The 72,089-nt window shown below is 33.7% G+C and overlaps 1 protein-coding gene and 1 non-coding gene across 2 annotated transcripts; both read left to right on the top strand.

The window, feature by feature from the left end:
- Nucleotides 1-41,431: 41,431 nt before the first annotated feature.
- On the top strand, nucleotides 41,432-68,579 carry LOC139853604 (nuclear pore complex protein NUP98A-like). The gene is made up of 10 exons (XM_071842985.1): nucleotides 41,432-41,494; nucleotides 41,971-41,998; nucleotides 43,394-43,483; nucleotides 44,322-44,609; nucleotides 44,727-45,029; nucleotides 45,359-45,917; nucleotides 46,052-46,142; nucleotides 67,627-67,737; nucleotides 67,826-68,000; nucleotides 68,089-68,579. The coding sequence occupies exons 1-10, from the start codon at nucleotides 41,432-41,434 to the stop codon at nucleotides 68,577-68,579; spliced, it is 2,199 nt and encodes a 732-aa protein (XP_071699086.1).
- On the top strand, nucleotides 44,134-44,206 carry TRNAL-UAA (transfer RNA leucine (anticodon UAA)). Its single transcript has one exon. It is a non-coding gene; the product is annotated as a tRNA-Leu (tRNA).
- Nucleotides 68,580-72,089: the final 3,510 nt, after the last annotated feature.

Here is a 72,089-nt window from a genome sequence, read left to right as displayed (position 1 = left end):
CAATAAAGACACGTAATTCATACGTCCAGAAACAAGTCATGCATTCTGGTTTTACTAGGATTACTTCCCATCCTTGGTCTTGTGGAACATAACCGTTATGGCCGTTGATAAGACAGCGTGTTGTAACGTCGTCAAAGGGACGAGGGTTACGTAATGTCCAACAGTCCCGTAACAATCTAAAAACCTCATTTCTTACCCCAATTACCGACTCCGTCACTTGTGGGAACGTTTTGTTTAATAGTTGTAGCCCGATGTTCTTGTTCTCACTTTGGTGAGAAGTGAACATTACTAATCCGTAAGCATAACATGCTTCTTTATGTTGCATGTTAGCCGTTTTTTCTAAATCACGAAGTCCAATATTCGGATATATTGAGTCAAAATAATTTCTTAACCCATTGCGTAAAATAGCATTTGGGTTCCCCGTAATATATGCGTCAAAGTAAACACATCGTAACTTATGGATTTCCCAATGTGATATCCCCCATCTTTCGAATGAAAGCCTTTTATAAACCAAGGCATTCTTGGAACGTTCTTCGAATGTCTTACAAACTGATCTCGCCTTAAATAGTTGTGCCGAAGAATTCTGACCGACTCTAGACAAGATTTCATCAATCATGTCTCCGGGTAGGTCTCTTAAAATATTGGGTTGTCTATCCATTTTGTGTTTTTATACTGTAAAATAGACAAGAGTTAGATTCATAAAAAAAAATACTTATTAATACAAGCAATTTTTACATATATCATAAAGCATAAGCACACTATATTACTTATATTACACCACACGAATACAACTATCTTATTCCGACTCGCTTGTTTCTTCTTCTTCTTCTTCTTCGGTTTTGGTTCGTTTTGCCAAGTTTCTAGGGATATATGATGTTCCCCTAATACGAGCCGTCGTTATCCACATTGGTTTAGAAAAACCTGGTGGTTTAGAGGTTCCCGGGTCATTGTTACAACTTAAGGACTTCGGGGGTAGACGATACATATAAAGTTCATCGGGGTTGGAATTAGATTTCTCTATTTTTATGCCCTTTCCCTTATTATTTTCTTTTGCCTTTTTAAATTCAGTTGGGGTAATTTCTATAACATCATCGGAATTCTCGTCGGAATCCGATTCATCGGAGAATTGGTAATCCTCCCAATATTTTGCTTCCTTGGCGGAAACACCATTGACCATAATTAACCTTGGTCGGTTGGTTGAGGATTTTCTTTTACTTAACCGTTTTATTATTTCCCCTACCGGTTCTATTTCTTCATCCAGTTCCGATTCTTCTTCCGGTTCCGATTCTTCTTCCGGTTCCGACTCTTCTTCCGGTTCCTCTTCGGGAACTTGTGAATCAGTCCACGAATCATTCCAATTTACATTTGACTCTTCATTATTATTAGGTGATTCAATGGGACTTGTTCTAGAGGTAGACATCTATCACATAATATCAAACGCGTTAAGAGATTAATATATCACATAATATTCACATGTTAAAAATATATAGTTTCCAACAAAATTTGTTAAGCAATTATTTTTCAAGTAAACACGGTCGAAGTCCAGACTCACTAATGCATCCTAACAAACTAGATAAGACACACTAATGCAAAATTCTGGTTCTCTAAGACCAACGCTCGGATACCAACTGAAATGTCCCGTTCTTATTGATTAAAAACGTTCCATATTAATTGATTTCGTTGCGAGGTTTTGACCTCTATATGAGACGTTTTTCAAAGACTGCATTCATTTTTAAAACAAACCATAACCTTTATTTCATAGATAAAGGTTTTAAAAAGCTTTACGTAGATTATCAAATAATGATAATCTAAAATATCCTGTTTACACACGACCATTACATAATGGTTTACAATACAAATATGTTACAACAAAATAATTTTCTTGAATGCAGTTTTTACACAATATCATACAAGCATGGACTCCAAATCTCGTCCTTATTTAAGTATGCGACAGCGGAAGCTCTTAATAATCACCTGAGAATAAACATGCTTAAAACGTCAACAAAAATGTTGGTGAGTTATAGGTTTAACCTATATATATCAAATCATAATAATAGACCACAAGATTTCATATTTCAATACACATCCCATACATAGAGATAAAAATCATTCATATGGTGAACACCTGGTAACCGACATTAACAAGATGCATATATAAGAATATCCCCATCATTCCGGGACACCCTTCGGATATGATATAAATTTTGAAGTACTAAAGCATCCGGTACTTTGGATGGGGTTTGTTAGGCCCAATAGATCTATCTTTAGGATTCGCGTCAATTAGGGTGTCTGTTCCCTAATTCTTAGATTACCAGACTTAATAAAAAGGGGCATATTCGATTTCGATAATTCAACCATAGAATGTAGTTTCACGTATTTGTGTCTATTTTGTAAATCATTTATAAAACCTGCATGTATTCTCATCCCAAAAATATTAGATTTTAAAAGTGGGACTATAACTCACTTTCACAGATTTTTACTTCGTCGGGAAGTAAGACTTGGCCACTGGTTGATTCACGAACCTATAACAATATATACATATATATCAAAGTATGTTCAAAATATATTTACAACACTTTTAATATATTTTGATGCTTTAAGTTTATTAAGTCAGCTGTCCTCGTTAGTAACCTACAACTAGTTGTCCACAGTTAGATGTACAAAAAAATAAATCGATAAATATTATCTTGAATCAATCCACGACCCAGTGTATACGTATCTCAGTATTGATCACAACTCAAACTATACATATTTTGGAATCAACCTCAACCCTATATAGCTAACTCCAACATTCACATATAGAGTGTCTATGGTTGTTCCGAAATATATATAGATGTGTCGACATGATAGGTCGAAACATTGTATACGTGTCTATGGTATCTCAAGATTACATAATATACAATACAAGTTGATTAAGTTATGGTTGGAATATATTTGTTACCAATTTTCACGTAGCTAAAATGAGAAAAATTATCCAATCTTGTTTTACCCATAACTTCTTCATTTTAAATCCGTTTTGAGTGAATCAAATTGCTATGGTTTCATATTGAACTCTATTTTATGAATATAAACAGAAAAAGTATAGGTTTATAGTAGGAAAAATAAGTTACAAGTCATTTTTGTAAAGGTAGTCATTTCAGTCGAAAGAACGACGTCCAGATGACCATTTTAGAAAACATACTTCCACTTTGAGTTTAACCATAATTTTTGGATATAGTTTCATGTTCATAATAAAAAATCATTTTCTTAGAATAACAACTTTTAAATCAAAGTTTATCATAGTTTTTAATTAACTAACCCAAAACAGCCCGCGGTGTTACTACGACGGCGTAAATCCGATTTTACGGTGTTTTTCGTGTTTCCAGGTTTTAAATCATTAAGTTAGCATATCATATAGATATATAACATGTGTTTAGTTAATTTTAAAAGTCAAGTTAGAAGGATTAACTTTTGTTTGCGAACAAGTTTAGAATTAACTAAACTATGTTCTAGTGATTACGAGTTTAAACCTTCGAATAAGATAGTTTTATATATATGAATCGAATGATGTTATGAACATCATTACTACCTCAAGTTTAGTAGGTAAACCTACTGGAAGTGACAAGAAATGATCTAGCTTCAAAGGATCTTGGATGGCTTGAAAGTTCTTGAAGTAGGATCATGACACAAAAACAAGTTCAAGTAAGATTTTTACTCGAATTAAGATAGTTTATAGTTATAGAAATTGAATCAAAGTTTGAATATGAATATTACCTTGAATAAGAAAGATAACCTACTGTATATAACAAAAGTTTCTTGATCTTAGATGATTACTTGGAATGGATTAGAAAGCTTAGAAGTAAATTAGTAAACTTGAAGGGATTTTTGAAGTGTTCTTGAAGTGTTCTTCCTATGATGATTATAGCTTGATTCTTGAAGTGACTTTTGATGAAGATGATGATTAACTACTGGAAAAATACGTTCATAATAGTGTGTGTGTGTGTTGAGAGAGAATTAGAAAGAGAATTGGAAGTGAAATGGAGTGAATGATGAGTGGTAATTGGTGAGTGGTGAGTGGGGTTAAAAGGAGTTCTAGTTAGTTGACTAGCTCATGGTAGAAGTTAAAATTGATTAGTCATACATGACATAATCAAGGGTGGAATCTCATGCTAGTTCCTATTGGTATATACCCATAGTAAGTACGTTTTGAAGCTGTGTATAATACGGGTAAGAATACGACTAGAATTCTTGATGAAAGAAAAGAATGGGAAAGTAACTGTAACCATTTTCGTTAAGTATGAGTGTTTTGATATATGTCTTGAAGTCTTCCAAAAGTATTTTAATACATCTAAATACACTACATGTATATACATTTTAACTGAGTCGTTAAGTCATCGTTAGTCGTTACATGTAAGTGTTGTTTTGAAACCTTTAAGTTAACGATCTCAATTAATGTTGTTAACCCATTATTTATTATATCTAATGAGATGTTAAATTATTATATTATCATGATATTATGATATATTAATATTTCTTAATATGATATATTGATAAGGCTAAAAAGGAACATATATTTCATAGCAAAATCCCCCAAGAAAGACAAGATTTTAGTTGCAATTGTTCCATTTTCGAGTAATATTCGTTTATTTTAAATAAGTGCGAAGACAAAAGGCGAAAACGAAGATTTGAAGACGCAAAGGTCCAAAAAGCTCAAAAGTACAAGATACAATCAAAAAGGTTCAAATTATTGATGAGGAACGTCTAAAAATGACAAGAGTACAAGTTACAAAACGCAAAGTACAAGATATAAAATTGTACGAAAGGACGTTCGAAAATCCGGAACCGGGGCATGAACCAACTTTCAGCGCTCGACGCAACGGTGTAAAAATTACGAGTCAACTATGCACAAGAATAAAATATAATATTTAAATAATTCATAATAAGAATAATATTAAATAATAAAAAGTTGTTAATTGAGCATAGTTCAGGGGTCATAAGCGAAAATTCAAATTTATAATTTGCCTATAAAGGCGACGTATTACGATCGATAGAGGGAGATTCTTTTTTCGATATTTTTTCTATCTTTTTCTTACTTTTCTATATCAAATATCAATATCTATATTTATAATTCTCTATCATAATGTTAATGTAATCAGATATAACAATAATCTTAATTTTAATTTTAAATTATGATAATAATAAGATTTATGATAAAGATCGTTTGAGTGTGTAAGTCGAAATTCTGTCCGTGTAACGCTACGCTATTTTTAATCATTGTAAGTTATGTTCAACCTTTTTACATTAATGTCTCGTAGCTAAGTCGTTATTATGCTTATTTAAAATGAAGTACTCATGATGTTGGGCTAATTACTAAAATTGGGTTATTGAACTTTGGACCATAATTAAGGTTTGGGCAAAAGACCGACACTTGTGGAAATTGGATTATTGACTATTAATAGATGGGGGGTATTGTCTAATTGAGTGACAACTCATTGGAGTCTGTCGAACCTATCTTCAAATTAATTAACCTAATAATTAATAATGATTATGGTTGTCCTATTTAGTGACGTTCATATGGAATCTGTTATAATCATTTAATTAATCAATTGGGTTGGGTAATTGATTATTCATTCTGATCAAGTGGATGAATTAATATTCATAAACTAATTAAAACAGGGGTGGATTACATACAGTGATAACTGGTGTAATTGTTGACAGAAGTGATAACTGCGTCACAGTTTAAATCCTTAATCAGTTGGAATATTTGACTTCGGGTATAAGGGTAATTTGACGAGGATACTCGCACTTTATATTTATGACCGATGGACTATTATGGACAAAAACCAGATAGACGTATCAAATAAACCAGGACAAAGGACAATTAACCCATGGTAATAAATTAAAATCAACACGTCAAACATCATGATTACGGAAGTTTAAATAAGCATAATTCTTTTATTGTATTTCTCATCGTATCTTTATTTACTGTCATTTTATTACTCGCAATTTTATTTACTGTCATTTTATTTATTGTCATTATTTTACGCACTTTAATTATCGTCATTTATCTTTGCGCTTAAAATATAGAATCGACAAACCGGTCATTAAACGGTAAAACCCCCCTTTTATAATAATATTACTACTTATATAATTATATATATTTTGTATAAATATAGTTGTTAAAAATATAGTAAGTATCACCAGCTCCCTGTGGAACGAACCGGACTTACTAAAAACTACACTACTCTACGATTAGGTACACTGCCTATAGTGTTGTAGCAAGATTTAGGTATATCCCACTCTATAAATAATTAAAACTTGTGTCATATTTTGTAGTATTTTGTATTAAAAATAATACTATTTCGTACCCTCACGCTACATCATCAAGTTTTTGGCGCCGCTGCCGGGGAGCACTAAAACGCTATATTTTTAATTTATATTTGCAAAAATATAAAAAAAAAAAAAACGAAAAAAAAAAACAAAAACGTAAAAAAAAAAAAAAACGTAAAAAAAAAAAAAAAAACGTAAAAAAAAAAAAATTATAAAAAAAATATATTTTTAAGATTTTGTCTATAAAAAATTTTTTTTTTTTAGTTTTATTACCTTTAGATTTTTAGACTATATTCGCAACTTTTAGTATTAAGTTTAGTTTTGCCATAGTTATTTTTACTTCTAGAATTTTTAGTTTTGCCGTAAAATCCCTTAAGTGCTTTTTCTTTAGACTAAGATTTAGGTGCCTTAAAATTTTGCGACGCTATTTTTCGTGCTACTTTCTTATTTTTATTTATCTTTCGACGCCGTTTACCTATGTATCAATTACAATTCCAATTAGTAATCTCTATTTGTAGTTTTAATTTTAAGATAGTGATAGTTATAAGGTTGGATTAACCGCGTGTTTACAAACCACTCTTCGTCTTTTTCATTTTTCGACACTTTTCGACGCGCAATCTTTTTCTCTCTTATTTCTCGCCATTCTAGTTTTTAGGACTTAGAATTTTTTCTACTTCTTCTCTAAATTTCTTAAAATTACGAAAATTTATTTTAAGTGGTTAAATTGATAGACATCAAAATTTTCTGGTTCGTAGTAATAGTTGGATTTGTACGTGGACCGGGTTATTGGAGCCAAACAGTCCTCAATTATATTGAGACCAAACGAATCCTGCCCCTCTGCTGCATCTTTTGGCTATTCGAAACGTGGGCAAAATCAGAAAAGTCTATTAATTGGATAACTTATTATAATTTTTCTTTCCTTTTTAAAAACTAATAGGATATTCAGTGAATGCACCGAGCAAGACGTTCGCCGCCGGTCATACGTTCACCACCTGTAACTCGATCAAGACATCGTTTAACGAATATCGCCGCCGTTGATTTTTCTTTAGAATCGTCATCAAGTCGACCAAATCCTCAAACTCAAATTTCCGATAATCCAGTTTTTGAAACAAACCTCACAATTGAGAATTCGGAGAATATTCAGGAACGGTTTGTAGATCCCGAACCATTAAACTTTCCTCCGGAACCACCAATCATTCAAACAGAGATTGTTGAGGAAAGAAACCATTAAATCAGAAACCTCTAGTGATTCAGATACAACACTTCCAATCATGGAAAATCTAGAACCTCTAAGTATGGAAGACCGAATGAGAGCTACACGCACGGGCCAAGGTCATGCCATTATTAAACCAGAAGTTAATGCTCTAGATTATGAAATTAAAGGACAAATCCTACACATGGTGACTAATCAATGCCAATTCAGTGGTGCGCCGAATGAAGACCCAAACGAACATCTTCGTACGTTTAATAGAATTTGTACACTATTCAAAATCCGAGAAGTGGAAGATGAGCAGATCTATCTCATGTTGTTTCCCTGGACTTTAAAGGGAGAAGCCAAAGATTGGTTAGAATCGTTACCTGAAGGGGCGATTGACACATGGGATGTTTTAGTTGAAAAATTTCTTAAACGATTCTTTCCGGCATCCAAAGCCGTGAGACTTCAAGGAGAAATTGTTACGTTCACGCAAAAGCCAAATGAAACATTATATGAGGCGTGGACAAGATTCGGAAGGATGTTGAGAGGATGTCCTCAACACGGTTTAGACACTTACCAAATAGTACAAATATTCTACCAAGGTGTCAACGTTGCTACACGAAAAGACATCGACATAACAGCCGGTGGATCCATTATGAAGAAAACCGCAACTGAAGCTTACAAAATCATTGATAACACAGCATCCCACTCACATGAGTGGCACCAAGAAAAAGATATCTTTCGATCATCTAAAGCGGCTAGAGCTGATTCTAGCCATGACTTTGATTCCATTTCCGCAAAAATAGATGCTTTCGAAAGACGAATGGAAAAGATGAATAAAGATATTCACGCAATACGAATCAGTTGTGAGCAATGCGGTGGACCACACTTATTGAAAGATTGTCACATTGAACCAACGATGGAACAACGAGAGAATGTTTCCTATATGAACCAAAGGCCGGGAAATAATTATCAAAATAATTATCAACCGCCAAGGCTAAACTTAAATCGAAATCAAAACATTCTTTACAATCCAAAAGGACCCGAAAATAACTGGTATAACCAACAAGGTCCGAATAACCAACCGACTCAAAACAACACTTTCAATCAACAAAGACCTAGCTTGTATAAACCACCACAACAACCCGAAGAGAAAAAGCCAAATCTAGAAGAAATGATGGCAAAGCTGATTGAATCTCAAACACAATTCATTACATCTCAAACCCAAACGAACGAGAGGTTTGATCAGTCATTAAGAACTCAACAAGCTTCCATTTTGAATCTAGAAAAACACGTAGGTACTCTTGCTAGCATGATGAGTGAGAGGGAACAAGGAAAGCTACCGAGTAATACTGAAGTAAATCCTCGGAATGAGAATGTTAATATAGTTTCAACGAATTCTAAAAAACCAGCACCAGAAGATGGGAAGGTTTTAGATGAGAGTAACAATGAAGAAGTTACACCACCACCACCCGAGTATGTAAAGCCAATGGTGGCACCATACAAACCACCCATCCCGTTTCCAAGAAAAGGAGTTGAGTATGAGCAAATGATAAGTAATAAAGATTGTGATACTTCTGGAAAGAAGAAGAAGAAAAAGAATAAGAAAGTACAAGAAACAAAAGCCGTAGAAGTAAACCCGGTGAAGACAGTTCCACCAAAACCTCCACCTAGGGTAGGTGATCCGGGTGAATTTATTGTTCCTTGTCTACTTAGTGATTGTGTCATGTATGATGCACTAGCAGATTTAGGTGCAAGTGTAAGTGTTATGCCTCTTTCCTTATATAAGAGATTAGGTGTAGGTAAGTTAAGTCCAACGGATATGAGTGTTCGACTCTTTGATCAAACCATTAAGCACCCAGTTGGAATTGCTGACAACCTACCCATTCAAGTAGGTAATTTAACCTTTCTAGTCGAATTCATTGTCATTGACATAGAAGAGGACCCAAACATTCCTCTAATTTTAGGTCGACCATTCTTTGCGTCCACCGGGGCGTTATTTGATGTAGGAAATGGAAGAATGACACTTAAAAGTGGTGAAAAATCTATCACCTTTATGATTCGAAAGTCTAAATCTCCACCAACCAAAACCGTTGAACCAGAAAAAATGATTGGTAAGAACCATGTTGTTTTACCAACTCCAACGGTAGTGCTTAATAATAATAAAACGCCTAAGTGTGGGGAAAATGAAGTAACACCTAATGATGACATGATAACAAAGAACCCCGTTATTGATACGAAATTAAATGACCCCATTATTAACAGTTCAATGAAAAAACTTTTTAAACGGGCTATTGATGCTAGAAGTAAGGGGAACTTTAAGTTATGTAACCGGTTAGTATCCAATCTATCGCCTAAAGAAAGGGCGAAGCTAGTTGAATTATGGGATATTACGGAAGAAGCCGGGCACTGGCTTAAAGAAAAAGTCACGGATATGCAAGTTGATTATGGACCAAGAGAAATTAACGATGAAGTTAATCACAATTTTGACACCACGGCTACCTAAGTGTGGGGAGATTCAAATGTTCTAAAAAGAAAATGCTATCTAGAGTTAGTTGTTCTGTTCTCGTGTAGTTCCGAGAATGGAACCCGATTGGTCTTTTCCGCTAGCAGACACTAAAGAACTAGTTTTCTCCCTCCATTCTGAATTTTTATTTTTTTTTAGGTTTTATTTGAAATTAATATGCATTTTAATTTATGTTTTATTGTGATTTTAAAAAACAAAATTTACTTTATTTCTTTAAGTTAAAAATATGATTTTTAAAATTCGTCGTAAGTTGAACACTAGGTCATTGAACCGAAATTGCTTTACCCGAGGGCGGGGCGACAAATTTTGTTATCATTATTTTTAATTTTATTGATCTAAAGGATGCCAAAAATATTATATATTATAAATTTTTGAATGTGGGGTTATGTACCAAACTTCAAAAATATGTATATATATATGTTTGTATTTTATGTTATGTACACAATAGGGTAAAACAGCGCACTTTCAAAGACTGTCATTAAGTTCAACAAAAAGCTACTAATTTTGATGACAAGGCGCAAAATATCAAATGTGATGTAAAATAATATGCTTACAAACTGGGTATTTTTAATCACTTTTCTACACTAATCACCCTCATGAATTTATAATTATAGTCTGATTTCATGCAAATGAGGGCATTGCATGATCTCAAGTGTGGGGAAGGGTTATAAATTCTCTCGGGTTTACACTTAGTTTATTTGCCAAATTTTGTGAAAATTTGAAAAATTTTCAATTAAATGAACTCAAAATCATGTTTATACATATTTATGAACGATGAAAACTAGGTGATAATACCGAAATTATCGTTACCTCGAAAAGGACATAAATTGAGAAACACCCTAAAACGCTTGAATTCATTTAAAATGAAATAGAAGAAAATAAAAAGGCAAAGAAAGAAACTAAGTGTGGGAAGAATGTACCAAGTTATTCAATTTAAAACATATATCACATATTTTTGTACAAGATTATTGCAGGTACTTTTGCTTTGGACGATACTAATCAGTTTTACCCGGTTTACTGTAATACATTTGAAAGAAAGATGGATCTACACGATGAATCAATTCCATCATTAAAAGGAAGTAAAGTCTTCCGAAAAAGACACGCGCTTCTTGATTTAGGTCATGAAGTTGTCGTCCAGACCAGCTGTAGGTTGACGAAAAATCTAGAAAAGTCATCTCTAAAATCAGCAGGAAATCCACGGACCTCAGCATCAAACAGGGTCGCCAAGTGGTCAGATTTATCCTAACCATGAGAAGGATTTATCTCGTACAATGGGGGGGCACCGTGCAAATTAGCTGGATAAGACTTATGAATCAGATCCCCAGAAAGGATAATCTCCTTAAAAGATCAAAAATCAGCTTTTAAGACTGATATTACTCAATCCTTGAGATTGACCTTAAAGATTGAGAATTCAAACTCATGGAATTCAATGATATCTAAACTCGAGCTTGAACGAGAAAATATTTTGATCAAAAATATAAACCGATTTGTTTTCTGAAAATCCATTTTCAATGCGTTCATTACCATTGAACGTAAAATCCTAGGAATTCACCTGGAATTCATTAGGTCACCTGAACAAAATCGGGTGTCAACCGTAAGAACGGTGGTTGCATAGCATGGTCGGAGACAGGACCTTGTGCCAGACCGAAAAATCATAGGATGATCTTTACTATTGCTCCTACCAAGGATAGTACTAGCATCCGACACGTAATTAGACCATGAACAAATGCATGTCATTAGACATTGCCTTAACAGTTTCTTGTTCATCGCTTTCCTTTACAACCGGACGGTAGTTTACCGAAAGGTAATATACGGAACAAGTAAACTGGATGTGTGCTTTCCGATACCGGGATAGCAGTGGATTACACGAACCTAAATGTTTTTAGCCAAAATATTGATCCACAAATATATTTTGCAACACCGATGGTGGGTCAAATCAGAAAACTTGTCTAGGGTAAAATCTAGCTTGAATTTTTAAAAGATCAAATGTTTTCATAAAGATCCAATTTCCTAAAGGATCTACATTTTTATAGTCATGTGGGACTGTAAACCGCCTTTCAAATGTGCACTTTGCTTTGGAAACCGAAAGTAAATCGGCTATTTGATTGCCAGTGTCGTTGACCTAAACCCGAGGCAACTATAAAAGACACACCCACCTTTAACCACATCGTTACTACCATTGTTTATACCGCCGTATTGAAATCACTGATGTACAAAGTGTGAAGAATAAAGAAGTGATTCGTGTGATGTATTATATTATTTCAAGACTGTATTGCTTGAGGACAAGCAACGCTCAAGTGTGGGGATATTGATAAGGCTAAAAAGGAACATATATTTCATAGCAAAATCCCCCAAGAAAGACAAGATTTTAGTTGCAATTGTTCCATTTTTGAGTAATATTCGTTTATTTTAAATAAGTGCGAAGACAAAAGGCGAAAACGAAGATTTGAAGACGCAAAGGTCCAAAAAGCTCAAAAGTACAAGATACAATCAAAAAGGTTCAAATTATTGATGAGGAACGTCTAAAAATGACAAGAGTACAAGTTACAAAACGCAAAGTACAAGATATAAAATTGTACGAAAGGACGTTCGAAAATCCGAAACCGGGGCATGAACCAACTTTCTGCGCTCGACGCAACGGTGTAAAAATTACGAGTCAACTATGCACAAGAATAAAATATAATATTTAAATAATTCATAATAAGAATAATATTAAATAATAAAAAGTTGTTAATTGAGCATAGTTCAGGGGTCATAAGCGAAAATTCAAATTTATAATTTGCCTATAAAGGCGACGTATTACGATCGATAGAGGGAGATTCTTTTTTCGATATTTTTTCTATCTTTTTCTTACTTTTCTATATCAAATATCAATATCTATATTTATAATTCTCTATCATAATGTTAATGTAATCAGATATAACAATAATCTTAATTTTAATTTTAAATTATGATAATAATAAGATTTATGATAGAGATCGTTTGAGTGTGTAAGTCGAAATTCTGTCCGTGTAACGCTACGCTATTTTTAATCATTGTAAGTTATGTTCAACCTTTTTACATTAATGTCTCGTAGCTAAGTCGTTATTATGCTTATTTAAAATGAAGTACTCATGATGTTGGGCTAATTACTAAAATTGGGTTATTGAACTTTGGACCATAATTAAGGTTTGGGCAAAAGACCGACACTTGTGGAAATTGGATTATTGACTATTAATAGATGGGGGGTATTGTCTAATTGAGTGACAACTCATTGGAGTCTGTCGAACCAATCTTCAAATTAATTAACCTAATAATTAATAATGATTATGGTTGTCCTATTTAGTGACGTTCATATGGAATCTGTTATAATCATTTAATTAATCAATTGGGTTGGGTAATTGATTATTCATTCTGATCAAGTGGATGAATTAATATTCATAAACTAATTAAAACAGGGGTGGATTACATACAGTGATAACTGGTGTAATTGTTGACAGAAGTGATAACTGCGTCACAGTTTAAATCCTTAATCAGTTGGAATATTTGACTTCGGGTATAAGGGTAATTTGACGAGGATACTCGCACTTTATATTTATGACCGATGGACTATTATGGACAAAAACCAGATAGACGTATCAAATAAACCAGGACAAAGGACAATTAACCCATGGTAATAAATTAAAATCAACACGTCAAACATCATGATTACGGAAGTTTAAATAAGCATAATTCTTTTATTGTATTTCTCATCGTATCTTTATTTACTGTCATTTTATTACTCGCAATTTTATTTACTGTCATTTTATTTATTGTCATTATTTTACGCACTTTAATTATCGTCATTTATCTTTGCGCTTAAAATATAGAATCGACAAACCGGTCATTAAACGGTAAAACCCCCCTTTTATAATAATATTACTACTTATATAATTATATATATTTTGTATAAATATAGTTGTTAAAAATATAGTAAGTATCACCAGCTCCCTGTGGAACGAACCAGACTTACTAAAAACTACACTACTCTACGATTAGGTACACTGCCTATAGTGTTGTAGCAAGATTTAGGTATATCCCACTCTATAAATAATTAAAACTTGTGTCATATTTTGTAGTATTTTGTATTAAAAATAATACTATTTCGTACCCTCACGCTACATCATCATATATATACATTTAAATGTCGTTACAACGATAATCGTTACATATATGTCTCGTTTCGAAATCCTTAAGTTAGTAGTCTTGTTTATATGTATATAACTCATTGTTAATATAGTTATGGAGATACTTACTTATCATAATCTCATGTTAACCATATGTATATCCATATATATATATCGTCATGTCGTTTTTACAAGTTTTAACGTTCGTGAATCGCCGGTCAACTTGGGTGGTCAATTGTCTATATGAAACATATTTCAATTAATCAAGTCTTAACAAGTTTGATTACTTAACATGTTGGAAACATTTAATCATGTAAATATCAATCTCAATTAATATATATAAACATGGAAAAGTTCGGGTCACTACAATCACTTCACTCAACTCGCACCCATCCTACACATATATATATGCATATATGATATTAACACTCACCTTGTTGCCTTGTGTAAGATCCGGTTTTCTCAGACAGGTAGGACGCCATCCAAAGGGCGGGACGCCGTCCTAGATCAATGGACTGGACGCCGTCCAACTTCCTGGACGCCGTCCAGAATAGCTGGCAGACTCAACTTCGTTTTTTTTAGATATTTAGTTGGGCAATTTTGTAATTTCACTTTGTGGACGACTTAAAGGCTCAAGATCAGTTTTAGGAGTATCATTTACTCCATCTTTCAACCACCAAACCTCCTCCATTCAATTCTAGAGTGAGAGAGTGTTTCAAGAGTGAGAAAGCTCCATTTAAGGAAAAAGAAGCTCTTTTCAGGTTAGAGCTCGGGTATTAAAGTTGTTCATCTCCTCACTAGCTACGTTTTGATAGTTGTGGTAAGCCCTAAATCTAAGTTCCTTGTTTTAATTGTTTAAGAGTTAGGGTTTGTGTAAGTGATGAACTTTAAAACCCATTTGTGAGTGTTTTGGGGGTTTTGGGTGAATATGGGTCATGAAGGCTCATAGATGACTAACCTAGGGTTTGAATGTGATAATTGAGCTCTTGGGTCTTAATTTAGTTACCTAACTACTAGCACACTTTAATGATATGTAAATGGGTGTTATTTGGGTATGAGGTGACCCGAATGGGTATGGAAACCTCGAATGGGTAAAACGGGTCTTTGATGACCTAAGTTTGACTTGTTAGTAGGGAATTGTGATAACCAGGTGATTAAATGCATATTAAGACCATAAATGGCTAGAGTTAGGGTTTTTGGTAAAGTTGACCCATTATTAGGGTTAAGGGTGCAATTGGGTTGGAATTGCACTTTGAGTCAAACGACTCTAGTATGTTGAGTGAGTTAGTTGACAAATTCGATTGTGTGATTGATTATGTACCTAATGTAATAGGTACGTTACTTTGAAGGTTTGCAAGTTCGATTAACTTTCACGAAGACATTAAAGTGAGTGGAGTAATTATACGTATGTGTATATGACGTATTTATTTGTAGGTGTTTTGGTATGAACCATCGAGCTGGTAGTGCCATAACATGTGTGTGATCAAGTGTGAACCATGAGCCGGTAGCACTATAAACTAAGATGTGAACCACGAGCCGGTAGCATCGAGTGTGAACCACGAGCCGGTAGCACTATAAAACAAAGTGTGAACCACGAGCCGGTAGCACTATAAAAGAGTATGACTCAATTGAGTATGGTGTGAACCACGAGCCGGTAGCACCATATGAGACGTCCCGTCCCAATCCATAGGGACGAATACAATAACATATGATTACATCGCGAGGTATTTGACCTCTATATGATACATTTTACAAACATTGCATTCGTTTTAAAAGACAAACTTTCATTTACATCGAAAGTTGACAGGTATGCATACCATTTCATAATATCCAAACTATAAATGACCTAATCTGTCATTTACTTAATAATAATCTCTAATGAACCTCAACGACTCGAATGCAACGTCTTTTGAAATATGGCATGAATGACTCCAAGTAATATCTTTAAAATGAGCTAATGCACAGCGGAAGATTTCTTTCGTACCTGAGAATAAACATGCTTTAAAGTGTCAACCAAAAGGTTGGTGAGTTCATTAGTTTAACTTAAACAATCGTTTCCATCATTTTAATAGACCACAAGATTTCAGATTTCCATTTCTCATAAACATACGTCCCATGCATAGAGACAAAAATATCATTCATATGGATTGAACACCTGGTAACCGACATTAACAATATGCATATATAAGAATATCCCCATCATTCCGGGATCCTCCTTCGGACATGATATAAATTTCGAAGTACTAAAACATCCGGTACTTTGGATGGGGCTTGTTGGGCCCGATAGATCTATCTTTAGGATTCGCGTCAATTAGGGTGTCTGTTCCCTAATTCTTAGATTACCAGACTTAATAAAAAAGGGCATATTCGACTTCGATAATCCAACCATAGAATGTAGTTTCACGTACTTGTGTCAATTTCGTAAAACAGTTATAAAAGTTGCGCATGTATTCTCAGCCCAAAAATATATATTGCAAAAGCATTTAAAAGGGAGCAAATGAAACTCACCATACTGTATTTTGTAGTAAAAATACATATAACATCATTGAACAAGTGTAGGGTTGGCCTCGGATTCACGAACCTATATTAATTATATATATTTATATGACGGTCAATATTTGTCTAACAAATTAAGTTAAGTCATAGTGTACCACAATCCTAATGCTCGAGTCTAATATGCAAAGATCGACGAAAATTAGTTTGACTCAAAATAATTTTCAAAAGTTTATAAATGATTATTATATAATTTAAATATCGTCGTTTTATATTTTTAAAATATTTAAAAGATTTAATAGAGTAAATAATATAATTCATTTATTAATAAATATAATTTTATATTAAAGTATACTTTTATATATCTTAAGTAATAAAATTTATAAAGTTCATTTAATATCATAAAAATATTGTGATAGATTCTATTGAGATAATTTTATTTGATAAAATAGCATTGATAATAATAATTAAAAGTCGTATTGTTTTGTAATTATAACAATCAATATTTATATTTACTAACAATGATGTTATTGAAAAATGATAATTCTAATTATGATATCTTTAATATTTACGATATTTTTAATATTAACTTTAAAGTAATAATTTTTATTCAAAATGATAATAATAATGATAACAATGACATTTCTATTAAATTGATAATTTTTGAATAACTGATAGTTTTTATACCAACGGTACTTTTAATAATACTAGTAATATTGAATATTATAATAATGAATATACTAATAACTATTTTATGTGATAATAATAATACTAATTATAACTTTAACGATGATAACTATAAAAATAACAATTCTTAATAATAATAATAATAATAATTATAATAATAATAATATTGGCAATTAGATTAAAAATTAGATCAACGATATTAACGACGATAATAATAATCATTTTTACGAAATTTCAATTGGCTATAACTTCTAATCCGTCCATCAGATCCCTTTGTCATCTAAAGGAAAAGTTCTTAATTTCTCACTAGCTTTCCAACGACATGCATATCTTATATCTTATCCCATCCCTAGTATAACAACCTTTAAGATTCAACATAACCTATCTAGGGGCAATATCAAATATACAAGCATGCATAATTTTATTTTCTCGAGCACTAGTCAGGGATACACTATTGATAAATAAAAGTTAAGTTATGAGTGCTCACGTATCAATATTGAGGTTCAATATTGTAGGAAAGGTACGTAGACGCAACGGAGATGACAAACACTAAATTGACCTCACGGGCATACCCATGAACCATACCCATCACCTCCATAGCCATAACTCATAATTTCCTTAGCCCTATCCTACTCATAAAACTTGTCTTGAAATGACCCGCTCATGACCTCGTCGTAATATTTTATGTATAATACTAATAATATTACTCCTAATAATACTAATAATAATAATAATAATAATATTAATCTTAATAATATAAATAATATAAGAGTAATATATAGATTAGAGAGATATCGATCAATTGATATGAATGGAACTAGAACCAAATTTCGTTCAACTTATAGCATTTTTTTTTTCCTACCTAACCCCATCATTGTCCAGCATATAAAAAAAAAAAAAAAAAAAAAAAAAAAAAAAAAAAAAGATAAAACTTGCCGACACTCATATTTACATACATTGCACACATAACACGTAAACTATATTTTATTTAATATAAATTATATTTAATCTTTAGAATTAATTAAATATTATATTATATTTACGCTCATGGTAAAAATTTAATTTTTATAAAAATGACACGGTCGTGGTCTCACGACTCATGTACCACTTTCAGTTTTTCGGGCGCACTTTCGTACGTTTAGAAAACTAGCCTTTTACGTTACGTGACGTGTACCTTTTACAAAAATTAGACTTACTCAACAATAAATTACCTTATAAAAATGTAATTTATAAAATTGAGTGTTGTGGTCATTTACTTTTATAAATCAGTGACTCGTTGTTTAACAAAATATTTTATTTTAAATTAAACATTTTGTGACATGTACCTTTATTATGAACTAGACTTAAATTAATTAAAAACCAACCCACTCAAAGTGTAACTTAATCTTTTGAGTGTTTTGGTCATTTCCTTTTATAAATCGACGTCTCGTTATATAACAAAATATATATTTAATCTTATTAGTTTGAATCAAAACGTTTTATGACTAAAATAAAATATATGTACCTTTAAAATTTATAAACTTATACATAATACATATGTTTGAAATATTTATCTACTAATATAATATTTTACTTTTCAAAATTAATTATATTTCAAAGATCAATATATATATATATATAACATTAAAATCGTGTGAATACAAGATATTGTTATATCACCTAACGATTATGCTCAAAAACTTAATCTGATATAACTTATTTATGCGCCAATCTTTACTTTAATTCTTCAAAGGCTCTAGTTAAAATATCTAATTATAAACCGAATCAATGAACAAGGGTTACTATCTTTTACTTAACTAATATATCTAATATACATAATCACGTTCTATATACGTTGCAAGTTATCAACCAAGTGTTATGAAATTCAATCCTCCACCAACCTTTGACTAATCCTCGATAAGAACACTGTCATTCTTGCATGCGTATCATTTCACTAAATTTCCGAATACCGTTAAAAATGTAATAGCCTCTTAAATCATAGTGGACCTTACGACGGAGACTCGTGATCATAATTCAATGTATCTGATAATTCAATCATTTGATATTATCTTTTAATTCTGTTAATAACTATATTGAACAAATATCGAAACAAACTCGTTTGTGTAAAGTATTATATATCTAATACTTTGTTAACGTTTTCAATTATCAGTATACACATAATTGTTCGTGAATCGTCAGGCACGGTCAAAGGGTAATTGATTACATGAATATAGTTTTCAAACTTTCGAGACTCAACATTACAGATTTTTGCTTATCGTGTCGGATACATATAAAGATTAAAGTTTAAATTTGTTCGGAAATTTCCGGGACATCACAGTACCTACCCGTTAAAAGAAATTTCGTCCCGAAATTTGATCGAAGTCGTCATGGCTAATTATAAAAATGTTTTCATGACGAATATGAGTTGATAAATAGAGTTTTATCATCATTGAGTAATATAGATAAAACAATTTGATTATGCGAAGAGTATAAGTGAAGCTATCGCAAGAGTGTGAAATGAGTAAATGTAGGATTGTTTTAACTGATGACGTAGTCATGATTGATTTCCGGAGTTTAAGGGATTTAAAGAAAATCTTCGTAATACGATTTGGTTCTTCGACGATCCAGGAAATCAGGATCTTTTCTCATTAAATGCAATAATCCGTTCTAATTGCCCTGTCGGATATTTCACTATAAATCCACCGTCTTCGTTTCCTCACAACTCACACTTTCTATTCCTTTTCTTCCTCAATTCTTACTTTAAATTATTCGTTAATATGCTCCATCCCATCCTGATCCTTGATATACTCCTAACCTTCATATCTGTCATTCTTCTCTTTCATCTTCCGCCAGAAGAATCTATTTACTTCTATTATACTCTTGGGTTTATTGTTTTTCTAGTCCTCCCGTGTCTTTATATTGCTATCTGCATTGACATCTACGGTTTATAATTTACTGGTGGTTGTCGGGTTTTATATCTTCCCTTATACTTTGATGTTCCTGCTTCTGTCTTCTATAATCATTGTCATCCACAGTTAATGTTCTCTTCTATTTGCTGCAGTTTATACCCCAATTTTTGTTTCGGAGCTTTGTCCTTTCGTTTCTTCTTCTTGCGATTAAGTAGCTCTTATAATGATCCGGAATTCATAGGTATAGATTCCAGAATGAATATAGTAATTGTTCTAAGAAGGAAATGGAAATGGTAAAATCTGGATTTGTTAAATTACCGGAATACCCTGGAAAGAACCGAATCATCAAGAAATATTTTCTTGATATGTTTAGAGATTAGATAGAATGTAAGAGTCGTGTAAATGGCACATGATGACGGTATGTTCTGCGAATCATCACGTTCCATTAGAAACTCAGCATGAATTACTGTAATATAATGACGTTGATCAAGTGTCATTATATTATACTAACCCAGGCATCAGTTCCCAACACTACTTCAAAAACATTCATATTCGAATTTTTCAGAATTTAAAAAAAAAACTAACACAGTTTCTTTTATGTTGCAGATATTACGGAGAGATAAATGATCTCAGATAAAAATAGTTGTGATAATATCTCCAGAAATATGGAGAGTATATATAGTGGAAGATACAAAGGTATCTTTTAATGTTTAAGATAAGATGATGATGAAGAATATCTGTCTGTGAAGGTTTAGAATAAGAAGTAAGGTGTTTGCTAACGAGTTCAGCAGGCACTGAATCATTTGGATCCTTTGAAGGCAGATTCAGTCTCTGTGATTTGTCCACGGCTTCCTTCATACTTTGCTCAATCCGTTTTTCAGTACCAAATCCTTTCTTTTTCTGAGCTTCACCAACTCACTATCTTTTATCATCAACTTTTGACTGTTTAACTCATCTACCATATTTATGTTTCCTCTGCATTTAATGCTATAATATCTGAATCGCTGATTTTCAATTCGAAGTGGGTTAAGAAGAATCGTGTTTTAGATGATTAAACGCTGGTGGTAATATGGTGGAATATGAAAGGTTCCTCAGTAACTCTGACGAATGGGCAACATATTTATCAGGGTTATGATAAGACTGGTCCGACTGAAAAGTCGAAGTTGACTTGCTGGAGCTGTGACAAAATTGGCTATTTCGAAAAGGAATCGAAGTGTTGTTTTTGCTAATAAATGCTAAAGAATTCGACGCGGGTACGTATTAAACTACGACTTTGGTTTCGAGAGCTTTTCGGGTACAAGACTTCGGATAATGTGTGGATGGATCATCATCTCGATTGTTCAATGTTTGTAGTGTCTTCCGGAATTTCGAAAGGTTTTAAATGCAGATTGTCATAGTCAATATCCAAATGATGAAATCGTCCTAAATTCCGAATGATTTTTCATATCCATCTTGTGTGTTACGATTAAAAGTGATGTTCTATCACAGTTTTGAAGTCAAAGTATAGCTTTGAAAAATGTAAAGATCTAAGAGTGATGATTTTGGTTGTATCTCGAGTTGAATTCTGAAATTTCCAAAATCAGAATATGTATTTAGATTCGAATGAGTATGGTTGTTTTGATTTCTTATAGAAGAATGTATATTGGTTTAGTTGATGATTATTGAATCAGAATTGAAGACTGTAACATATTAATTGTGATTTTATATATCTCTCGGGTATTACCTACCCGTTAAAAATTTTCACAAATAATATTTTGAACAAGAATTCTCATTACAATCTTTATGAAAATATAGGTGGGTATATTTTCTTCAGATGTAGTACAGATTCAATGAGTTAATATCATACTAAGTTCATTTGATTTTCGGATTGAATTAGAAATGAATTTTCTCTAAAACATTAGAGATTACATAATCTTTGCGGAGTATTTCACTAATGTAACCAATGCTTCAATATTTATTGGTATTTCCTTAGTGAATCATGCTGATGCTCATAGAACTCTTGCTAACTTCTCAAGGTACGAATATTGTGTTCCCGTAAATTTCGGGTATATCGAAGATGAAAGTGTATAATCAAACATGTTATTGAATGATACACTTGATTTATTATGAAATAAAATTCATTGAGTTGAAGCAGAGATTGTAGTTAACAATGATTAAATTGTTAACGAAGAAAGTACATCATAGCAAATTAGTAATATGAATTAACCAGATAGTTAAGTTCCATACATAATAGCTTAGTACATAAAGATTTATTATGGTAAAAAAAATTTATATATATATATATATATATATATATATATATATATATATATATATATATATATATATATATAATATACATATAAATTCTTTGGAGAGACTGAGTAAATACTTCATAACTCATTGATACAATATACTCGTTATTAATTCGTAATGGTTTCCACAGTGATTCTTAAACTGGCGAAACTTGTGAGGTTGGAGGTGCTGACGATTCTAACAATGTTGACAGCATTGACTGTGTTGGTGAGGCTATTGGTACTGCTGATGTTGTTGGTAAAACAAGTCTAGCTTGTACCTTACGCACTAGTCTTGTTAGGGTTTCGGTTCTTCTCTCGATCCTCTCTGTCCACTCATCTAGTTTTTGGTTAAGGCTGAGATAGATAATCTCTAAAACTTTAGAGATTACATAATCACCACAGAATGTTTCTCCGATGAAGTTATGAATCAATACTTCATCATTTTTTGTTGTTGGTACTCCTTGGTATCTTTGGTGCGTGTGACGTTGATATCCGATATACAGATTGGGATATTGAGGTGTGTGATGCAGATGTGATTGTTGGTGGTGGTAATGATCCTGTTGTTGATGGTGGTGCTGTTGATGCCGGTGATGCTGCTGGAGCTTATGGTTTTGAGGCTTGCGATGTGGATGTTACTGGCGGTACCGGTTATGCTGCTGGTGCTGCTGATAATGTTTGTAACCTTCGCACCGTATTTTCCAAAGCCACCACCTGAGCACGAAGCTCGTTGACTTCTTCTATCACACCGGGATGGTCAGCAGTTCGGACGAGCGGATAGATATAATCTAGAATTTGGTGTAGTATATAATCATGACGAGATACTCTGGAAATGAGAGAGAAAATTGTTTCTCGAATAGGTTCGCCGGTAAGTGCTTCAGGTTCATTGCCAAGAGGGCAATGTGGTGGATGGAAGGGATCACCTTCTTCTTGTCGCCAATGATTGAGGAGGCTACGAACCCATCCCCATTTCATCCAGAATAGATGATGGCTGATTGGTTGATTCATTCCGGTCACACTGTTGTCAGAGCTCGAATGAAACTCCATATCGGAATAGCTGTCGTAATCTGAGGAGTTCGAACTGGTTGAGGGATCCATCTCGTATGATCAAGGGAATGAATTTTGGTATAAAATAGATTGTAGAATTTAGATTTGGTATTCCTCAATACATAATTTACATATGTATATATAATACCAAAATCCCATAGATTTCGGAGAATCTTTGAAAGATGTTAGTCAAAGTTCACAGTAATAAATACGCTAAGATATTAATTAGCAGATATGCTAAGATGTGAATTTCGTCTATACGCTGTTATGCAATAAATGCAGGAAAACGCGTCTAGACTTAAGACGATAAGCAGATAATTTCCTAAGGATGATAAGTAGATGATTTCCGACATAAAATGATAAGCAAAACTTTTGACATGCAGACACGGTCGAAGTCCAGACTCACTAATGCATCTTAACAACTAACAGTAAGACACACTAATGCAAGACCTGGTTCGCTAAGACCACCGCTCTGATACCACATGAGACGTCCCGTCCCAATCCATAGGGACGAATACAATAACATATGATTACATCGCGAGGTATTTGACCTCTATATGATACATTTTACAAACATTGCATTCGTTTTAAAAGACAAACTTTCATTTACATCGAAAGTTGACAGGTATGCATACCATTTCATAATATCCAAACTATAAATGACCTAATCTGTCATTTACTTAATAATAATCTCTAATGAACCTCAACGACTCGAATGCAACGTCTTTTGAAATATGGCATGAATGACTCCAAGTAATATCTTTAAAATGAGCTAATGCACAGCGGAAGATTTCTTTCGTACCTGAGAATAAACATGCTTTAAAGTGTCAACCAAAAGGTTGGTGAGTTCATTAGTTTAACTTAAACAATCGTTTCCATCATTTTAATAGACCACAAGATTTCAGATTTCCATTTCTCATAAACATACGTCCCATGCATAGAGACAAAAATATCATTCATATGGATTGAACACCTGGTAACCGACATTAACAATATGCATATATAAGAATATCCCCATCATTCCGGGATCCTCCTTCGGACATGATATAAATTTCGAAGTACTAAAACATCCGGTACTTTGGATGGGGCTTGTTGGGCCCGATAGATCTATCTTTAGGATTCGCGTCAATTAGGGTGTCTGTTCCCTAATTCTTAGATTACCAGACTTAATAAAAAAGGGCATATTCGACTTCGATAATCCAACCATAGAATGTAGTTTCACGTACTTGTGTCAATTTCGTAAAACAGTTATAAAAGTTGCGCATGTATTCTCAGCCCAAAAATATATATTGCAAAAGCATTTAAAAGGGAGCAAATGAAACTCACCATACTGTATTTTGTAGTAAAAATACATATAACATCATTGAACAAGTGTAGGGTTGGCCTCGGATTCACGAACCTATATTAATTATATATATTTATATGACGGTCAATATTTGTCTAACAAATTAAGTTAAGTCATAGTGTACCACAATCCTAATGCTCGAGTCTAATATGCAAAGATCGACGAAAATTAGTTTGACTCAAAATAATTTTCAAAAGTTTATAAATGATTATTATATAATTTAAATATCGTCGTTTTATATTTTTAAAATATTTAAAAGATTTAATAGAGTAAATAATATAATTCATTTATTAATAAATATAATTTTATATTAAAGTATACTTTTATATATCTTAAGTAATAAAATTTATAAAGTTCATTTAATATCATAAAAATATTGTGATAGATTCTATTGAGATAATTTTATTTGATAAAATAGCATTGATAATAATAATTAAAAGTCGTATTGTTTTGTAATTATAACAATCAATATTTATATTTACTAACAATGATGTTATTGAAAAATGATAATTCTAATTATGATATCTTTAATATTTACGATATTTTTAATATTAACTTTAAAGTAATAATTTTTATTCAAAATGATAATAATAATGATAACAATGACATTTCTATTAAATTGATAATTTTTGAATAACTGATAGTTTTTATACCAACGGTACTTTTAATAATACTAGTAATATTGAATATTATAATAATGAATATACTAATAACTATTTTATGTGATAATAATAATACTAATTATAACTTTAACGATGATAACTATAAAAATAACAATTCTTAATAATAATAATAATAATAATTATAATAATAATAATATTGGCAATTAGATTAAAAATTAGATCAACGATATTAACGACGATAATAATAATCATTTTTACGAAATTTCAATTGGCTATAACTTCTAATCCGTCCATCAGATCCCTTTGTCATCTAAAGGAAAAGTTCTTAATTTCTCACTAGCTTTCCAACGACATGCATATCTTATATCTTATCCCATCCCTAGTATAACAACCTTTAAGATTCAACATAACCTATCTAGGGGCAATATCAAATATACAAGCATGCATAATTTTATTTTCTCGAGCACTAGTCAGGGATACACTATTGATAAATAAAAGTTAAGTTATGAGTGCTCACGTATCAATATTGAGGTTCAATATTGTAGGAAAGGTACGTAGACGCAACGGAGATGACAAACACTAAATTGACCTCACGGGCATACCCATGAACCATACCCATCACCTCCATAGCCATAACTCATAATTTCCTTAGCCCTATCCTACTCATAAAACTTGTCTTGAAATGACCCGCTCATGACCTCGTCGTAATATTTTATGTATAATACTAATAATATTACTCCTAATAATACTAATAATAATAATAATAATAATATTAATCTTAATAATATAAATAATATAAGAGTAATATATAGATTAGAGAGATATCGATCAATTGATATGAATGGAACTAGAACCAAATTTCGTTCAACTTATAGCATTTTTTTTTTTCCTACCTAACCCCATCATTGTCCAGCATATAAAAAAAAAAAAAAAAAAAAAAAAAAAAAAAAAAAGATAAAACTTGCCGACACTCATATTTACATACATTGCACACATAACACGTAAACTATATTTTATTTAATATAAATTATATTTAATCTTTAGAATTAATTAAATATTATATTATATTTACGCTCATGGTAAAAATTTAATTTTTATAAAAATGACACGGTCGTGGTCTCACGACTCATGTACCACTTTCAGTTTTTCGGGCGCACTTTCGTACGTTTAGAAAACTAGCCTTTTACGTTACGTGACGTGTACCTTTTACAAAAATTAGACTTACTCAACAATAAATTACCTTATAAAAATGTAATTTATAAAATTGAGTGTTGTGGTCATTTACTTTTATAAATCAGTGACTCGTTGTTTAACAAAATATTTTATTTTAAATTAAACATTTTGTGACATGTACCTTTATTATGAACTAGACTTAAATTAATTAAAAACCAACCCACTCAAAGTGTAACTTAATCTTTTGAGTGTTTTGGTCATTTCCTTTTATAAATCGACGTCTCGTTATATAACAAAATATATATTTAATCTTATTAGTTTGAATCAAAACGTTTTATGACTAAAATAAAATATATGTACCTTTAAAATTTATAAACTTATACATAATACATATGTTTGAAATATTTATCTACTAATATAATATTTTACTTTTCAAAATTAATTATATTTCAAAGATCAATATATATATATATAACATTAAAATCGTGTGAATACAAGATATTGTTATATCACCTAACGATTATGCTCAAAAACTTAATCTGATATAACTTATTTATGCGCCAATCTTTACTTTAATTCTTCAAAGGCTCTAGTTAAAATATCTAATTATAAACCGAATCAATGAACAAGGGTTACTATCTTTTACTTAACTAATATATCTAATATACATAATCACGTTCTATATACGTTGCAAGTTATCAACCAAGTGTTATGAAATTCAATCCTCCACCAACCTTTGACTAATCCTCGATAAGAACACTGTCATTCTTGCATGCGTATCATTTCACTAAATTTCCGAATACCGTTAAAAATGTAATAGTCTCTTAAATCATAGTGGACCTTACGACGGAGACTCGTGATCATAATTCAATGTATCTGATAATTCAATCATTTGATATTATCTTTTAATTCTGTTAATAACTATATTGAACAAATATCGAAACAAACTCGTTTGTGTAAAGTATTATATATCTAATACTTTGTTAACGTTTTCAATTATCAGTATACACATAATTGTTCGTGAATCGTCAGGCACGGTCAAAGGGTAATTGATTACATGAATATAGTTTTCAAACTTTCGAGACTCAACATTACAGATTTTTGCTTATCGTGTCGGATACATATAAAGATTAAAGTTTAAATTTGTTCGGAAATTTCCGGGACATCACACCATAGCGTTATGGTTAACCATATTGAGATTGTTGATTGTTTAGCATATTGTTTAAATATATTGTGTTGAGTATATGCTAATGCGGTTTTGTGATAATGTGCGACTTGTTAAGTATTTCGGGTATGATGTTATGCTATTTTGAGTTTCAAGTTCGTACGAGGTATTCGGAAATTGTGATTGCAAATAGATGGGTTATATATATGTATGTATAATTATTGCATTCACTAAGCGTTAGCTTACCCTCTCATTGTCTACCTTTTTAGGCTCGGGTGCGGACAAAGGAAAAGGTATTCGGTTGGATTAGTTCTTCCGCTTGATTTGATAGGGGATGCTTTTGGGTTAGCTTTTGGAAGTTCGGTCAAGCTTTGGGTAGTTTAACCCCAAACACCATGCTCTATGGTCGTTTGGGAATTAAATTTGTATTTGGTCGAAACTTTTATTTTTGGAACGAAACTCGTAAAATGGGCGATGTGGGCCCGATGTTGTAAAACTTGATTTGATGATGAAAGCCTCTTAGTTTATCATATTGTGTTATGTTGTGAAAAGGTTTTCGTGTAAAAGTGTCGGGAAGCGGGTTTTTCGCTCACGTGAGTTGGACCCGTGATCAGTCCCTGGCAGTTCATTAGGACGCCGTCCCAATTTCTTGGACGCCGTCCCATTCTTAAGGGCTGGACGTCGTCCCAAAATCTGGACGCCGTCCAGATGGTCAGTCCCAGAATTTTTTTTTTTGTACGGGTTTTGAGTTTATGAAGTCGGGTTGTTACAAGTGGTATCAGAGCATGGTCTAAGGGATTTAGGTGACTTGAGATAGGTGCCTAGACTTAGACTTTTGTGTGCGCGTTATGCAGGACTTGAAGGACTTTGGGTCGGGTCGGGATTGGTTGGTGCATAGGATTATGTGAACTAATCATGCGCTATTTGTTTGTGTTGTGTTTAGCAAGCATCAAGCGAGATAGACGTTGTACTAGCAAGTTAATGAGATGTGCTCGCATAGTAATGACTAGCTACCATTATTACGGGCGCAAGTCGTGTTAAACAAGCGATGTACGACGATTGTTGAGCGAGATGGAGTAGTGTGGCATATATGTATATACATATGTAATTTGTCCTTTCGTTTTGTGGTTTAACCTATTTCGTTTTATAGAATGAAGACGAGAAACGGTCCCGATAATGATAATGGAAGTACGAGCGAGGACGCCGAGTTTTCGGCCAAGGTTGAGGCCGTCTTTAAAAAGTTAAAAGCGGATTTTCTTGCGGACGTTCGAAAGGTCTTCCAAGATTCGGTTGATGAGAAAATAACCGATCTAATTAATGAACGAATGAAGGCCACTATCGAAGAGGCACTTGATGCTAGAAACATTTATCCTCGTAGTGAAGGAGGTGATGGAAGGCGGGACTTCCACTAAAAGAATTTCAAGGACGCTCAACCCCCGATGTTTAATGGGGTGCGAGATCCTTTAAAAAGTACATGTTGGATCTCCGATGTCGAGGGAGCTTTCCGTACCTCGGAATGTCCTCTCGAGAAGAAGGCGAGGTATGGTTCTAGCATGCTACGAGAAGAGGCTAAGTTATGGTGGGATGATAAAATCAACTTGTATGGTGAGGAACAATGTATGGGCTTGACGTGGGAAGAGTTTAAGAAGGAGTTTTTCAAGGAATACCGAACTTCTTCCGATCTCGATAGAATCCGGGACGAGTTGCACTATTTGCAACAAGGTTCAATGGACTTAGTTACTCTTAAGTCTACCTTCTTGGCAAAGACTCGTTTTTGCCCGGAGTATGTTGGTGATGATCACAAGCTAATGAAGGATTTCTACCGCACTTTAAATGATGAGTACATGGGTAAGATTAGTCGGAGTATGGCTAAGTCTTTTGACGAGTTATTTGAATTGGCTCGGGGTTTTGAGCTGGAGGTGCCAAGAAAGAGCGATTTTACTTTTTCAAAGAGGAAGTTTGAGGGTTCAAGTCATTCGAACTTTTCAAACAAGAAGTCCAAGAAAGGCTCCGAAAGCGTTAATAGTGTGAAGAAGGGTGCTTCCGGAGGTTTCGGGCCCACGTGTTATAATTGTAATCAAAAAGGACACATGGCCCGTGATTGCACCAAGGCGTCGACCAAAATCACTTGCTTTAATTGTGGTAAAGAGGGGCATAAGAGGCTGAAATGTCCCGATTTGAATAATGATAATGTTAAACGGTTAGATAAAGCGGCGGGTACGGCTAGGGGTCGCAACTACTTGATGACGAATGATGAAGCCAAGCAATCGAACGAAGTTGTCTCAGGTACTTTCATGGTTAATTCTAACCCGGCGAGAATTCTATTTGATAGCGGTGCAAATTTGTCGTTTGTGTCTCCTAAATTTGTGCCTAAACTTGATAGACCGTTAGCTAAGTTAAGTCGTCCGGTAGAAGTCGAAATAGCGGACGGCAAGACGGTGCTAGTGGTTGATGTGTGTGAAACTTGTGATGTTGTTTTCGGTGCCGAAACCTTTAAAATTGATCTCATTCCAATGACCTTGGGCAATTTTGATATTGTCGTTGGTATGGATTGGCTCGATCATTATAGAGCCGATATTGCATGCCATGATAAGTTTATTCGTGTGAAGACCCCAAGTGGGGGAGAGTTGATTATTCATGGTGATAAGCGAAGGAGACCGGTGCCGATATGCACTTTTGCACGGGCACGTCATCTCGTTGTTACCGGTGGCATGGCTTTCCTTGCTCATGTTGTTGATACTCGTAATGAGCCACCACCTATTCGTGAAATTCCGGTGGTTAATGAATTTGAAGACGTTTTTCCGGATGAGTTACCGGGTGTTCCGGCGGAAAGACAAGTTGAATTTCGCATTGAGTTGGTTCCGGGGGCTACCCCCATTGCTAAAACTCCTTATCGTTACCGCCAACGAAAATGCAAGAGTTGTTGAATCAAATTCAAGAGTCTCTCGAAAAGGGTTTTATTCGACCGAGTGCTTCGCCATGGGGCGCTCCGGTGTTATTTGTGAAGAAGAAAGATGGTAGTATGCGTATGTGCATTGATTACCGTGAGTTGAATAAAGTGACGATCAAGAATCGTTATCCGTTACCTAGGATTGACGATTTGTTTGATCAACTTCAAGGTGCAACATATTTCTCTAAAATCGACCTACGGTCCGGCTATCACCAAATGCGGGTCCGTGAGGAAGACATTGAGAAAACGGCTTTTTGAACACGTTATGGGCATTTTGAGTTCGTAGTTATGCCTTTTGGTCTTACGAATGCACCGGCGGCATTCATGGATCTTATGAACCGAGCGTGCCAACCTATGTTGGACAAGTCGGTAATAGTGTTCATTGACGACATACTAGTCTACTCGAAAAGTATGAACGAACATGAACGTCATTTGCGTGAAGCATTGAAGACGTTACGAAAGGAGAAGTTGTATGCAAATTTCTCCAAATGTGAATTTTGGCTAAGGAAAGTTCAATTCCTTGGTCATATTGTGAACGAAAACGGTATTCAAGTAGATCCGGGGAAGATCGAGACGGTGAAGAGTTGGGGACGACCGACTACGCCTACGGAAATCCGAAGTTTTCTCGGATTGGCCGGTTATTATCGTCGGTTTATCCAAGACTTTTCTAAGATTGCTTCTCCATTGACGAAGTTGACGAGAAAGAATGCTAGGTTTAATTGGGAGAACGAGCAAGAAATTGCTTTTCAATTGTTAAAAGAGAAGTTGTGTCAAGCTCCGGTGTTAGTGTTGCCGGAAGGGGTAGAAGACATGACAGTTTATTGTGATGCTTTTCTAAATGGGCTCGGGTGTGTTCTTATGCAAAGGGGTAAAGTCATCGCTTATGCCTCTCGACAATTAAAAGAACACGAGACGAGATACCCGACTCATGATCTTGAGATGGCGGCGGTGGTACATGCGCTAAAAATTTGGCGCCATTACTTGTATGGTGTCAAGTGTACGATTTATTAGGATCATAAGAACTTGAAACATCTTTTCACTCAACGAGATTTGAATTATCGTCAACGTAGATGGATGGATGTGGTGAAAGACTATGATTGTGAGATACTTTATCATCCGGGTAAGGCGAACGTTGTCGCGGATGTGTTAAGTCGAAAGAGTCAACATCCGGTGATAAAGGTAAGATCGTTACGTTTGATTATTACCAACGATTTTCTCGAGAATCTTGGTGAGATTCAAATAGAGGCGTACGTTCACAACAAGCATACGGAGAGAATCGTGGGCCAATCAGAGTTTATTACTATGGGTTCGCGTGGGTAGTTGTCTTTTCAAGGAAGGGTGTGGGTGCCTAAGATGGGTGATTACCAACGGGTGCTACTTGATGAAGCACATAAGTCAAAATATTCCATTCACCCGGGCGCGACGAAAATGTATCTTAACTTGAAGAAAGATTATTGGTGGCCGGGCATGAAGCGTGATGTTGTAAAATATGTTGAACAATGTGTTACTTGTTTGCAAGTAAAGGCTGAGCACCAAAATCCGTATGGTAAGTTGCAACCGTTAGAAATTCCGAAATGGAAATGGGAGCACATTACCATGGATTTCGTCACAAAGTTACCTAAGACGGCGAGAACCCAATTTGACTCGATTTGGGTAATAGTTGATAGGTTGACGAAAAGTGCCTTGTTTATTCCCATTAAAGAAGCAATATCGTCGGAGGCCTTGGCTAAGTTATTTATCAAGAAGTGGTCTCGCGACATGGGGTTCCTATATCTATTATTTCGGATCGAGATACCCGTTTTACGTCTCGGTTTTGGGAAAAGTTTCATGAAGATATGGGTACGCAATTAAAGTTGAGCACGACGTATCATCCTCAAACGGAAGGCCAAACCAAATGTATAAATCAAACTTTGGAAGATATGTTACGGGCGTGCATTATTGATTTCGGTGGTAGTTGGGATGAGCATTTGCCTTTGGTGGAATTCTCGTACAATAATAGTTACCACACTAGTATCGGGATGCCACCTTATGAGATGCTATATGGGCGAAGGTGTCGAACTCCCATTTGTTGGGGAGAAGTGGGTCAAAGGGAAATCGGGAGTACCGATTTGGTTTTGGAGACGAATAACAAGAATGATATGATTCGGGAACATTTGAAAAAGGCGCAAGATAGACAAAAGTCGTATGCCGATAAACGTAGATGAACGATCGAGTTTCAAGAAGGCGATATGGTGATGCTTAAGGTTTCGCCATGGAAGGGTATTATTCGGTTTCGAAAACGGGGAAAGTTAGCTCTTCGGTTTATTGGGCCATTTAAAGTTTTAGCTCGTGTTGGCGAAGTTGCATATCGTTTGGAATTACCCGAAGAACTTGCGGGGATCCATAATACATTTCATGTTTCTCATCTCCGTAAGTGTCTTGCGGATGATTCTTCGTGGGTGTCGTTAGACGAGATTGAGCTAAATAACAAATTGGAGTATGTTTTGGAGCCGGTTGCTATACTTGATGAAAAGGTTAAGAAATTGAGAAATAAGGAGGTGAGGACTTTTAAAGTCCAATGGCATCGAAGTATAGGTTCCGAGTTTACTTGGGAGCCCGAAGAGTTTGTTTTGGTGTATCTTCCTGCTTGTCATGCGGCGTGGATTGCGAGGTCGCAATCCGATTCAAGTGGGGGAGAGTTGTAAGATCCGATTTTCTCAGACAGGTGGGACGTCGTCAAAAGGGTGGGACGCCGTCCCAGATCAATGGACTGGACGCCGTCCAACTTCCTGGACGCCGTCCAGAATAGCTGGCAGACTCAACTTCATTTTTTTTAGATATTTAGTTGGGCAATTTTGTAATTTCACTTTGTAGATGACTTAAAGGCTCAAGATCAGTTTTAGGAGTATCATTTACTCCATCTTTCAACCACCAAACCTCCTCCATTCAATTCTAGAGTGAGAGAGTGTTTCAAGAGTGAGAAAGCTCCATTTAAGGAAGAAGAAGCTCTTTTCGGGTTAGAGCTCGGGTATTAAAGTTGTTCATCTCCTCACTAGCTACATTTTGATAGTTGTGGTAAGCCCTAAATCTAAGTTCCTTGTTTTAATTGTTTAAGAGTTAGGGTTTGTGTAAGTGATGAACTTTAAAACCCATTTGTGAGTGTTTTGGGGGTTTTGGGTGAATATGGGTCACGAAGTCTCATAGATGACTAACCTAGGGTTTGAATGTGATAATTGAGCTCTTGGGTCTTAATTTAGTTAATTAACTACTAGCACACTTTAATGATATGTAAATGGGTGTTATTTGGGTATGAGGTGACCCGAATGGGTATGGAAACCTCGAATGGGTAAAACGGGTCTTTGATGACCTAAGTTTGACTTGTTAGTAGGGAAATGTGATAACCGGGTGATTAAATGCATATTAAGACCATAAATGGCTAGAGTTAGAGTTTTTGGTAAAGTTGACCCATTATTAGGGTTAAGGGTGCAATTGGGTTGAAATTGCACTTTGAGTCAAACGACTCTAGTATGTTGAGTGAGTTAGTTGACAAATTCGATTGTGTGATTGATTATTTGCCTAATGTAATAGGTACGTTACTTTGAAGGTTTGCAAGTTCGGTTAACTTTCACGAAGATATTAAAGTGAGTGGAGTAATTATACGTATGTGTATATGACGTATTTATTTGTGGGTGTTATGGTATGAACCATCGAGCCGGTAGTGCCATAACATGTGTGTGATCAAGTGTGAACCATGAGCCGGTAGCACTATAAACTAAGATGTGAACTACGAGCCGGTAGCATCGAGTGTGAACCACGAGCCGGTAGCACTATAAAACAAAGTGTGAACCACGAGCCGGTAGCACTATAAAAGAGTATGACTCAATTGAGTATGGTGTGAACCACGAGCCGGTAGCACCATAGCGTTATGGTTAACCATATTGAGATTGTTGATTGTTTAGCATATTGTTTAAATATATTGTGTTGAGTATATGCTAATGCGGTTTTGTGATAATGTGCGACTTGTTAAGTATTTCGGGTATAATGTTATGCTATTTTGAGTTTCAAGTTCGTACAAGGTATTCGGAAATTGTGATTGCAAATAGATGGGTTATATATATGTATGTATAATTATTGCATTCACTAAGTGTTAGCTTACCCTCTCGTTGTCTACCTTTTTAGGCTCGGGTGCGGACAAAGGAAAAGGTATTCGGTTGGATTAGTTCTCCCGCTTGATTTGATAGGGGATGCTTTTGGGTTAGCTTTTGGAAGTTCGGTCAAGCTTTGGGTAGTTTAACCCCAAAAACCATGCTCTAGGGTCGTTTGGGAATTAAACTTGTATTTGGTCGAAACTTTTATTTTTGGAACGAAACTCGTAAAATGGGCGATGTGGGCCCGATGTTGTAAAACTTGATTTGATGATGAAAGCCTCTTAGTTTATCATATTGTGTTATGTTGTGAAAAGGTTTTCGTGTAAAAGTGTCGGGAAGCGGGTTTTCCACTCACGTGAGTTGGACCCGTGATCAGTCCCTGGCAGTTCATTAGGACGCCGTCCCAATTTCTTGGACGCCGTCCCATTCTTAAGGGCTGGACGTCGTCCCAAAATCTGGACGCCGTCCAGATGGTCAGTCCCAGAAATTTTTTTTTTTTTGTACGCGTTTTGAGTTTATGAAGTTGGATTGTTACACCTTGATGAATGCTACCGAATAATCCGTAACTCGCCGATGGAATGTACCTATTTCATTATCATAAATACAACAACACAATTAGGGTGGATTTACAAACCAACCCAATTGACACTTAGTGCAATTTCGACCCAAATGCACTTTCAAGCACAAACCGCGCCCAAACTAACCAATAATCACTAACACAAGTGAGAATGGTCCTAATATGCCAATTAAACCCGAACACAAGTGTTAAACACGTGTCTTACCCAATTTGACACATAAACCCTAATTTTGACCCATTTCAAAATTAATCAACCAAACACCCCCAAATGGGTTCCAACACTTCCATAATCACTAACACTAGTGATTATACCCAATTACAAGTCCTAAATCTTGGCCAAATCATCAACCAGCGTAAAAACCCGCCAATTGACCACAATAACTAGTCACCATAAACCCACTTCATCATCTAAATGAGTTTCACAATTAATCAAGCTCAACCCTAACTTGAATATCAAATCTAACAAATGAAATTCGGAGTTTGAACTTACCAATACTACCACAACGTAGCCGTGAACGAGATGAACAGCTTTGGTGAGAATCCAACTCCTTCTTCTCCAAATGGAGCTTCCTCTCTCTAAAACTCTTCCTCTCTATAGGGTTTGAAGATGAGAGTGTTGAATGGATGTGAAAGTGATCCAAAGTTGGACCCAATCCAGCTGATAAGGCCTCAGATCCGTCCTCAAGTAAAATGACCAAAATGCCCTTCATTTAACTCAAAATAAGAAAAAGCAGAATTCTGTCGCTGGCAAAGTGAGCGGCACGCTCACCTAACTGTGCGCGGCGCGCACAATTGTATGAGCAGTTTTGAGCTTTTTAATTTACGTTACGCTTCATACACTTTAAGTACATCATAAATACTCTATGTAAAATTAAATATTTGGGCCTTACAATTTCCCAAGTTTATCCGCAAATGAGAAGTAACCTGCATGTTTTCAAGTTCAAATAATCAAATTGTGATTTTTTTACCAAACCTGTAAAAAAATTACAAAGAGGCTACTGGAATGAAATAGGATAGCCATTGCAATCGAATATATATGTGATAACCCGTCCTAATCCATCTGGACGAAGTCATCAACATTTGATCCCATTGTGAGGTACTCTTCTAAATATGCCATGAACGACTCCATGTAATATCTTTAAAATGAGCAAATGCACAGCGGAAGATTTTTTTCATACCTGAGAATAAATATGCTTTAAAGTGTCAACCAAAAGGTTGGTGAGTTCATATGTTTATCGTAATTAATCATTTCCATAATTTTAATAGACCACAAGATTTCATTTATTCAATAATCATACACTCGCAAGTGTTTAAAATTCATTCATATGGATTGAACACCTGGTAACCGACATTAACAAAATGCATCTAGAATATCTCTAAACATATAAACATCGAAGTACTAAAGCAGTTCAAATTCTCTGACTGGGGCGTGTCAAAGTCCATAGATCTATCTTTAGGATTCGCGTCAATTGGTGGCAATTATAATAAACACCAATTCTTAGGCTATCAAGTTCAACAAGGGCGATATCCGGTATAACAATTCAACCATAGAATGTAGTTTCAATTACTTGTGTCTATTTCGTAAAACAGTTATAAAAGCAGCGCATGTATTCTCAGTCCCAAAAATATATATTGCAAAAACATTTAAAAAGGGAGCAAATGAAACTCACAATACTGTATTTTGTAGTAAAAATACATATGACGGCATTGAACAAGTGCTAGGTTGGCCTCGGATTCACGAACCTATATCATTTATATATATATTAACACATATGATTGAAATCGAACGATTTTATATCTAATTAGTGATATAATTATTATCTTAATAAGTTATGTGTTTCATTAATAACTTAATATTTATTTTATATACTTTATATAAAGAAAATTTTAATATAGTTTTATTAAGTATATTTTTATATGATTATCTCTTATTGTAATTATATTAATAATATTAATAATAATAATATAATTGTAATAATAATAATGATACTAGTAATATTGTTAGTAAAGAAGAGGTTAATAATATATAAAAATCTTGATAATAATACCTAATACTAATAATGATTAATAATAATACTAATTTTGATAATAATAATAATAATAAAAATGATAAAATGGTAGTTTTACTAATAATTATAAAGTAAAAAATGATAGTTTTAGCAAAAATAATATTTTTTAATAATAGTAGTAAGTTTAATAATAATTATAGTTTTATTAGATATTTAAGTGATCATATTAATAATAATACTAACAGTATAATATTAGTAATATTAATGATAGTAATATTATTACTAGAAATTATAAATTAGTACTAATAATACTTGATTCCAGTAACAACAACAACAACAACAACAACAACAACAACAATAATAATAATAATAATAATAATAATAATAATAATAATAATAATAATAATAATAATAATAATAATAATACTTAAATTAATGATAATAAAAATGATGATATTCATAATACTTAATATTAATAATAATAATAATAATAACACTCATACTTAATAATAATCATAATAATAATAACATTTATAATATTTGTAATAATAATTGTAATACCAGTTATAATACTAGTAATATTACTAACAATAATAATAATGACATTAATAATAGTAATGATAATAAAAAAAATGAATAAAGAGTATACCCTTTTATAAAGCTTTTTTTAAAAATAATGCCTCAAACGGGACTCGAACCCGCGACCTCTCATATAACGCAAGTACTCTCTACCATCCTTCTGTTCCTATATATCTATTTCAAATCCTAAACCATATTTATTCATCCATGTATTATGCTTCTTATCTATTTCTTCTTCTTCACCACCGATTAAGTCGACCAGAATAATAATCATACTAGCAATACAATATTTGATTGGGTTTTTAGAATTCATAAAAAAATCAGATAAATGACTTAAATGATATTGTCTTGTGTTAACAAAGAGAAAGAGAAATAAAATAATTTTAAAACAGGCTGCTGTGCTACGAAGAACACTTAAGAACCCAAATCGTGTTTTCGATTTCTAGCCAGTTTTGGATCATACTTACAACATGATATACCTTTTAAATTGTACAAAGAAACTTTATTAACAACAATTTTAATAGAATTGCCCTCTAAATCTCTAATTTGTTTGAAGAACACAAGTTTGACTTTTTTGAAATTTATGTTTGACCTCAAAATTTGAACTCGATTGATGGAATTAGGATTTGATATTTTGCAGATAGTTTAAGGAGACAATTCCTAACAAAACCATATTATTACATTTTGAAATACGATTCGAAATTGGGTTTTGGCTAAAAAGTTTTCAAGAACAGATACGGTTTGTTTTCTTTATTTCTTTCTGTTTTAATTCCCCTTTGCAGCGAGTTATTTGGTATCATATATAGGCAGTAATCGGTTAATTGAAACAATATAATAATATGATTGATTTTTTTGTTGGGTAAGGACCATGAAGTCGACATTTACACTCCAGCATTCAGTAAAGGACAGAAAAAAAATATAAAAATAAAAAGCAGGATTTGATGTTTAACGGATTTTGTCTATAATGAATGTTGAGATCAATTTGTAGTAAGATTCCAGACAAGGAAATAAAATTTGATGGAAAAGTTAAACAAATTTTTATTTTTATCTGCACTTCTAGAATTTTTGTATTATACATTAAAAATATAAATATATTAATAGTATTGAATATAAATATATTAATAATAGAATTAATAATATAATTAATGTTGGAACTTTCAAAATAATACTAATAATAATATGAATAATGATAAAAGTAATAAAAGTTAATGAAACTAGTAATTTAAAATAAAAATGCTATTTTTTTTGGGTAGTTATATTAATAATGATAATTTTATTAATAATAATCATAATAATAATTAATATCATAATATTACTACTAATTAATGATATTAATGATAATAATACTAAGTTGTATTATAGTAACAATGATAAGATAATAAATAATCATAAAAAATTTAATAATTTCTTTAAATCAAAATTTTAATTATTTCAATAATAATATTTATATTCAAAATTTCTATATTTATAACTTTAACAATATTATTAAAACTTTTATATTCATAGTCATAATAATATTATATATCTATTTACATATGTTTATTGTAATAACAACTTAATTATATCTTACATTCTTAATTCTATTTGCATAATGTATACTTATTAATTTAAATTATTATATATATTCTTATGTATATATATATATTTACATAATTATTTACACATTGATTCGTGAATCGTCAGCCACAGTCAAAGGTCAAATGAATTTATGAAACAGTTCAAAATTTTTGAGATTCAATATTACAGACTTTGCTTATCATGTCGAATTCATATAAAGATTAAAGTTTAAATTTGGTCGAAAATTTCCGGGTCGTCACAATATATGAAGTAATGTGTGTGACAAGCATATACAGTAATTAATAACATACTCTGTATAACAAAACAACAAATGTAATAAGAAAACTATCAACCATTAGTACTAAACATCAGCAAATGATCCAGATATCAGTATACACAACAGATAAGTACAAGAGATAAGCCAAAACCTTTTTTGGTCGATTTTGTATTTATACATTTTGAACTAAACACTAAAAAATTGCAACTGATCAATTAGCCCACACGCCATATCGTCTGTAAAAAACATTAATGAGCACATTTAAAAGAGGCGTAGGTACCTTTACATCAACATATTGTTTCCATCACCTTGTGGAGCTTTTAATCAGTAGATAGCAGCAAGTTCATAATATCGCTTAATTAAAGGCATAATCACCTAATACTCTTATTTGAGATTCAATGGAGTTAGTCTATGCACACTCAACAATGTAGCACCAATTGTTAAGCCCAATCAAAACTGAAGGTGAACCAAACACACTACACTTACGCTTGAAACGTGAGTATTAAATTTCAAACACACACAAACAGAAAAAAAAATATATGAAAATAATCTATCATTGTCGTACCCGATTCTCAAGAAGAATCACTTGATGAAGAACAACAATAATCGCAACTACGAATTCAAAATCGGTGTTTAAAGAAAAAACCCAAATATGTAAAAATCAAAAATAGGCGTCTTCTTCTGAGAAAACCCTTATATGTAGAATTAAAAATCCACTTCCATGAAAATAATCCATGTTATGTAAACTTCAAAATCGACGTTGTTGAGAATTATATACGAAATCGGGGGATGGGGAAAAGACATCAAAAGAAATTGTAGAATTAGTGATGGTGGTTCGACTGGATGAATATTGAGGTTTATTTGTTTAAAGATCCTCTTACGAGGCGTGTTTTTTGAGAGGAAATTAGGGTTTTCTTTATCTTGTTTGACTGTGAATGAGTTGTATTTTCACAAACCCCTATTTTTTTAGTTTTCTTCTGCCAAAATATAAATTAGAAGGGTAATTTAGTAATCAAACAACTAATCAAGGTAATTATGAGGTCATAATGTTGATTAAAAAAATTGGATGGTCTAGATTAATAATGTTAATGGTAATGGAAGGCTAGGATTAGTGGTTTGAATTTTAGATGATCTATTTTCAACTTTGTTATTATAATATAAAGAGATATCATGATACTTTAAATATATATTTAAAAACCTTTCAAATATAACTAATTAAAAGCTGTTTTTCAACTAAATTGGCGCGTCATAAATTTTTAAAATAAAGGCTAAAGAAGGATGACACATATGATGTTTAAAATCTTATTTTATATGATGTATAGATAGATTATTAATTATAATTTATTAATACGATTAATTAATACGAAGTAATATTGATAAAACTGGAATGTGAGATGAGTATATGAGTCGTGTATTCGGGTTTGCATCTTAAACCAATTTCACAGTTCTCGCTCAACAGTAGATGATAATTCAGATTCAGTTTTGATGGGTGTTGATCTTGGGTTTGGTGAAGATGAAGATGAAGGAGATAAAAAGAGAAGGGAAAATGTAATTTAACAGGAAGGTTAACTTTCATTAAGGCTAAGGATGTAATTGGAAATAGATAATGTCTTTAAGGATAAATTGTGTTGTTATAAATTGGTAGGGATGAAAAGAGAAAAAAGAATAACACGGGGATGATTTTTGCAATTTTGTCAAACATGAAATAGAGAGTATATTAGTACGTAATACTACCCCGTCCCAAATCTATTGTCCTGGTTTGACTTTGGAGATTTTTTCTTTTTAACTTTGACTTTAAATTTTTTTATGTGTTATATAATGCTTAATGAACGTTATACTCGTTAAAAACTTATTCAAAAAACAATTCATTGATATAAATTTCACCGAATAATATATAATAAAAACAAAGCTATTTAAAGTCAAAGTTAAAAGAAAAAGATATAGTCGAAACATGAGTTTTCTATTTGTAGTTCTAAGGATTATATTTTAAGTATTTAATTAAGCAAAATTTGGTGGTATATTAGGTTGGTTTGAAGAAGTTACTTGAAGGAGGTGGGTGATTATTATGAAAGTGAAAACAAACTATGTATGTTTAAACTTGTTAAAGATAAAATTAAGGGTTATCTTGATAACACTAACGATTATCTTTAGATTTTTTTTCCTCTTATAATTAATAATTACTCCCTCTGTCTCAAAAAACTTTCCACCTTTATATTTTGATTTATCTCAAAATTATTATCTTTTTTGCTAAATACCATTAAACGTCGTTAAAGTTTCAATTATATCTTCTTCTTTTTTTATTTTAAAAAACTTACTTTAAATATATCAATTAATATTTTAGTTACTCTTTATAATTATATTAAATAAAGGTTAAATTGGATATTTATCTATATATTCATATAAAGCTCTAAAATGATGATGTTATCATTAAGCTAATTACCCTTTAATTTTCATAATGATGATATCATAATTATATATTAATTTAATTAAAAAATAATAGGAAATCTTTTATAAAAGGAAATACTAATCTCTCATAAATTGTAATTTTAATTTTCTAAAAAAATTTAAAAAACATTTATTATTACTAATTATTGTTATTATTATTATTATTAAAAATGTAAATACTCAACTTTGAGCGAACTTTATTATTATTGTTTACTTTTAATATAATAGTTATAGTTATAATTATAATTATAATTATTATTAATATTCAAATATGAATTCTTTTTACAAAATTAATTACGTTACATATGTATGCGAAAATACATGTCTCTATATATATGTAAAAACAACGACAAGTTTCTTAGTCAAACGGGTCATTAAAATAAATGACTTCAACATTTACATTTACTTAATACTTAAAATATGTGATTAAATTATTTCGTTTAAACAAACTCGTAATTTTACTAGTTTATATGTTAAATCTATCTGACAAAGAAAAAGTTAAATAGGATTTTTTTTTTGTTGGAATGAGGAGTAACTAATTTTCATAAAATAGCTTTAACCGTAAGCTAAGCAGGAATGACGTGTACACAGCTTAATATTGAGGCTACTCCCACACTTACGCGGCAAAATTCATTCATCTATATAAACAAAATCACCGATTTATTAATTACTTCATTAACACAGAATTATAATCATATAATTCCAATAATCCAAAAACAAACAACACCTTTGATCATATTCATATTCATATTCATATTCATATTCATATTCATATTCATATTCATATACGAATATGTTTTCCTGTTCAACTCCACGTAAGTCGTTAAACATTGATCATTATATGAATTTTTTCTGTACAACATTTGATATGAATTACTGCAACATATACATAAAAGGAGATTAGAACGTATTAGTAAGATCTAACGATCTGTCGATCTTATTCTGATCTTTAGTGATGTAAACTTTATTTTTTTTTAATTTTTTTAAATTTTGTTGCAACAGGTGCGAATGCAAGCAGTAGGGTTTTCGGGAGTCCACCGGTTTTTGGGGTAGCGATTCAACTTCCAATTACTCTTAAACCTGTGTTTGGTGGTTAGTATGAATTACTGAATTACGTTATTATTCTTACTGTTTATACGAATCGTGATTAGGTTTTTATTGTAGTTATATATATATTTATATCTTATTATTGTTTATTCATCTATTGCTTATCTGTAGCTTATTAGAGAACTTTTGCAAGCTTATCTACACACAAAATTTATTGAGAGATTAATACTGGGGTTAAACTTAGTATTTATGATGATGTCATGGCAAACCCTAGGGCTAAACGCTAAAATCCTAATTTGGGTAGAAATCCCTAAAAATTTGAAACTTTAAATTAACGGGTTGATTATCTAATAAAATACTTGTGTTGATGTGTGAAATACTAACAGTCACACAATGTAATTATGTTTCTAGATTTAGTAGCAACTCAACTAGGGTTTGCCATGTCATCTGCCTTGTTTCGAGCTTTTTGTCCATATATAGCACAAGTTACACTCATTTCAAGGTTAACCGTTTCTTATCGTGTTCATAGATGAGTTGGCTAAATTGAAATTTCGTTGATTGACTATAATTTCCTCCTTTAATACTGAAAGAGGTTTGGCATTAAATTAGTAGATAAGTTTATCTTCATACAGTGGTAATAATGCTTACTGGGTTGACTAATTTAATAATTAATAATATCTGAATCTGAATTAAAAGCGCTCTTAATTCAGTCTGGCAGAATGTTGGTCGTAAAAACCAATGTCGTAGGTTCAAATCCTACAGAGCGTAATTTCAAAAGAATGTCAGGAACATTTACATGTGTTTTGAACCTGAAGACTTTTATTAGTTAACGAATTTAACAATTGTGGGCTTTTTCCCCCCTGTAAATGACACTAATTTGCAGGACCTTATAGCAAAAGATCAGGATTTGATTCTGAACAGTCGCGTTTTGGTGCCCTAGAAAGAGGAAGCAGAGTTGCAGATCAAAAAGCTGCCGTGGACCCATCTAGTGTAGAGAAACTTGTTTCGATTTGTGCCATGCCTGCTTATGAAGGTAAAAGCCATGAAGAATTAAGGTGGGAGCATTACAAGTCCACTGGAAAAGGTATGCTTGATTTCTTTAAGATTCTGTATGCAACTTTAGCTTTCCTATCTAGTAGATGTCGTAATATGGGTGGGTTGGGCAGACTGGGTAACATGTCTAAATAGTTAGTTCTTTTGGGGCAGGGTGCAAAAGTTCTTTGAGTATTTAGTGTCTCAAATACGATTACAATTTGTTTTCCTGTTTTTCTTTTCTTCTCTAATGCAGGTGGATTTGGCTTAAGATCATCAGCAGTACCATCAACATCATCACCAGTTACAAATTTTTCCAAGGGACCCAATTCAATCTCTACTACACCAGTAAAACCTAACCCATTCAGTAATAAATTATCGTTGGTACCCACAGACACACCTACCTGGAAGTTTCCTGGTCCCACACAGACTGCCACCTGGAAGTATCCTGGCCCTACATCTAGTGGAGAGAAACTTGTTTCGATATCTGCCTTGCCCGCTTATGTAGCTAAAAGCCAGGAAGAATTAAGGTGGGAGGATTACAAGTCTAACAGAAAAGGTATGCTTGATTTCCTTAGGATCCATATGCAACTTTAGCTTTCCCATCTAGTAGAGGTAGTAAAATGGGTGGGTCTGACTGACTGGGTAAAATTTCAAAATGGTTGGTTCTTTTGGGGCAGGGTGCAAAAGGTCTTCGAGTATTTAGTGTGTCAAATACGGTTAATAAACTGATTATAGCTGGTTTTACATATCTAATTTGGTTCAATGTCAATCCATCAGAACGTTCCCAAATCGACCCACCCATTAATACGTGAATATTGCTTTCTCTACCATATAGAGAGCACATATGATTAAAATTTGTTTCCCTGTTTTTTTCCTTTAATGCAGGTGGATTTGGCTTACGATCATCAGCAGCACCAACAATCTCTTCTACACCAATGAAACCTAACCCGTTTGGTACGCTACCCACAAACACGTCTACCCGAAAGTCCCCTGGTCCCAAAAAAACCGTCACTTGGAAGAATCCTATATCTACCTTCTCTACTTATCAGCCACTTGACTTTTCATCTTCTGCAAACACTTTGACCCCAATAGACCAATCATCTAACTCTATGGTGACTGCATCTGTCAATTCTGTCTCGGTTTCACCTTCACCTTTATTTAGTATCCCCTCTATAAACCCTTGTGTATCACCAATGCATCAGTTGACTACCACAACTTTTCCTATTCCCAAATCTGCATCATTGACTTCTGGTCAACCTAGCACACCATCTGCTTGCTGCTCAACTCATGTAAACCAACCTGCTAACTCTGTTTTGGTTGATGATCATAAGTCCTGTGGATTGGGTTCACCTTTCAATCAACCAACAGCAGCATTTACACCTGGTGCTTCTTCAAGTCACAATTTTAATGGGAAAATAACAGAAAAAAATTATGATTCTCAACTGTGAGTTTTTTCTTACCCTATACTTTCATATATAAATGTTTTTCTATATCATGTTTCGTTGTTTATATGTTGCTCACCTCTTGTATTGCATGTGTCCATCTTACTAGCATGAATCAACCGACAACTGCTGCAAGTCCATTTGGAACGCTACCTCCAAAACCTCATATATTTTTTGAAGGTTCTAAATCAAAACAGCTCATTCAGTATGGAATATCCAGCATGACTGTAAGTATAACATCTTATTTTCATTATATTTATAGCATATGTAATTGAAATGTCCCGTTCTTATTGATTAAAAACGTTCCATATTAATTGATTTCGTTGCGAGGTTTTGACCTCTATATGAGACGTTTTTCAAAGACTGCATTCATTTTTAAAACAAACCATAACCTTTATTTCATAAATAAAGGTTTAAAAAGCTTTACGTAGATTATCAAATAATGATAATCTAAAATATCATGTTTACACACGACCATTACATAATGGTTTACAATACAAATATGTTACATCGAAATCAGTTTCTTGAATGCAGTTTTTACACAATATCATACAAACATGGACTCCAAATCTTGTCCTTATTTTAGTATGCAACAGCGGAAGCTCTTAATATTCACCTGAGAATAAACATGCTTTAAACGTCAACAAAAATGTTGGTGAGTTATAGGTTTAACCTATATATATCAAATCGTAACAATAGACCACAAGATTTCATATTTCAATACACATCCCATACATAGAGATAAAAATCATTCATATGGTGAACACCTGGTAACCGACATTAACAAGATGCATATATAAGAATATCCCCATCATTCCGGGACACCCTTCGGATATGATATAAATTTCGAAGTACTAAAGCATCCGGTTCTTTGGATGGGGTTTGTTAGGCCCAATAGATCTATCTTTAGGATTCGCGTCAATTAGGGTGTCTGTTCCCTAATTCATAGATTACCAGACTTAATAAAAAGGGGCATATTCGATTTCGATAATTCAACCATAGAATGTTGTTTCACGTACTTGTGTCTATTTTGTAAATCATTTATAAAACCTGCATGTATTCTCATCCCAAAAATATTAGATTTTAAAAGTGGGACTATAACTCACTTTCACAGATTTTTTACTTCGTCGGGAAGTAAGACTTGGCCACTGGTTGATTCACGAACCTATAACAATATATACATATATATCAAAGTATGTTCAAAATATATTTACAACACTTTTAATATATTTTGATGTTTTAAGTTTATTAAGTCAGCTGTCCTCGTTAGTAACCTACAACTAGTTGTCCACAGTTAGATGTACAGAAATAAATCGATAAATATTATCTTGAATCAATCCACGACCCAGTGTATACGTATCTCAGTATTGATCACAACTCAAACTATATATATTTTGGAATCAACCTCAACCCTGTATAGCTAACTCCAACATTCACATATAGAGTGTCTATGGTTGTTCCGAAATATATATAGATGTGTCGACATGATAGGTCGAAACATTGTATACGTGTCTATGGTATCTCAAGATTACATAATATACAATACAAGTTGATTAAGTTATGGTTGGAATAGATTTGTTACCAATTTTCACGTAGCTAAAATGAGAAAAATTATCCAATCTTGTTTTACCCATAACTTCTTCATTTTAAATCCGTTTTGAGTGAATCAAATTGCTATGGTTTCATATTGAACTATATTTTATGAATCTAAACAGAAAAGTATAGGTTTATAGTCGGAAAAATAAGTTACAAGTCGTTTTTGTAAAGGTAGTCATTTCAGTCGAAAGAACGACGTCTAGATGACCATTTTAGAAAACATACTTCCACTTTGAGTTTAATCATAATTTTTGGATATAGTTTCATGTTCATAATAAAAATAATTTTCTCAGAATAACAACTTTAAAATCAAAGTTTATCATAGTTTTTAATTAACTAACCCAAAACAGCCCGCGGTGTTACTACGACGGCGTAAATCCGGTTTTACGGTGTTTTTCGTGTTTCCAGGTTTTAAATCATTAAGTTAGCATATCATATAGATATAGAACATGTGTTTAGTTGATTTTAAAAGTCAAGTTAGAAGGATTAACTTTTGTTTGCGAACAAGTTTAGAATTAACTAAACTATGTTATAGTGATTACGAGTTTAAACCTTCGAATAAGATAGCTTTATATGTATGAATCGAATGATGTTATGAACATCATTACTACCTTAAGTTCCTTGGATAAACCTACTGGAAAAGAGAAAAATGGATCTAGCTTCAATGGATCCTTGGATGGCTCGAAGTTCTTGAAGCAGAATCATGACACGAAAACAAGTTCAAGTAAGATCATCACTTGAAATAAGATTGTTATAGTTATAGAAATTAAACCAAAGTTTGAATATGATTATTACCTTGTATTAGAATGATAACCTACTGTAAGAAACAAAGATTTCTTGAGGTTGGATGATCACCTTACAAGATTGGAAGTGAGCTAGCAAACTTGAAAGTATTCTTGATTTTATGAAACTAGAACTTTTGGAATTTATGAAGAACACTTAGAACTTGAAGATAGAACTTGAGAGAGATCAATTAGATGAAGAAAATTGAAGAATTAAAGTGTTTGTAGGTGTTTTTGGTCGTTGGTGTATGGATTAGATATAAAGGATATGTAATTTTGTTTTCATGTAAATAAGTCATGAATGATTACTCATATTTTTGTAATTTTATGAGATATTTCATGCTAGTTGCCAAATGATGGTTCCCACATGTGTTAGGTGACTCACATGGGCTGCTAAGAGCTGATCATTGGAGTGTATATACCAATAGTACATACATCTAAAAGCTGTGTATTGTACGAGTACGAATACGGGTGCATACGAGTAGAATTGTTGATGAAACTGAACGAGGATGTAATTGTAAGCATTTTTGTTAAGTAGAAGTATTTTGATAAGTGTATTGAAGTCTTTCAAAAGTGTATAAATACATATTAAAACACTACATGTATATACATTTTAACTGAGTCGTTAAGTCATCGTTAGTCGTTACATGTAAGTGTTGTTTTGAAACCTTTAGGTTAACGATCTTGTTAAATTTTGTTAACCCAATGTTTATAATATCAAATGAGATTTTAAATTATTATATTATCATGATATTATCATGTATGAATATCTCTTAATATGATATATATACATTAAATATCTTTACAACGATAATCGTTACATATATGTCTCGTTTAAAAATCATTAAGTTAGTAGTCTTGTTTTTACATATGTAGTTCATTGTTAATATACTTAATGATATGTTTACTTATCATAGTATCATGTTAACTATATATATATCCATATATATGTCATCATATAGTTTTTACAAGTTTTAACGTTCGTGAATCACCGGTCAACTTGGGTGGTCAATTGTCTATATGAAACATATTTAAATTAATCAAGTCTTAAGAAGTTTGACTGCTTAACATGTTGGAAACATTTAATCATGTAAATATCAATCTCAATTAATATATATAAACATGGAAAAGTTCGGGTCACTACAGTACCTACCAGTTAAATAAATTTCGTCCCGAAATTTTAAGCTGTTGAAGGTGTTGACGAATCTTCTGGAAATAGATGCAGGTATTTCTTCTTCATCTGATCTTCACGCTCCCAGGTGAACTCGGGTCCTATACGAGCATTCCATCGAATCTTAACAATTGGTATCTTGTTTTGCTTAAGTCTTTTAACCTCACGATCCATTATTTCGACGGGTTCTTCGATGAATTGAAGTTTTTCGTTGATTTGGATTTCATCTAACGGAATAGTGAGATCTTCTTTAGCAAAACATTTCTTCAAATTCGAGACGTGGAAAGTGTTATGTACAGCCGCGAGTTGTTGAGGTAACTCTAGTCGGTAAGCTACTGGTCCGACACGATCAATAATCTTGAATGGTCCAATATACCTTGGATTTAATTTCCCTCGTTTACCAAATCGAACAACGCCTTTCCAAGGTGCAACTTTAAGCATGACCATCTCTCCAATTTCAAATTCTATATCTTTTCTTTTAATGTCAGCATAGCTCTTTTGTCGACTTTGGGCGGTTTTCAACCGTTGTTGAATTTGGATGATCTTCTCGGTAGTTTCTTGTATAATCTCTGGACCCGTAATCTGTCTATCCCCCACTTCACTCCAACAAATCGGAGACCTGCACTTTCTACCATAAAGTGCTTCAAACGGCGCCATCTCAATGCTTGAATGGTAGCTGTTGTTGTAGGAAAATTCTGCTAACGGTAGATGTCGATCCCAACTGTTTCCGAAATCAATAACACATGCTCGTAGCATGTCTTCAAGCGTTTGTATCGTCCTTTCGCTCTGCCCATCAGTTTGTGGATGATAGGCAGTACTCATGTCTAGACGAGTTCCTAATGCTTGCTGTAATGTCTGCCAGAATCTTGAAATAAATCTACCATCCCTATCAGAGATAATAGAGATTGGTATTCCATGTCTGGAGACGACTTCCTTCAAATACAGTCGTGCTAACTTCTCCATCTTGTCATCTTCTCTTATTGGCAAGAAGTGTGCTGATTTGTTGAGACGATCAACTATTACCCAAATAGTATCAAAACCACTTGCAGTCCTTGGCAATTTAGTGATGAAATCCATGGTAATGTTTTCCCATTTCCATTCTGGGATTTCGGGTTGTTGAAGTAGACCCGATGGTTTCTGATGCTCAGCTTTGACCTTAGAACACGTCAAACATTCTCCTACGTATTTAGCAACATCGGCTTTCATACCCGGCCACCAAAAATGTTTCTTGAGATCCTTGTACATCTTCCCCGTTCCAGGATGTATTGAGTATCTGGTTTTATGAGCTTCTCTAAGTACCATTTCTCTCATATCTCCAAATTTTGGTACCCAAATCCTTTCAGCCCTATACCGGGTTCCGTCTTCCCGAATATTAAGATGCTTCTCCGATCCTTTGGGTATTTCATCCTTTAAATTTTCCTCTTTTAAAACTCCTTGTTGCGCCTCCTTTATTTGAGTAGTAAGGTTATTATGAATCATTATATTCATAGATTTTACTCGAATGGGTTCTCTGTCCTTCCTGCTCAAGGCATCGGCTACCACATTTGCCTTCCCCGGATGGTAACGAATCTCAAAGTCGTAATCATTCAATAATTCAATCCACCTACGCTGCCTCATATTCAGTTGTTTCTGATTAAATATGTGTTGAAGACTTTTGTGGTCGGTATATATAATACTTTTGACCCCATATAAGTAGTGCCTCCAAGTCTTTAATGCAAAAACAACTGCGCCTAATTCCAAATCATGCGTCGTATAATTTTGTTCGTGAATCTTCAATTGTCTAGACGCATAAGCAATCACCTTCGTTCGTTGCATTAATACACAACCGAGACCTTGCTTTGATGCATCACAATAAATCACAAAATCATCATTCCCTTCAGGCAATGACAATATAGGTGCCGTAGTTAGCTTTTTCTTCAATAACTGAAACGCTTTCTCTTGTTCATCATTCCATTCAAATTTCTACCCTTTATGCGTTAATGCAGTCAAGGGTTTTGCTATTCTGGAAAAGTCTTGGATGAACCTTCTGTAGTAACCAGCTAGTCCTAAAAACTGGCGTATGTGTTTCGGAGTTTTCGGGGTTTCCCACTTTTCAACAGTTTCTATCTTTTCCGGATCCACCTTAATACCTTCTTTGTTCACTATGTGACCGAGAAATTGAACTTCTTCCAACCAAAATGCACACTTTGAAAACTTAGCGTACAATTCTTCCTTCCTCAATACTTCTAACACCTTTCTCAAATGTTCACCGTGTTCTTGGTCATTCTTTGAGTAAATAAGTATGTCATCAATGAAAACAATGACAAACTTGTCAAGGTATGGTCCACACACTCGGTTCATAAGGTCCATGAACACAGCTGGTGCATTAGTTAACCAAACGGCATGACCATAAACTCGTAATGACCGTAACGTGTTCTGAAAGCAGTCTTTGGAATATCATCTTCTTTCACCCGCATTTGATGATACCCGGAACGTAAGTCAATCTTTGAATAAACAGACGAGCCTTGTAGTTGATCAAATAAGTCATCAATTCTCGGTAGTGGGTAGCGGTTCTTGATGGTAAGTTTGTTCAACTCTCGGTAGTCGATACACAACCTGAATGTACCATCTTTCTTCTTGACAAACAAAACAGGAGCTCCCCACGGTGATGTGCTTGGTCGAATGAAACCACGCTCTAAAAGTTCTTGTAATTGGCTTTGCAGTTCTTTCATCTCGCTGGGTGCGAGTCTGTAAGGAGCACGAGCTATTGGTGCAGCTCCTGGTACAAGATCTATTTGAAATTCAATGGATCGATGTGGGGGTAATCCCGGTAATTCATTCGGAAATACATCGGGAAATTCTTTTGCAATGGGAACATCATTGATGCTCTTTTCTTCAGTTTGTACTTTCTCGACGTGTGCTAGAACAGCATAGCAACCTTTTCTTATTAGTTTTTGTGCCTTCAAATTACTAATAAGATGTAGCTTCGTGTTGCCCTTTTCTCTGTACACCATTAAGGGTTTTCCTTTTTCTCGTATAATGCGAATTGCATTTTTGTAACAAACGATCTCTGCTTTCACTTCTTTCAACCAGTCCATACCGATTATCACATCAAAACTCCCTAACTCTACTGGTATCAAATCAATCTTAAATGTTTCGCTAACGAGTTTAATTTCTAGATTCCGACATATATTATCTGCTGAAATTAATTTACCATTTGCTAATTCGAGTAAAAATTTACTATCCAAAGGCGTCAATGGGCAACTTAATTTAGCACAAAAATCTCTACTCATATAGCTTCTATCCGCACCCGAATCAAATAAAACGTAAGCAGATTTATTGTCAATAAGAAACGTACCCGTAACAAGCTCCGGGTCTTCCTGTGCCTCTGCCGCATTAATATTGAAAACTCTTCCGCGGCCTTGTCCATTTGTGTTCTCCTGGTTCGGGCAATTTCTAATAATGTGGCCCGGTTTTCCACATTTATAACAAACTACATTGGCATAACTTGCTCCGACACTACTTGCTCCGCCATTACTCGTTCCGACACCATTTGTTCCTTTCGTTCTATTAACCCCTGGTCCGTAGACCTCACACTTCGCCGCGCTATGACCATTTCTTTTACACTTGTTGCAAAATTTGGTGCAGAACCCCGAGTGATACTTTTCACACCTTTGGCATAGCTGCTTCTGATTGTTGTTGTTGTTGCGGTTATTATTGTTGTTGGGATGATTGTTGTAGTTACTGTTGCTGTTGTTGTTGTTGTTGTTGTTGTTGTTGTTGTTGTTGTTATTGTTGGGCCGTTTGTTGTAGTTGCGATTGATGTTGCGATTGTTGGGATAATTGTTGCGATTATTGTTGTAATTGCTGCTGTTGTTGTATTGGTGATTCTTATCACCGTTTTCCTCCCACTTTCTTTTGACTTGCTTCACATTGGCCTCTTCAGCAGTCTGTTCTTTAATTCTTTCTTCAATCTGGTTCACCAGTTTGTGAGCCATTCTGCATGCCTGTTGTATAGAGGCGGGCTCGTGTGAACTTATATCTTCTTGGATTCTTTCCGGTAATCCTTTCACAAATGCGTCGATCTTCTCTTCCTCATCTTCGAATGCTCCCGGACACAATAGGCACAATTCTGTGAATCGTCTTTCGTACGTGGTAATATCAAATCCTTGGGTTCTTAACCCTCTAAGTTCTGTCTTGAGCTTATTAACCTCGGTTCTGGGACGGTACTTCTCGTTCATCAAGTGCTTGAATGCTGACCACGGTAGTGCGTACGCATCGTCTTGTCCCACTTGCTCTAGATAGGTATTCCACCATGTTAACGCAGAACCTGTGAAGGTATGCGTAGCGTACTTCACTTTGTCCTCTTCAGTACACTTACTTATGGCAAACACCGATTCGACCTTCTCGGTCCACCGTTTCAATCCGATCGGTCCTTCGGTTCCATCAAATTCCAAAGGTTTGCAGGCAGTGAATTCTTTGTAGGTGCATCCTACATGATTTCCTGTACTGCTAGATCCAAGGTTATTGTTGGTATGTAGCGCAGCCTGTACTGCGGCTATGTTTGAAGCTAGAAAAGTACGGAATTCCTCTTCATTCATATTCACGGTGTGTCGAGTAGTCGGTGCCATTTCCTTCAAAATAGTCAAATGGAACAAGTTAATCATACAGAATATTAAGAGTAGTTAATAGTATTTCGTAGCATAATATGAACTCATTTATAAAAGCTTTTTCTTCATATTAGCGTTTTATAAGTTTAAATTCGGGTAGTACCTACCCGTTAAGTTCATACTTAGTAGCTAATATACAATTCAACTACTACAATTCTATATGAAAAACTGATTATAATAATATTTCGCGTTCAAACTTTTATACAATATTTTACAAACTTACAATACCGCTTATTTTACATAAAGCATGAAATATAGCACACAATAACTTTGATACAAGATAGTTGTGAAGATAATTCTAGCTAGTACATAAGTCGTTCAGCAAAGGCAATAAATGAAATGTCCCGTTCTTATTGATTAAAAACGTTCCATATTAATTGATTTCGTTGCGAGGTTTTGACCTCTATATGAGACGTTTTTCAAAGACTGCATTCATTTTTAAAACAAACCATAACCTTTATTTCATAAATAAAGGTTTAAAAAGCTTTACGTAGATTATCAAATAATGATAATCTAAAATATCCTGTTTACACACGACCATTACATAATGGTTTACAATACAAATATGTTACATCGAAATCAGTTTCTTGAATGCAGTTTTTACACAATATCATACAAACATGGACTCCAAATCTTGTCCTTATTTTAGTATGCAACAGCGGAAGCTCTTAGTATTCACCTGAGAATAAACATGCTTTAAACGTCAACAAAAATGTTGGTGAGTTATAGGTTTAACCTATATATATCAAATCGTAACAATAGACCACAAGATTTCATATTTCAATACACATCTCATACATAGAGATAAAAAAATCATTCATATGGTGAACACCTGGTAACCGACAATAACAAGATGCATATATAAGAATATCCCCATCATTCCGGGACACCCTTCGGATATGATATAAATTTCGAAGTACTAAAGCATCCGGTACTTTGGATGGGGTTTGTTAGGCCCAATAGATCTATCTTTAGGATTCGCGTCAATTAGGGTGTCTGTTCCCTAATTCTTAGATTACCAGACTTAATAAAAAGGGGCATATTTGATTTAGATAATTCAACCATAGAATGTAGTTTCACGTACTTGTGTCTATTTTGTAAATCATTTATAAAACCTGCATGTATTCTCATCCCAAAAATATTAGATTTTAAAAGTGGGACTATAACTCACTTTCACAGATTTTTACTTCGTCGGGAAGTAAGACTTGGCCACTGGTTGATTCACGAACCTATAACAATATATACATATATATATCAAAGTATGTTCAAAATATATTTACAACACTTTTAATATATTTTGATGTTTTAAGTTTATTAAGTCAGCTGTCCTCGTTAGTAACCTACAACTAGTTGTCCACAGTTAGATGTACAGAAATAAATCGATAAATATTATCTTGAATCAATCCACGACCCAGTGTATACGTATCTCAGTATTGATCACAACTCAAACTATATATATTTTGGAATCAACCTCAACCCTGTATAGCTAACTCCAACATTCACATATAGAGTGTCTATGGTTGTTCCGAAATATATATAGATGTGTCGACATGATAGGTCGAAACATTGTATACGTGTCTATGGTATCTCAAGATTACATAATATACAATACAAGTTGATTAAGTTATGGTTGGAATAGATTTGTTACCAATTTTCACGTAGCTAAAATGAGAAAAATTATCCAATCTTGTTTTACCCATAACTTCTTCATTTTAAATCCGTTTTGAGTGAATCAAATTGCTATGGTTTCATATTGAACTATATTTTATGAATCTAAACAGAAAAGTATAGGTTTATAGTCGGAAAAATAAGTTACAAGTCGTTTTTGTAAAGGTAGTCATTTCAGTTGAAAGAACAACGTCTAGATGACCATTTTAGAAAACATACTTCCACTTTGAGTTTAACCATAATTTTTGGATATAGTTTCATGTTCATAATAAAAATCATTTTCTCAGAATAACAACTTTTAAATCAAAGTTTATCATAGTTTTTAATTAACTAACCCAAAACAGCCCGCGGTGTTACTACGACGCCGTAAATCCGGTTTTACGGTGTTTTTCGTGTTTCCAGGTTTTAAATCATTAAGTTAGCATATCATATAGATATAGAACATGTGTTTAGTTGATTTTAAAAGTCAAGTTAGAAGGATTAACTTTTGTTTGCGAACAATTTTAGAATTAACTAAACTATGTTCTAGTGATTACAAGTTTAAACCTTCGAATAAGATAGTTTTATATGTATGAATCGAATGATGTTATGAACATCATTACTACCTTAAGTTCCTTGGATGAACCTACTGGAAAAGAGAAAAATGGATCTAGCTTCAATGGATCCTTGGATGGCTCAAAGTTCTTGAAGCAAAATCATGACACGAAAACAAGTTCAAGTAAGATCATCACTTGAAATAAGATTGTTATAGTTATAGAAATTGAACCAAAGTTTGAATATGATTATTACCTTGTATTAGAATGATAACCTACTGTAAGAAACAAAGATTTCTTGAGGTTGGATGATCACCTTACAAGATTGGAAGTGAGCTAGCAAACTTGAAAGTATTCTTGATTTTAGGAAACTAGAACTTTTGGAATTTATGAAGAACACTTAGAACTTGAAGATAGAACTTGAGAGAGATCAATTAGATGAATAAAATTGAAGAATGAAAGTGTTTGTAGGTGTTTTTGGTCGTTGGTGTATGGATTAGATATAAAGGATATGTAATTTTGTTTTCATGTAAATAAGTCATGAATGATTACTCATATTTTTGTAATTTTATGAGATATTTCATGCTAGTTGCCAAATGATGGTTCCCACATGTGTTAGGTGACTCACATGGGCTGCTAAGAGCTGATCATTGGAGTGTATATACCAATAGTACATACATCTAAAAGCTGTGTATTGTACGAGTACGAATACGGGTGCATACGAGTAGAATTGTTGATGAAACTGAACGAGGATGTAATTGTAAGCATTTTTGTTAAGTAGAAGTATTTTGATAAGTGTCTTGAAGTCTTTCAAAAGTGTATGAATACATATTAAAACACTACATGTATATACATTTTAACTGAGTCGTTAAGTCATCGTTAGTCGTTACATGTAAATGTTGTTTTGAAACCTTTAGGTTAACGATCTTGTTAAATGTTGTTAACCCAATGTTTATAATATCAAAATAGATTTTAAATTATTATATTATCATTATATTATGATGTACGAATATCTCTTAATATGATATATATACATTAAATGTCGTTACAACGATAATCGTTACATATATGTCTCGTTTCAAAATCATTAAGTTAGTAGTCTTGTTTTTACATATGTAGTTCATTGTTAATATACTTAATGATATGTTTACATATCATAATATCATGTTAACTATATATATAACCATATATATGTCATCATATAGTTTTTACAAGTTTTAACGTTCGTGAATCACCGGTCAACTTGGGTGGTCAATTGTCTATATGAAACCTATTTCAATTAATCAAGTCTTAACAAGTTTGATTGCTTAACATGTTGGAAACATTTAATCATGTAAATATCAATATCAATTAATATATATAAACATGGAAAAGTTCGGGTCACTACAGTACCTACCCGTTAAATAAATTTCGTCCCGAAATTTTAAGCCGTTAAAGGTGTTGACGAATCTTCTGGAAATAGATGCGGGTATTTCTTCTTCATCTGATCTTCACGCTCCCAGGTGAACTCGGGTCCTCTACGAGCATTCCATCGAACCTTAACAATTGGTATCTTGTTTTGCTTAAGTCTTTTAACCTCACGATCCATTATTTCGACGGGTTCTTCGATGAATTGAAGTTTTTAGTTGATTTGGATTTCATCTAACGGAATAGTGAGATCTTCTTTAGCAAAACATTTCTTCAAATTCGAGACGTGGAAAGTGTTATGTACAGCCGTGAGTTGTTGAGGTAAATCAAGTCGGTAAGCTGCTGGTCCGACACGATCAATAATCTTGAATGGTCCAATATACCTTGGATTTAATTTCCCTCGTTTACCAAATCGAACAACGCCTTTCCAAGGTGCAACTTTAAGCATGACCATCTCTCCAATTTCAAATTCTATATCTTTTCTTTTAATGTCAGCGTAGCTCTTTTGTCGACTTTGGGCGGTTTTCAACCGTTGTTGAATTTGGATGATCTTCTCGGTAGTTTCTTGTATAATCTCCGGACCCGTAATCTGTCTATCCCCCACTTCACTCCAACAAATCGAAGACCTTCACTTTCTACCATAAAGTGCTTCAAACGGCGCCATCTCAATGCTTGAATGGTAGCTGTTGTTGTAGGAAAATTCTGCTAATGGTAGATGTCGATCCCAACTGTTTCCGAAATCAATAACACATGCTTGTAGCATGTCTTCAAGCGTTTGTATCGTCCTTTCGCTCTGCCCATCAGTTTGTGGATGATAGGCAGTACTCATGTCTAGACGAGTTCCTAATGCTTGCTGTAATGTCTGCCAGAATCTTGAAATAAATCTGCCATCCCTATCAGAGATAATAGAGATTGGTATTCCATGTCTGGAGATGACTTCCTTCAAATACAGTCGTGCTAACTTCTCCATCTTGTCATCTTCTCTTATTGGCAAGAAGTGTGCTGATTTGGTGAGACGATCAACTATTAGCCAAATAGTATCAAAACCACTTGCAGTCCTTGGCAATTTAGTGATGAAATCCATGGTAATGTTTTCCCATTTCCATTCCGGGATTTCGGGTTGTTGAAGTAGACCTGATGGTTTCTGATGCTCAGCTTTCACCTTAGAACACGTCAAACATTCTCCTACGTATTTAGCAATATCGGCTTTCATACCCGGCCACCAAAAATGTTTCTTGAGATCCTTGTACATCTTCCCCGTTCCAGGATGTATTGAGTATCTGGTTTTATGAGCTTCTCTAAGTACCATTTCTCTCATATCTCCAAATTTTGGTACCCAAATCCTTTCAGCCCTATACCGGGTTCCGTCTTCCCGAATATTAAGATGCTTCTCCGATCCTTTGGGTATTTCATCCTTTAAATTTCCCTCTTTTAAAACTCCTTGTTGCGCCTCCTTTATTTGAGTAGTAAGGTTATTATGAATCATTATATTCATAGATTTTACTCGAATGGGTTCTCTGTCCTTCCTGCTCAAGGCATCGGCTACCACATTTGCCTTCCCCGGGTGGTAACGAATCTCAAAGTCGTAATCATTCAATAATTCAATCCACCTACGCTGCCTCATATTCAGTTGTTTCTGATTAAATATGTGTTGAAGACTTTTGTGGTCAGTATATATAATACTTTTGACCCCATATAAGTAGTGCCTCCAAGTCTTTAATGCAAACACAACCGCGCCTAATTCCAAATCATGCGTCGTATAATTTTGTTCGTGAATCTTCAATTGTCTAGACGCATAAGCAATCACCTTCGTTCGTTGCATTAATACACAACCGAGACCTTGCTTTGATGCGTCACAATAAATCACAAAATCATCATTCCCTTCAGGCAATGATAATATAGGTGCCGTAGTTAGCTTTTTCTTCAATAACTGAAACGCTTTCTCTTGTTCATCATTCCATTCAAATTTCTTCCCTTTATGCGTTAATGCAGTCAAGGGTTTTGCTATTCTGGAAAAGTCTTGGATGAACCTTCTGTAGTAACCAGCTAGTCCTAAAAACTGGCGTATGTGTTTTGGAGTTTTCGGGGTTTCCCACTTTTCAACAGTTTCTATCTTTGCCGGATCCACCTTAATACCTTCTTTGTTCACTATGTGACCGAGGAATTGAACTTCTTCCAACCAAAATGCACACTTTGAAAACTTAGCGTACAATTCTTCCTTCCTCAATACTTCTAACACCTTTCTCAAATGTTCACCGTGTTCTTGGTCATTCTTTGAGTAAATAAGTATGTCATCAATGAAAACAATGACAAACTTGTCAAGGTATGGTCCACACACTCGGTTCATAAGGTCCATGAACACAGCTGGTGCATTAGTTAAACCAAACGGCATGACCATAAACTCGTAATGACCGTAACGTGTTCTGAAAGCAGTCTTTGGAATATCATCTTCTTTCACCCGCATTTGATGATACCCGGAACGTAAGTCAATCTTTGAATAAACAGACGAGCCTTGTAGTTGATCAAATAAGTCGTCGATTCTCGGTAGTGGGTAGCGGTTCTTGATGGTAAGTTTGTTCAACTCTCGGTAGTCGATACACAACCTGAATGTACCATCTTTCTTCTTGACAAACAAAACAGGAGCTCCCCACGGTGATGTGCTTGGTCGAATGAAACCACGCTCTAAAAGTTCTTGTAATTGGCTTTGCAGTTCTTTCATCTCGCTGGGTGCGAGTCTGTAAGGAGCACGAGCTATTGGTGCAGCTCCTGGTACAAGATCTATTTGAAATTCAACGGATCGATGTGGGGGTAATCCCGGTAATTCTTTCGGAAATACATCGGGAAATTCTTTTGCAATGGGAACATCATTGATGCTCTTTTCTTCAGTTTGTACTTTCTCGACGTGTGCTAGAACAGCATAGCAACCTTTTCTTATTAGTTTTTGTGCCTTCAAATTACTAATAAGATGTAGCTTCGTGTTGCCCTTTTCTCCGTACACCATTAAGGGTTTTCCTTTTTCTCGTATAATTCGAGTTGCATTTTTGTAACAAACGATCTCTGCTTTCACTTCTTTCAACCAGTCCATACCGATTATCACATCAAAACTCCCTAACTCTACTGGTATCAAATCAATCTTAAATGTTTCGCTAACAAGTTTAATTTCTCGATTCCGACATATATTATCTGCTGAGATTAATTTACCATTTGCTAATTCGAGTAAAAATTTACTATCCAAAGGCGTCAATGGACAACTTAATTTAGCACAAAAATCTCTACTCATATAGCTTCTATCCGCACCCGAATCAAATAAAACGTAAGCAGATTTATTGTCAATAAGAAACGTACCCATAACAAGCTCCGGGTCTTCTTGTGCCTCTGCCGCATTAATATTGAAAACTCTTCCGCGGCCTTGTCCATTCGTGTTCTCCTGGTTCGGGCAATTTCTAATAATGTGGCCCGGTTTTCCACATTTATAACAAACTACATTGGCATAACTTGCTCCGACACTACTTGCTCCACCATTACTCGTTCCGACACCATTTGTTCCTTTCGTTTTGTTAACCCCTGGTCCGTAGACATCACACTTCGCCGCGCTATGACCATTTCTTTTACACTTGTTGCAAAATTTGGTGCAGAACCCCGAGTGATTCTTTTCACACCTTTGGCATAGCTGCTTCTGATTGTTGTTGTTGTTGCGGTTATTATTGTTGTTGGGATGATTGTTGTAGTTGTTGTTGTTGTTGTTGTTGTTGGGCCGTTTGTTGTAGTTGCGATTGATGTTGCGATTGTTGGGATAATTGTTGCGATTATTGTTGTAATTGCTGTTGTTGTTGTATTGGTGATTCTTATCACCGTTTTCCTCCCACTTTCTTTTGACTTGCTTCACATTGGCCTCTTCAGCAGTCTGTTCTTTAATTCGTTCTTCAATCTGGTTCACTAGTTTGTGAGCCATTCTACATGCCTGTTGTATGGAGGCGGGCTCGTGTGAACTTATATCTTCTTGGATTCTTTCCGGTAATCCTTTCACAAACGCGTCGATCTTCTCTTCGTCATCTTCGAATGCTCCCGGACACAATAGGCACAATTCTGTGAATCGTCTTTCATACGTGGTAATATCAAATCCTTGGGTTCGTAACCCTCTAAGTTCTGTCTTGAGCTTATTGACCTCGGTTCTGGGACGGTACTTCTCGTTCATCAAGTGCTTGAATGCTGACCACGGTAGTGCGTACGCATCGTCTTGTCCCACTTGCTCTAGATAGGTATTCCACCATGTTAACGCAGAACCTGTGAAGGTATGCGTAGCGTACTTCACTTTGTCCTATTCAGTACACTTACTTATGGCAAACACCGATTCGACCTTCTCGGTCCACCGTTTCAATCCGATCGGTCCTTCGGTTCCATCAAATTCCAAAGGTTTGCAGGCAGTGAATTCTTTGTAGGTGCATCCTACACGATTTCCTGTACTGCCAGATCCAAGGTTATTGTTGGTATGTAGCGCAGCCTGTACCGCGGCTATGTTTGAAGCTAGAAAAGTACGAAATTCCTCTTCATTCATATTCACGGTATGTCGAGTAGTCGGTGCCATTTCCTTCAAAATAGTCAAATGGAACAAGTTAATCATACAGAATATTAAGAGTAGTTAATAGTATTTCGTAGCATAATATGAACTCATTTATAAAAGCTTTTTCTTCATATTAGCGTTTTATAAGTTTAAATTCGGGTAGTACCTACCCGTTAAGTTCATACTTAGTAGCTAATATACAATTCAACTACTACAATTCTATATGAAAAACTGATTATAATAATATTTCGCGTTCAAACTTTTATACAATATTTTACAAACTTACAATACCGCTTATTTTACATAAAGCATGAAATATAGCACACAATAACTTTGATACAAGATAGTTGTGAAGATAATTCTAGCTAGTACACAAGTCGTTCAGCAAAGGCAATAAAGACACGTAATTCATACGTCCAGAAACAAGTCATGCATTCTGGTTTTACTAGGATTACTTCCCATCCTTGGTCTTGTGGAACATAATCGTTATGGCCGTTGATAAGACAGCGTGTTGTAACGTCGTCAAAGGGACGAGGGTTACGTAATGACCAACAGTCTCGTAATAACCTAAAAACCTCATTTCTTACTCCAATTACCGACTCCGTTACTTGTGGGAACGTTTTGTTTAATAGTTGTTGCCCGATGTTCTTGTTCTCACTTTGGTGAGAAGCGAACATTACTAACCCGTAAGCATAACATGCTTCTTTATGTTGCATGCTAGCCGCTTTTTCTAAATCACGAAGTCCTATATTCGAATATACTGAGTCAAAATAATTTCTTAACCCGTTGCGTAAAATAGCATTTGGGTTCCCCGCAATATTTGCGTCAAAGTAAACACATCGTAACTTATGGATTTCCCAATGTGATATCCCCCATCTTCCGAACGAAAGTCTCTTATAAACCAAGACATTCTTGGAACGTTCTTCGAATGTCTTACAAACTGATCTCGCCTTAAATAGTTGTGCCGAGGAATTCTGACCGACTCTAGACAAGATTTCATCAATCATGTCTCCGGGTAGGTCTCTTAAAATATTGGGTTGTCTATCCATTTTGTGTTTTTAAACTGTAAAATAGACAAGAGTTAGATTCATAAAAAAAATACTTATTAATACAAGCAATTTTTACATATATCATAAAGCATAAGCACACTATATTACATATATTACACCACACGAATACAACTATCTTATTCCGACTCGCTCGTTTCTTCTTCTTCGGTTTTGGTTCGTTTTGCCAAGTTTCTAGGGATATATGATGTTCCCCTAATACGAGCCGTAATTTTCCACATTGGTTTAGAAAAACCTGGTGGTTTAGAGGTTCCCGGGTCATTGTTACAACTTAAGGACTTCGGGGGTTGACGATACATATAAAGTTCATCGGGGTTGGAATTAGATTTCTCTATTTTTATGCCCTTTCCCTTATTATTTTCTTTTGCCTTTTTAAATTCAGTTGGGGTAATTTCTATAACATCATCGGAATTCTCGTCGGAATCCGATTCATCGGAGAATTGGTAATCCTCCCAATATTTTGCTTCCTTGGCGGAAACACCATTGACCATAATTAACCTTGGTCGGTTGGTTGAGGATTCTTTTTTTACTTAACCGTTTTATTATTTCCCCCACCGGTTCTATTTCTTCTTCCGGTTCCGATTCTTCTTCCGGTTCCGATTCTTCTTCCGGTTCCGACTCTTCTTCCGGTTCCTCTTCGGGAACTTGTGAATCAGTCCACGAATCATTCCAATTTACATTTGACTCTTCATTATTATTAGGTGAGTCAATGGGACTTGTTCTAGAGGTAGACATCTATCACATAATATCAAACATGATAAGAGATTAATATATCACATAATATTCATATGTTAAAAATATATAGTTTCCAACAAAAATGTTAAGCAATCATTTTTAAAGAAAACACGGTCGAAGTCCAGACTCACTAATGCATCCTAACAAACTCGATAAGACACACTAATGCAAATTTTCTGGTTCTCTAAGACCAACGCTCGGATACCAACTGAAATGTCCCGTTCTTATTGATTAAAAACGTTCCATATTAATTGATTTCGTTGCGAGGTTTTGACCTCTATATGAGACGTTTTTCAAAGACTGCATTCATTTTTAAAACAAACCATAACCTTTATTTCATAAATAAAGGTTTAAAAAGCTTTACGTAGATTATCAAATAATGATAATCTAAAATATCCTGTTTACACACGACCATTACATAATGGTTTACAATACAAATATGTTACATCGAAATCAGTTTCTTGAATGCAGTTTTTACACAATATCATACAAACATGGACTCCAAATCTTGTCCTTATTTTAGTATGCAACAGCGGAAGCTCTTAGTATTCACCTGAGAATAAACATGCTTTAAACGTCAACAAAAATGTTGGTGAGTTATAGGTTTAACCTATATATATCAAATCGTAACAATAGACCACAAGATTTCATATTTCAATACACATCCCATACATAGAGATAAAAAAATCATTCATATGGTGAACACCTGGTAACCGACAATAACAAGATGCATATATAAGAATATCCCCATCATTCCGGGACACCCTTCGGATATGATATAAATTTCGAAGTACTAAAGCATCCGGTACTTTGGATGGGGTTTGTTAGGCCCAATAGATCTATCTTTAGGATTCGCGTCAATTAGGGTGTCTGTTCCCTAATTCTTAGATTACCAGACTTAATAAAAAGGGGCATATTCGATTTAGATAATTCAACCATAGAATGTAGTTTCACGTACTTGTGTCTATTTTGTAAATCATTTATAAAACCTGCATGTATTCTCATCCCAAAAATATTAGATTTTAAAAGTGGGACTATAACTCACTTTCACAGATTTTTACTTCATCGGGAAGTAAGACTTGGCCACTGGTTGATTCACGAACCTATAACAATATATACATATATATATCAAAGTATGTTCAAAATATATTTACAACACTTTTAATATATTTTGATGTTTTAAGTTTATTAAGTCAGCTGTCCTCGTTAGTAACCTACAACTAGTTGTCCACAGTTAGATGTACAGAAATAAATCGATAAATATTATCTTGAATCAATCCACGACCCAGTGTATACGTATCTCAGTATTGATCACAACTCAAACTATATATATTTTGGAATCAACCTCAACCCTGTATAGCTAACTCCAACATTCACATATAGAGTGTCTATGGTTGTTCCGAAATATATATAGATGTGTCGACATGATAGGTCGAAACATTGTATACGTGTCTATGGTATCTCAAGATTACATAATATACAATACAAGTTGATTAAGTTATGGTTGGAATAGATTTGTTACCAATTTTCACGTAGCTAAAATGAGAAAAATTATCCAATCTTGTTTTACCCATAACTTCTTCATTTTAAATCCGTTTTGAGTGAATCAAATTGCTATGGTTTCATATTGAACTCTATTTTATGAATCTAAACAGAAAAGTATAGGTTTATAGTCGGAAAAATAAGTTACAAGTCGTTTTTGTAAAGGTAGTCATTTCAGTCGAAAGAACGACGTCTAGATGACCATTTTAGAAAACATACTTCCACTTTGAGTTTAACCATAATTTTTGGATATAGTTTCATGTTCATAATAAAAATCATTTTCTCAGAATAACAACTTTTAAATCAAAGTTTATCATAGTTTTTAATTAACTAACCCAAAACAGCCCGCGGTGTTACTACGACGGCGTAAATCCGGTTTTACGGTGTTTTTCGTGTTTCCAGGTTTTAAATCATTAAGTTAGCATATCATATAGATATAGAACATGTGTTTAGTTGATTTTAAAAGTCAAGTTAGAAGGATTAACTTTGTTTGCGAACAAGTTTAGAATTAACTAAACTATGTTCTAGTGATTACAAGTTTAAACCTTCGAATAAGATAGTTTTATATGTATGAATCGAATGATGTTATGAACATCATTAATACCTTAAGTTCCTTGGATAAACCTACTTGAAAAGAGAAAAATGGATCTAGCTTCAATGGATCCTTGGATGGCTCGAAGTTCTTGAAGCAGAATCATGACACGAAAACAAGTTCAAGTAAGATAATCACTTGAAATAAGATTGTTATAGTTATAGAAATTGAACCAAAGTTTGAATATGATTATTACCTTGTATTAGAATGATAACCTACTGTAAGAAACAAAGATTTCTTGAGGTTGGATGATCACCTTACAAGATTGGAAGTGAGCTAGCAAACTTGAAAGTATTCTTGATTTTATGAAACTAGAACTTTTGGAATTTATGAAGAACACTTAGAACTTGAAGATAGAACTTGAGAGAGATCAATTAGATGAAGAAAATTGAAGAATGAAAGTGTTTGTAGGTGTTTTTGGTCGTTGGTGTATGGATTAGATATAAAGGATATGTAATTTTGTTTTCATGTAAATAAGTCATGAATGATTACTCATATTTTTGTAATTTTATGAGATATTTCATGCTAGTTGCCAAATGATGGTTCCCACATGTGTTAGGTGACTCACATGGGCTGCTAAGAGCTGATCATTGGAGTGTATATACCAATAGTACATACATCTAAAATCTGTGTATTGTACGAGTACGAATACGGGTGCATACGAGTAGAATTGTTGATGAAACTGAACGAGGATGTAATTGTAAGCATTTTTGTTAAGTAGAAGTATTTTGATAAGTGTATTGAAGTCTTTCAAAAGTGTATAAATACATATTAAAACACTACATGTATATACATTTTAACTGAGTCGTTAAGTCATCGTTAGTCGTTACATGTAAGTGTTGTTTTGAAACCTTTAGGTTAACGATCTTGTTAAATTTTGTTAACCCAATGTTTATAATATCAAATGAGATTTTAAATTATTATATTATCATGATATTATCATGTATGAATATCTCTTAATATGATATATATACATTAAATATCTTTACAACGATAATCGTTACATATATGTCTCGTTTAAAAATCATTAAGTTAGTAGTCTTGTTTTTACATATGTAGTTCATTGTTAATATACTTAATGATATGTTTACTTATCATAGTATCATGTTAACTATATATATATCCATATATATGTCATCATATAGTTTTTACAAGTTTTAACGTTCGTGAATCACCGGTCAACTTGGGTGGTCAATTGTCTATATGAAACATATTTCAATTAATCAAGTCTTAACAAGTTTGATTGCTTAACATGTTAGAAACATTTAATCATGTAAATATCAATCTCAATTAATATATATAAACATGGAAAAGTTCGGGTCACTACAGTAATGATCTTTTGTGTTTGATATATATGCTATGGTATCATGATTTAATACAATTAATACTAATACATGTCATCTCACAGGTCAAGGACGAACCAACATCAGTTAGAAATCCCATGTTGACTGCTAGGCATCTTTCTAGACGAATCAAGCTACCAGTTCAGAAGTATGACCCAAAACTAAATGGTCCAAAGGTGAGATTTATTACAAAACTGTTTTTGGACCGCTCATACTTTAGTGACAGTAATGAGATATTAAAACTTTGATTGGTTTATTATGCAGACACCATTTTTTAGTGAAACTAGGGAGATACCACCTGCTGATGTATTTGTTCCAAGAGAGAATCCAAGGGAGTTGGTTGTCTTTCGTGAAATGATGTGGCCACCTAGGTCTATTACTAAAAACATACAAAAAGAGGATTCTTCAGATAGCAGCATTTATAAGGAGGATGGAAAAGGTACTTTCTTTTAACACACAATCACTTGCTTACTGTTTCAGTTTATTTTTATCTTTCCTATCTGACATCATTGCATATGTTTGTACAGATGATCCGATTAAAGATCAAGAATCTGCTACTGTTCTTGATGCTCCATCAAAACTTCAGCAACTCGACTACTACACGCAACCTCAAGTTTCAGAGCTGGAAGCAAACGAAAGAGCCGAGCCAGGATTTTGCAGTCATGTGAAGGACTTTGTAATTGGACGTCATGGTTATGGGAGTATCAAGTTCTTAGGGGAGACAGATGTCAGAAAGCTCAATCTTGAAACAATCATTCAATTTAACTACCGAGAAGTAATTGTGTATATGGACGAGAGCATGAAACCTCCAGTTGGTGAAGGACTTAATAAACTAGCCGAGATAACACTTCTTAACATTAATTGCATTGACAAAAGAACTGGAGTGAAGTATGAAGATGGGTTGAAGGTCGATAGATATACAGATATGCTAAAGAAGAAGGCGGTTGCAAAAGGTGTTGAGTTTATGTCGTATGATGCGGTTCGAGGTGAATGGAAATTTAGAGTCAAACACTTTTGAAGATGATTGTAACTTCGTATATGTGTAGAGGGTTTTTTTGCTTTAGATTCATCGTTTTATATTATTAGAATTTGAATAACTATGTTGCTATTTGTATTGTGCTTCGATGTTTATTGACATTTTTTGCAATGTAATTTTAAGAAAAATTAGAAGTTGCTGATGTTAAACAATGTATTGTAATAAAATGGCTTTCATTGTGATATAGCAACAATTATCCAACATTTAACTTTCCGTTTCATGATACAATACAAACTAAAGTGACTTAATTCAAACATCCACTACAATGTTGTTAGCCCAAGCTTTAACAATTACTCTTGCAGAGCCATATTCATATTTTCAATAACTGACACCATCATCTACAGCTGCTTCTGGCTACTTATTGTATGGTGTTCAGGCAACAGGATATCACACAGTCCTGTATTATTCACATACTAACTCTTTGGTAATTTAGCCATCACAAGATGGTCTAGTGGTTAGGGCCTTGATATCCTCACACGAGGTGTCAGGTTCAAACCCATGTTGACTACTAGGCATTTTTCTAGTCGAATCAAGCTACCAGTTCGGAAGTAGGACCCAAAACTAAATGGTCCAAAGGTGAGATTTATCACAAAACTGAACTCTTTTACAACTAATTTGCCATTGAAGTGTGTCAAGTTTGACCCGCTAATTTACCTATATGTTGGTCGATGTGGGTTCACGATCTAACTTGAACGGGTCAAGTGGGGTGAATGGGTGAAAGTCGCTTCAAGTGTATTTTAAAAACATCTGATTGTTTCATTTGAATATTTACATTAATATTTACCATTTTTTAGTGAAAGCTCGGAGATATCACCAAGTTTTTGCTACATGTTATTTAGAAGAAAAAAAAACACAACTGGATCATTAAATAGCCACATCAGTTACAAAGTATTTTGAATTTTTATCCTAACGATCAAGTTTGGTTTTAACCATTAAAATGATTTTAATGACCATTATAATGACTGTAACGATGAGTAATGATATTAATCATTTTAAATGATTTTAACGGCTATTATGATGATTGTGGTTGTTACAACTGTAGCGACCCGACAAAATCGTCATTGACGGCGCCGTCTACTTAGGTCCCGTTATGTGGTCATAAGTCTTTAAAACAACGTTTGACCAAAAGTATGTCGCATTCATTTCAAAAGTAAAGATGTTTCAAGGTTTACAAAGTAGTTCGACAACTAGTTACATTACAATGTTCAAAATACAATTGAAACATATGCGACACAATTTAAGAATAAGTCAAAAGACGCTCCACGTATGCATGTATACTCGACATCCAAGCAAGTATCAAAAGTATAGTGCCGAAGCATGTATCACCTAGTATTCAAGGACCTGAGAAAAACATAGAAAATCTGTCAACGAAAACGTTGGTGAAATCATAGGTGTATGTATAAAGTATGTTTTGAACCACAAGATTTAGTATAAACCGATTATCAAGCGTATACATCACAAAAGATGTGTTTGTATCACTAGCATCTAATTATCAAGCTTAACTGAATCTTACCTCTGCATATAGTGTTAGAACTTACACTATTCCGATAAAATTATATTTCATTCGCTAACGGTAGTGAACCGTCCGAATGAGGGTTCGTTAAACCCGTATGGCCACACAACATAAGTTCTCGCTTACACCCTACAAGTGTAACTAATGATAATTGGACTTGGGGATTTTCGTTCTAACTCGTACGTATCTTTGCTTTCGTATTCGTGTTCAAAGTATAAAAGTATGAATCGTTTATGTTTTCTCATCCCAAGTATTGTGATGACCCGGGAATTTCCTGTAGTGACCCGAACTTTTCCATGTTTATATATATTAATTGAGAATGATATTTACATGATTAAATTTTTCCAACATGTTAAGCAATCAAACTTGTTAAGACTTGATTAATTGAAATATGTTTCATATAGACAATTGACCACCCAAGTTGACCGGCGATTCACGAACGTTAAAACTTGTAAAAACGACATGACGATATATATATGGATATACATATGGTTAACATGAGATTATGATAAGTAAGTATCTCCATAAGTATATTAACAATGAGTTATATACATATAAACAAGACTACTAACTTAAGGATTTCGAAACGAGACATATATGTAACGATTATCGTTGTAACGACATTTAAATATATATATATCATATTAAGATATATTAATATATCATAATATCATGATAATATAATAATTTAACATCTCATTAGATATAATAAACAATGGTTTAACAACATTAATTGAGATCGTTAACTTAAAGGTTTCAAAACAACACTTACATGTAACGACTAACGATGACTTAACGACTCAGTTAAAATGTATATACATGTAGTGTATTTAGATGTATTAAAATACTTTTGGAAGACTTCAATACATATATCAAAACACTCATACTTAACGAAAATGGTTACAGTTACTTTCCCATTCTTTTCTTTCATCAAGAATTCTAGTCGTATTCTTACCCGTATTATACACAGCTTCAAAACGTACTTACTATGGGTATATACCAATAGGAACTAGCATGGAATTCCACTCTTGATTATGTCATGTATGACTAATCAATTTTAACTTCTACCATGAGCTAGTCAACTAACTAGAACTCCTTTTAACCCCACTCACCACTCACCAATTACCACTCATCATTCACTCCATTTCACTTCCAATTCTCTTTCTAATTCTCTCTCAACACACACACACACACACTATTATGAACGTATTTTTCCAGTAGTTAATCATCATCTTCATCAAAAATCACTTCAAGAATCAAGCTATAATCATCATAGGAAGAACACTTCAAGAACACTTCAAAAATCCCTTCAAGTTTACTAATTTACTTCCAAGCTTTCTAATCCATTCCAAGTAATCATCTAAGATCAAGAAACCTTTGTTATATACAGTAGGTTATCTTTCTTATTCAAGGTAATATTCATATTCAAACTTTGATTCAATTTCTATAACTATAAACTATCTTAATTCGAGTAAAAATCTTACTTGAACTTGTTTTTGTGTCATGATCCTACTTCAAGAACTTTCAAGCCATCCAAGATCCTTTGAAGCTAGATCATTTCTTGTCACTTCCAGTAGGTTTACCTACTAAACTTGAGGTAGTGATGATGTTCATAAAATCATTCGATTCATATATATAAAACTATCTTATTCGAAGGTTTAAACTCGTAATCACTAGAACATAGTTTAGTTAACTCTAAACTTGTTCGCAAACAAAAGTTAATCCTTCTAACTTGACTTTTAAAATTAACTAAACACATGTTCTATATCTATATGATATGCTAACTTAATGATTTAAAACCTGGAAACACGAAAAACACCGTAAAACCGGATTTACGCCGTCGTAGTAACACCGCGGGCTGTTTTGGGTTAGTTAATTAAAAACTATGATAAACTTTGATTTAAAAGTTGTTATTCTGAGAAAAATATTTTTATTATGAACATGAAACTATATCCAAAAATTATGGTTAAACTCAAAGT

This window comes from Rutidosis leptorrhynchoides, chromosome 6 (assembly GCF_046630445.1).
Source record: "Rutidosis leptorrhynchoides isolate AG116_Rl617_1_P2 chromosome 6, CSIRO_AGI_Rlap_v1, whole genome shotgun sequence".
NCBI classification, from domain to species: domain Eukaryota; kingdom Viridiplantae; phylum Streptophyta; class Magnoliopsida; order Asterales; family Asteraceae; genus Rutidosis; species Rutidosis leptorrhynchoides.
This window is presented reverse-complemented; position numbering and strand designations above follow the sequence as displayed.

Coding starts and splice junctions, on each gene's coding strand:
- LOC139853604 (XM_071842985.1), top strand. CDS start 41,432: ATGGGTGTTGATCTTGGGTTTGGTGAAGATGAAGATGAAGGAGATAAA. Junction 41,495..41,970: donor ATAAAAAGAGAAGGGAAAAT/GTAATTTAACAG, acceptor GTGGTATATTAG/GTTGGTTTGAAGAAGTTACT. Junction 43,484..44,321: donor TCTTAAACCTGTGTTTGGTG/GTTAGTATGAAT, acceptor ACTAATTTGCAG/GACCTTATAGCAAAAGATCA.